Source organism: Lycium barbarum, chromosome 3, assembly GCF_019175385.1.
Source record: "Lycium barbarum isolate Lr01 chromosome 3, ASM1917538v2, whole genome shotgun sequence".
Lineage (NCBI taxonomy): Eukaryota > Viridiplantae > Streptophyta > Magnoliopsida > Solanales > Solanaceae > Lycium > Lycium barbarum.
This window is the reverse complement of record NC_083339.1, coordinates 107,052,900-107,124,988: the sequence shown is the minus strand read 5'-3', so window position 1 is coordinate 107,124,988 and position 72,089 is coordinate 107,052,900. Positions and strand designations below refer to the sequence as shown.

Below are 72,089 nucleotides of genomic sequence, written 5' to 3'. Positions count from 1 at the left end.
TTTAAGCTAAGCATGATTCAGAGCAGTCTAAATAGATTAATCAAGGTCAAGACATATCTCATATAATACAAGCCCTTCCTTTTAGAGATGAGATAGCAAAACATGCAGAGTACTTTTAGAAATTACCTATCACTCAAACAAATAATTCACTACATAGGATCATATCCCATCACAGTTTATCAGTCAACTGGCATATTCACACAAGTCTGCCAGACTCCCAAAGGGATTCAAACATGAATTCTTATAAGACTAATTAATTAGACTACGCATCTTTTCAAGAAAAAACATCACTTTACAAACTCCTCGTATAAATCTTATTACACGGATCATAACATCAATAAACCACTGACCCCTTTTACTCTATGTGAACATCCTTATTATCAAATGGACTTCAACTCATCCTATTTGAATCAACTAACTTGTTTCCTTTTTGTTTATCCCTAACAAGCAACAAACCTCATCACTAAAGCCATACTTAACAGAGTCTTTTTTTTTTAGTTTAGACAGTTTCACATAGCTTCCACCATTATCTAAAATCAGCTTACCAAAAATAAATGAAACTAAGCTATTTTTATATAGCTAACGATCACATAAACATTAGGCACATGACTAAAAAAAACAAGAGAACTAACTTGAACTAAACATGATAAACCTAAACAACAATAAAGGATAATTAAACTAACAATTTTATACTCATAAGAAAATAAAAGGAAAAGAGGTTACCTTTTGCGAGTGCAGCCACTAATCGAGATTTAAACTTGAAGATTTACTCCTCTAAACCACAAACTCAAGCCATAGAACTCAGCAAACACAAGAACAAAGAGAAGAGTTTCCCCTTCTTTTTTTTAAATAATTTTTTTTACTAGACTCAGAAAATTCCTTTAAAAGACTTCAATCAAATTTTGAAATAAATCTTTAAGCTTTTCGAGTCTAAATGAGTATATTTTTCAGAAATATATTCAAAGTCTGTTTTTAAACAAAGAAGATAGGGCCCTTTAAATAGAAAACCCCAAAATTTCAAAACCTCCTCGCATTCGATGTGGGATAACTCCCCTTGTAAGGGTTTCCTCCTCACATCTACTTTAGAGGGTTAGGATTAGATGTAAAAACGAATGAAGGGTCGGATCTTGCCCTCAAAAAGGCCAATCTTCTAGGTTCCAAATGAACCAATAGCAACCCAAGGTTCAAAATTCACAAACGACTAAAATCAATTAAAGATTTGTAGAGCATCAACGTTCAACGTTCACAAAATAGAGAAAAACATGCTAATAAGGACGAGATAACACCTCGTTTGGGTAGAGATAGGTGAAAATCAGAGGAGGCAATTAATGCCTTGCCCAAAATTGACCCAACCAAGACTGTAGAAGCCTTACCCACTTTGCAGCTTTGCCAAAAATGGCATAATGAAGACACGAGAGAGAAGGTGACCCTGCGGCGGCTAGGGTTTCACTCAAAGAAACCCTCCAACACCTCCTAAGGCTTTGTTTGCCTTATCTGATGAAGTAGAGAAGGGAGTTTTCCCCTTATGCATTAACGACTTGGGCTGGGTCTGGCCTAGTTGGGTTGGACTCGGTCCATTTAAACAAAAGAGGGGTAGCCCGATCTTCATACATATATATGTACATATATGATATATTTATGTATATATCTCACATATACGGATATTATATATATATATATATATATATATATATATATATATATATATATATATATATATATATATATATATATATATATATATATATATATATATATATATATATACACACACACGCATGATATGCGGATATATCAATGCATATATGTATGTATAAAGGACAAAAACTGCGAATTAATGAGTAGGTAAAAAAAAGATTGATTACTAAACAATTTAATTAAAGCTAAATAGTCAATTAATAAAACAAAACACGATTGATTTTCACAAATTATTGAATTCACAAGTATGGCCTTAATTGGATTAAACAATGAATTTGTTATTTCAATCATGGCCCTATTTGACTAACTAATTGACTATTTCAATCTTAGCCATAATTAAACACATAACAATCAAACTACAAATATTAACCATAATTAATTATAGTTAATTTGAAAATTTTCCATATAAATGATTGTGCAGAATTTAAAATTTGGGGGTGGAAATGATTATTTATTTTAATCAATCAATTTTCCTTGAATAAAAATGGGAGAAATATTTGCTGATTAATTTCTGATAATTTGGACAATTAAATAAATAACTATTTTCTGATTGAAATTATTAAAATGCATCATTAATTGCTGTAAAAAAAATTCCAAATGGTGTATTATAGAAATTATTTTACCAAACATTACGGGTAAAACATTATTTGCATAGTTTATAAAACCATTTTGATTTTTTCTAAAAAAAAAAAAAGAAAAAAACATATGTTACCCCATTTAAAATTCAAGTGCTTTGATAAAATTAAAATAAATTATGGGAGGTCAAAAATTAGGTGTCAACAATGCACCACAAGTTTATCCCTCCCTGGAGTGAGAGTGTGATTGTTGCCTTTTGTGCTAACCCTTATGCTTTGAGGACCATGTTTTTGTATGTCTTCCCTTGGGTTTTGTTAAGTTCGGATTTGAGGACGAATCCTTTTGAAGAAGGGGAGGATGATATGATCCTAAGAAGCTCATGGGCGATTATGGGGTCTAAAATCCATGTTGGAGTCTTGGACGTACATTCTCATGTCACATGCCCTTTGGTGATCAAGATTGGGCCTTTGGAGGCCATGAAACGACAACTCACAAGAGCATACATAGTGTGGATGATTTCTTGGAAGAGGCACAAAGATGATGGCCAAAATATGGAAGCCATCAAAAGTGGCTAAGAACGCAATTGGGTGTGTGAAGGCCCAATGATGGGTTATTTGTGCAAAGGTCACTTTTGGGCCCTTGTTGTAAGTGGGTTTAATGGTTAAATGCCAAATGTGGCTAGTAGTTAATTAATGTGGTCATGTATGTAAAAAAAAAAAACTATATAAGCTTGCCTTAGTCTATTTTTATTCCTTAGCTAGAGATTTATGATAAAACTCTTTTGAGTGTTTTATCTCCTTGAATGGAGCTAGTTTAGCTAGGATTAGCTAGTATTAGAATTAGTGGGTGGATTCCCTTAACTCTTACCTTGAATCTCTCTTGGATAATCTAGGATTAGATTTCCATGTATGAGTTTAAGTCTCTTCCTCTTTGGAATGAATTCATCTTAGATTATTGATTAATAGGATTAGGTTTCCTTTCCTATGTTGATTAGTCACAATTGTAGTTGATTAATTCCCTTCTTTCTTCTAAATCTCATCTCCTTTTCTTCTATTCTCATCTCTAAATTTCCATCTATCTTAATTTTCATGTTTTGATGGTTTGACTCGGTGCTTCACAATCCTAATCCTATCATTTGGTATCAGAGCTTAGGCTAAAGGATTGTTCCTACAATTCTTAATCCTAGGTTTATCTTATTTGAAAATCCAAAAAAAAAAATGGAAATTCAAAAAATTGTTGTTGTTGTTTGATGTGAGTGTAGATTTGACTTCCTAGATGTCAAATCTACCTAGATTTACAATTTCAAGGTGTTTGGAGAAGTTTGGGCAAATTACGATTGTTCACTTGAAGGTTTTTGAAGAACTTGCAGTTGGCTTTTTAAGGATTTGTTCTTCTTTGAGCTTAAAAAGTATTGGGGTTTGTCCTCTATCTTGAGAGAAAGCCACATCTACCATTTTGGGCAATGTCAAGTTGATTTGAAGATTCTACCATTGTTGGTGAAGAACTTAAAAGTGGATCTTCAAGAATTCGTGGTTGTTTGAGCTTAAAAAGTATTGGAGTTTCATCTCTAGGTGATAAGGAGTTGAGATTCAAAATTGGAAGGAATTTGGAGTTGTTTGGGGCCTATTGAAAATTTCAGATGTTCATAGTGTTGTTGAAGGTCTTCATATCTTCATAGGTGTTCTTGGCGAAGAAGAAGACAAAAAGTAGGGTTTGATCCAAATTTTCAACTCCAAGTTTGGAAAAGGTGTTTTTCAAGTCAAAGGGGTAAATAACGGGTCAAGGAAATTTTAGAATTTCAAAAATTGCAGAAATAGCTCAATTTTGCATAAATGACCACCAATTCAGAAATTGCAGAAATAGCCAAATTTTGCAGATATTACCAAAATGTAGAAATTTCTGAATTTCAGAAAATATCCAGTAATTAAATTTTGATCTTTTCTCAAATATAGCCTTCTCCATATTATTTCTGTTTTTTCTTGTTACTTCTAACTAGATTTTCATTAAGTATTTGTCTCATACTTATGTTGGTCTAGTTTTGTGTCCGTATTTTTGTTTCGTGCCTATTTTTTTGGTGTTTTTCTTGTTTTATTTCGTTGATACTTCTTTGGCTCTTGTCCATAGCTTTTACTTGTCCGTTTATTGGTGTCTCATAAACTGCATTCCGAACCGATACATGGTGCTATCTTAGACTTATTCGAGTGGGTGGTTCACGAGTTAAGGGATACTCCTAGAGTGGTAAAAGGCAAGAGGGTGAGCATATTTGAATGGTGCTAGCCAGGACAAATGAGCGCAAGCACGAGTGATTGATGAGGACCTTTTATTACTAACCTTGTTTGCTCGTTTTATAGATACAAATAGAGGAAATTCAATGTTTCATGAGAGGATTGACCTGAAGAGGCGAACTCTTGAAACAAAAGTGAGTGTTCCCAATATGGCGTGGCCCACTTTGTGTCCAAAATCTAGTGAAGAAGATTACTTCGAATGGGAGCACAAGTTGGATGAGATATTTGAACGTTACAACTACGTGGAAGAGGAGAAAGTGGAGCTAGCTTCTCACACCCCAAAGGGATCCTTATCAAACATTGGGAACATGAGAGAGTAAAAGGGAAACCAATTGAGACCTGGAGTGCCTTGAAAGAATTTTGGAGGTGTCGTTTTTCCAATCCCTATAGCAAGAAACGGAACACCAAGAACATTCCAAAAAGGCTTGAAGCAAATGCAAGAGAGCCACTTCCTAAAGTGAGTGATCCTAAGCCTTCAAATTGGGAACAATTTCAAAGAAGCTTCAAGATCATCATGGAATGCTTTACCAAGGAACAACAATTGGAAGAAAAGAAGTCCACTACTTGTGAAGTGAAATGGAAAATAGAAGTGAAGGGTTCACCCAACCCTTCCAAAGGGATCCTTGGCACTTTCCTTAACCCCCCCCCCCCCCCCCCCCCAAAAAAAAACATTGCGAGAGAAAAAATTAAGAGGATTAAGGGAGAGAAAAGCGACAACTCTAGAGTGGAAAAATGAGAGGTTGTGAGGAGTGATGTGAGAGGGTTGTCACGGCCTTTTGCTAACTCATGTAACTTTTTTTTTTGTCTTGATGATGTTGTAGGTATTCTTGGAAGAAAGCCAAGTGAAGAGCCTCAAGCTATGAAAATACATGAGATAATCGACGGCTTTCCAAATGAGCAAATGAGTTTGAAAGTTGAAAACCGAGGTAAAGATGATGCTATGTGTGAACTTCAAGGTAAATTTACTAATCTCAACTCTCTAAATCTTGTGGATGAGCACGTTGACTTGAGTGTGAGTAATAGCTTGTTCTTATGCGAGCTTAATGAATCTTTACCATGTGTTGAACTTAGATCTTTAATGATTGTTGACAATGTAGTTGATGTGGGTGTTCTAACACTAGTTGATCCTTTTGATGACCTAATTGATTCTTCTTGTGAGGTCGATTTGTGTCCACCTAGTGTTGACACTTATGATTTGAATGTTAGTACATTGTCTTGTGATATGATTGCTCACTGACTAGTTGATCCTATTGATGATCGGATTGACTCTTCTAGAAAGATCAATTTGAGTCCAACAAGTGTGGGTAGTTGTGTTGGTCAACTTTCTTATATTGATAGTCCACTATTGGAGAAATCTTGTGATATGTTTTATGAGCCTCAATTCAGTGATGAATTTGACCAAGTTGATCATGTTAAAGGATGTGAATATGACACACCACCTTTATTTGATACGTATGAAGATGAGTCCCGTGATTTTACCTTTTTAACATTTAATGAGACTCAAGGTCACGATAGTGTTGTGTGTCATGTCGCTAATCATTGGAAGGAAATTATTTTGAAAAATGACGCATATCTTTGCGAGAGTGAAATCACATGTTTTGAATTTTCATCATTTATTGATTTATCTCTCTTTAAAGATAATGTCTTATTTGATGTTGACATGACTATCGAAGATGATGTGCCTAGTGGGATGTATGGAATGTTGAAAAAATAGTCACCTTTGGAGACTACAAGGTATTTAGTAACCTACTATGGAATGATAACACTCTTTCCTATGACGGAGATCTTCCCTTGAGGAATTGTAATACACTTATGGGGAAGGGAAATTTTAAAAAGAAAGTGATGCTTGTCTACAAATTGCTAATCCTTCCTTGCATGTTCAAAATCATAGTAGCCTAATGCATGATCTTGTTCTTGAACCTAGTAGTGAGGCTACATTTGAGGATGACGAAGTTGTTTTGCGTGACACCTTTCTTTACTACTTATTTGCATATGATGACGCTCTTGTTTATGTTGGGGGTGCATCTTATGTTGTGAAGGATTCTTATGGAGTAGATAGTTGTGTTCTTGACTGTGGTATGTGGATAATCTTTCCTTTTAATCCCGATGATGTCGTGTGTTACTTAGTCTTGGCATTACCTTGGAGGAGTCCTTGTTTGAAAAGTAAGGATCTAATGTGCTTCATGTCAAATAGAACCAATGTAGCATTACATGCTTCGTGTTTTGAATCCATTGGTTTTACTACTTTATCCTTATGTCAGGAAACTTGGAGGAATCAGCTTCTTGATACCTCATATATGCAGATTTTATTCATGATAATTATTGATGTGTGGATGCACCACGAGTTTATCCCTCCTTGGAGTGAGAGTGTGATTGTTGCCTTTTGTGCTAACCCTAATGCTTTGAGGACCATGTTTTCGTATGTCTTCCCTTGAGTTTTGCTAGGTTCGGATTTGAGGACAAATCCTTTTGAAGAAGGGGAAGATGATATGATCCTAAGAAGCTCATGGGCAATTATGGGGGCTAAAATCCATGTTGGAGCCTTGGACGTACATTCTCGTGTCACACGCCCTTTGGTGATGAAGATTGGGCCTTTGGAGGCCATGGAAAGACAATTCAAAAGGGCATACATACTGTGGATTATTGTTTGGAAGAGGCACAAATATGATGGACAAAAGATAGATGACACAAAAAGTGGCTAAGAGCGCAATTGGGTGTGTGAAGGCCCAATGTTAGGTTATTTGTGCAAAGGCCACTTTTGGGCCTTTGTTGTGATAGGGTTTAATTGTTAAATGTCAAATGTGGCTAGTAGTTAAATTAATTGTGGCTATGCATGTTAAAAAAAAAATTATATAAGCTTGCCTTAGCCTATTTTCATTTCTTTACTGGAGATTTATGATGAAACTCTTAAAAGGGTGTTATCTCCTTGAATTGAGCTAGTTTAGCGAGGATTAGCTAGTATAGGATTAGTGGGTGGATTCCCTTAACTCTTACCTTGAGTCTCTCTTGGATAATCTAGGATTTAGATTTCCATGTATGAGTTTAAGTCTCTTATTCCTTGGAACGAATTCATCTTAGATTGTTGAATAATAGGAGTAGGTTTCCTTTCCACTATTGGTTAGTCATAATTGTAGTTGATTGATTCCTTTCTTACTTCTAAATCTCATCTCTAAATTACCATCTACCTTAATTTCCACGTGTTGATTGTTTGATTCGGTGTTTCACAATCCGAATCCTATCAATGGTCGTCTCAGATTTTCGGGTTTTTTCCTTCCTATTTGAAGTAGCCCAATTGATCCTAATGCAGTCTTCTTTTTCCGGGCTAATATCTGGCTATTCTTTATAGCAGTAAAGTAAGCGGTCTTTATTTGCATCAAGGAAATTTATTTTGTACAGAGTAAGAATGTAGATATGGGCTTTTTTGGAGTATTATGTGTTTTATAGGCAACAAAAGACTTTCATGAAACTCTTCATTTTAAGGGACAATATAGACAATTTTTGGCAGGTAAGAACTGTAGTGTTGATTAATAATCTTTTTCCCTAGTCTTATTATGTCTTTAATATTTGAATGTTGTTTAGCCCAGAATTTGTTCTTTTATATTTCTGTCTATGATAAAGTGAGTCCCACTATATCTTTGAAACTGAGTCCTTCTGGTAATTGCATATTTATATTCTAATGTTCATTCTTTGTCACCAGGCATTGATGTAAGTTCACCCTTAGCATATACTTTCCTTCTTTCTTCTTTAGCGAAAAATTTGCTTCCTACTACTTATATTAGCATCTACATTATCCATCAAACTAACTCATCATGTTGTTTTCCGATAAATGATATCTTGCATGACAATAATATAGTCGTGGAAGTGTACTCCATTGTGTCAAATATTTAGAGAAGAGGAGCTGAGCATATTATGGTTTGGCCGTAACTATAGTTTGACGCTGGAGAATCATTCCATACTTGCTGTAGCATTAGGAGTGCCCTATTTTTTACATGTTGTATCTGTTGAGTTCATTTTTCTCTCTCTTTCTATCCATAGTTGTTTATCATAATTTTAAATGCCATATCTAAATCTGTCATTGCCAAGATTAATGTCGACCGGAAATAATTTGAATAGAGTAGAAGTGAAGAAAGCTGATAGAAGTTATGTGCCAGTGCAAATTATGATATTAGGGGTCATTTTTGCCTAAACATCCAATTTAAAGGAAAACTACAATGTAACTTGATATGTCTGAATAACTCAAAATCAACAAAAGTTCATCTTTCTTCTTTTTCCTTTTCGATTTGGACAGGGTGTGGGAAGGAGAACTAGTATAACAAAATCGAGAAAAATACTAATCTATAGTGGACTATTTTCCAAACTACAATTTTGTTAAAAGACGAAAATGAGATCTGAAGCTGAAAGCTGTAGCAAATAAGTGGTCATGGATCAAATATTTTATATTCTTTTTGCAGGAAAATTGATTGGTTGTGAATCTCAACTTGAGATGCTGTTTGGACAGTTGCACCCCTGATTTTTGGAGTATATTTAGAAATTGATTCATGTCCTGACTGGATTGAAGTTGCACAAGTTAGCAAAAACATTTTTCTGCCGGTTAAATGTAATTAGTTTTGGTGTGTGCTGTGTATTGTTTGTGATTCGGGAAGAATCGTTGAATCTCTCAACAAAGATTGTTCAAGAGATTATACAGGAGTTTAACTTTTAAAATACAAACAAAAATAGCCATTTATATAATCTTTGAAAGAATTTTCTTAAGTTGAATTCTTTTAAGGGTTATGTCCCTAATATGTAATGTTGTCTCATGCATATTGAAGCAAACAATACTAGAAAATGATCCATGAAAATATTGATCGGCTCAAAAATTATACTTTTGGTACCTCTTTAGAAGTAGGGAAAACACATACACGAACAAATAAAATATTACCTCATTCAACATGAATATTCTTTTAAACACAAAGTTGCTCAATTATGAAATTAATTTATCTGTTGGTCTAACCGCAATTGACTTGCTGTCTTATGTGGGCTACCTGCCTTTTTTGTTGTATTATATAATCTCATTTATATGAATTAAACTGTATATGCCACTTTACCACTGGAATCTTACTCAAGCTCTGGAAGGATTTACAAGGGTTGGCTCAGTCCAGAGATCGTATAAACAGATTAATACATATTTGTTCTACATGTTAATTTGCTCAAAAATGTCGTAAAATAAAAAGTAAACTTGGATCGCTAACTCATTATAGACAAAATTTGCAACATATCCAGAGCCAGAGACATGCTTTCTGGTATTTCTTGACAAAGTTACGCATCCAATTACTCTCAACGAACCCCATATTTTGCGGTACAAGGCTATATCGGTAGCCTGCATCCACCGGAGCGACGCGCTATTCTTCATCATGCCTTTTGTAGAGGAGGAAAATCTGGTAGTATTGAGCCTTACATTGGTGCACACATTGTTATGCAGGCTCACGCAACTGCAGTGAATATTTATAGGCAAAAGTATGAACTAGTTAACGAGTACACTTTCACTAACTGGATTAACCAAATATTTTGTCATCAAAATTAGATTAGAAGTGGAAATGGTACCATCCTTTAAGTACTCGCATTTTTATTTACTTAAATATTTTGTCTTTAATGTGTAAACTACAAAGTAGGAAAATACATGTTACTTTTCACCTCATCCGACCTAAAAGACAAGTGCATGTAGAGAAATATAGCAGAAGAAAAGTAAATCGGGGAGACCTTCTGCTAGCCCAAGATCGTTAACTAAGATCGGAAGATTCAACTAAAGAAGAGGAAGTTATGAAAAGGAGAATTTGGTTGAAGAAGACTTTCTTAAATTGACTTGAATGACTTACAATTGGGTTTTTTATGGGTTAACTTGGCTTGATTACAAATGACTAAGGCCACCCCTATTTATACTTGTCTAGGGATGGTTCTAGATAAAATTATCTAGATATATCTACAAAATATCTAGTTAGCCTTATCTTCTAACACTACTCTAGAATATCTAGATTTTTCTTTAAGATAATTATCCAAGATCCTACACTACACTATTCTAGATCCCTTACTAAATATCTAGGATTTTTTGTACCGCCAAAAAATCAACTTTACTTCTTCACACTCCCCCTTAAAGTGATTTTTTGGAAACTACCCTGAGCTTGTTGCGGAAGAACTCAACCGAAGCTTTTGGGCGTGCCTTAGTGACGATCTCAGCAATATTTTCCCGACACTTCTTACTTCTTCAAATGATGATGGTTTTCCGCTAATAATTGGGCCTCCAAACAAACATGAATATGTCTTGATAAAATTTTCATCTCGGTAGCGAGTAGACTTGCCACTATTTCTTTTTGGCCTTTGCGAACCATGTGACTCATCTTCATGATGAATTTCACATTCTTGAGTTTCCAGACTCCCCCTTTGTCTTAGCTCCTTAACAATTGTGTTATCTGGAGAAGCACCAGAGTCGGTGACGATCTGACCATGAATTTCCTTCAAAGCCTCAATACCAGCATAGGATCCACCACTAGATTCCCTTTCCAGCTCCTCAATAAATTGTTTGGCAGCTTCAGAGCTTCCAAAAATCATACCGTTTGTGTCTCCATATTAAATTGAGACTTCAATGTCAACCTCTTCCTTTATTTGACCGTCGGCTTCCAGTATTTGATCTGAGGTAGTAATTGACTCTGATACGGCAGATGACTGACTAGAGACTTCAACTTCCACTACAATTCCCTCAATGCTTTCTTCAGAATGGTCACTATTGCCATATATAATTTCAGACACTGCCTGCTCAGGTTCTACCTCAACATCCTTCACGTCCAGACCTTGATTACCAGTTTCAGCATCTGGTTCGTTGATTACCTCAACACCAGCTACCACATCACTAGTTTGAATGTCTTTGAAATCTTCTTGCTTCTTGTTGATGTCACCAATGCCTTCCTTCTCCACGTGATGGAACGTATTATTTTCCGTCACAATTATATCACAATCATTATGTTCTCAGAAGTTGGAAAATTTAGATTCATCTCCAGTGAGACGGTGTCCATATCCGGAATCCACAATCCAGTCTCTTTCGAAATTAAGGGAAGCCAAGGCGTCTACTGCTCGAGTCTCAGCTACAAAGCACCTTCCCCAGTATTCTTCTTCTTCTTCTTCTTCTTCTTCTTCTTCTTCTTCTTCTTCAGAAGCTTTCTCGGTTTATGCCTTGTTGCATTCTTTGGCTCGACAAAATCTTTTTATGTGTCCTACTTCACCACATCGGTAACATTTAATATACTTCTTACCATAATTAGAAGACTCCTCCTTCTGTCTTGGCGAGCTTGAACCCTCTTGGAATTGATAATATGCCATCTCTCTTGAGTCATTTTGCTTTTGCCTTACTTTAAGATTCCTTCGGTTAGCTGCAAGAGCATTTCCTTCCCCTTCTTTGATCGATACACCATCCATCTGTTTAGCTAGTAGCTCCTGTGATGACAACAAATTCTCAAACTCCTCCAAGGATGGTTGTTGAGCCCATCCTTGAATTGATGTAACAAAAGGAATATATTCTGACTTCAAACCACGAATGATAATTCTTCTCATTCGTGCTTCAGAGATAGCCTCATCGGGGTTTAATAATGAGATCTCTGAACATAAGTTCTTAATCTTCAAGAAATATTCGGCAATAGAAAGATTACCTTGAGTGGTGTTCGCCAATTCATTCTCCAATATTTGAAGCCGGGCATCATCTTTCTTGTTGAACAAACGATCAAGGGTCCTCCAAATTTCATGAGCTGATTTGCACCTTATAATATGATCAAACAAGTTGTGTGAGATGGACCTCTTCAGGATGAACTCCGCCTTCGCATTAATTTGCTTTCACTTCTTGTATACGATGCTATTTTCAGGTCCGTCAATAGGAGGACTTGTGTAACTACCATTAACAACATCCCACAAATCCTCTCCCATAAGGTATGACTCCATACATGTCTTTCATACCTTGTAGTTGAACTGATTAAACAACTCCATCCCCAGTCCATTAACACGACCGCTTAAATCCATTTAGAGAAATCAGTTGAATCTACCACTAACCCGATCTTATAAAATGCAGAAGCTAACTACGGCTATGGCTTTGATACCATGTAGAGAAATATAGCAGAAGAAAAGTAAATCGGGGAGACCTTCTGCTAGCCCAAGATCGTTAACTAAGATCGGAAGATTCAACTAAAGAAGAGGAAGTTATGAAAAGGAGAATTTGGTTGAAAAAGACTTTCTTAAATTGGCTTGAATGACTTACAATTGGGTTTTTTATGGGTTAACTTGGCTTGATTACAAATGACTATGGCCACCCCTATTTATACTTGTCTAGGGATGGTTCTTGATAGAATTATCTAGATACATCTACAAAATATCTAGTTAGTCTTATCTTCTAACACTACTCCAGAATATCTAGATTTTTCTTTAAGATAATTATCCAAGATCCTACACTAGACTATTCTAGATCCCTTACTAAATATCTAGGATTTTTTGTACCTCCAAAAAATCAACTTTACTTCTTCACAGTGCAGACCATTACATTTCTTTTCATTATGTATAAAGATTCATAAACTGATTTTTTAACTACATTGTCTATAACCTATGCGCCTAGGCGATTGGTAAGTGTTTCATCTTAATATTAGTTGCATCGGAATGTTGTCTTTCATGTCTGCAGTGATAAATCAAACGACACTTATTTAATGCATCTTTGTTTGGTTGGCAATGTCTATAAGTAAGTGGCATAATAAGCCATTTGTGTTAGGATTTGAATCCCAAATCCGACCTTTGTAAGCAGGTTCCCAGGAAAGATTGGAGGGTCACAGCTGGACCACTTAAATACCAATCTCCTTAGACAGAACCTACTTACGTCGTGATGTAAGCGAAGAATAAATAGCACACACAGATTTATAGTGGTTCACCCTCAATGTGAGAGCTACGTCCACGTTGCTGCTGCAGATCTTATTAAAGAAGAAATATTACAAGTGTTTACAACACTCAACCTCACAACCCCAATCCCAATTACACTCAAGAATTTATTTACTAAAAAATTCTCTTAAATACTTCTCTTACTTAAGCCTTTCACTAAGAGTATTTCTCTTAGATTTTTCTCTCTTTGGGATGTGTTGTCTTCTTCAATTTTTGGTGTGTGTAGCAAATGAGAAAGCTTCCCTATTTATAGGTATGAGATAAACCTATTGATGTCATTAGTGACTCAAGTAAGCACTTGACAATTTTCCAAAGACAAGGAAGTGTTTTCTTCCTCAAAACAAGGGAAGTGTTTTCTTCCCTAAAATAAGGGAGGTGTTTTTTTCCTCAAAATAAGGGGATGGACCCAACAAATCTCCCACTTGAAGACTAATTTTAATTTGTCTTCACACTTTGATCGATGCAGCAGCTCTTTCCTAGTTTCATACTTCGTGCAGGCTAACTGAAGCTGAGCATAGCTTCAGTTTGTCTATCGTCACTGCCTTTGTCAGCATGTCTGCTGGATTCTGACTCCCTGCGATCTTCTCAAGCACTAGCGCTCCATCTTCCAAAGCTGATCTAATGAAATGGTACCGGAGTTGTATGTGCTTCGTTCGAGCATGGTAGACCGGGTTCTTTGCCAAATGAATGGCACTTTGGCTATCACAATATAGCACACTTCCCTCGTGGTCCTGATCCAATTCCCGCAGAAAAGATTGTAGCCACATCATTTCCTTTGTGGCCTCCGTCACAGCAACGTACTCAGCCTCACAACTAGAGAGAGCTACTATCTTTTGCAACTTGGAAACCCAAGAGATTGCAGTACCTCCGAAGGTGTAAACATACCCGGATGTGCTCTTTCTGCTATCAACATCACCACCGTTTTCAGCATCAACATACCCTTGCAATCCTATTTTTGATTTTCGGAAATACAGAGCTGAACTCGAACTGCCTTTCAGATATCTGAATATCCACTTCACAGCCTCCCAGTGTTGCTTTCCCGGATTGCTCATAAATCGGCTGAAAACTCCCACTGCATGTGCAATGTCTGGCCTTGTACATATCATTGCATACATAAGACTACCGATTGCAGATGCATAAGGTATCTTGTCCATCTGCTTCTTCTCATCCTCGGTTGTCGGCGACTGATCCTTTGACAACCGAAAGTGTCCAGCCAAGGGAGTGCTGACTGGCTTGGCATCATGCATGTTGAACCTTTTGATAAATTTCCTCACATATTCTTCTTGTGAGAGTTTGATGCCCTCCTTGCTTAGATCGATTCTCATCCCAAGGATTTGCTTTGCAGCTCCCAAATCCTTCATTGCAAACTCTTCCGATAACCCTTTTTTCAACCGATTAATCTCCTGTAGGTTTGCTCTTACGATTAGCATGTCGTCGACATAGAGTAGCAGTATCATGTACGAGTCTTCAAATTTCTTGAAGTAACAACAGTGATCTGCCTCGCACCTTGAAAAATTAGCTTTCTTTATAAAGTTGTCAAACTTTAAATACCACTGTCTTGGAGCCTGTTTTAGTCCGTACAGACTCTTTTGAAGTTTGCACACCAGATTCTCCTTTCCTTTGACTTTGAATCCCTCCGACTGTCGCATGTAGATTTCCTCGTCTAGATCACCGTGAAGAAATGCAGTTTTCACGTCCATCTGTTGCAGATGTAGATTTTCCTTTGCTACCAGTCCAAGAGCAGTTCTGATAGTCACCATCTTGACTACGGGAGAGAAGATCTCCGTATAGTCGATGCCTTCTTTCTGTTGAAATCCCTTTACAACTAGCCTTGCTTTATAACGCTTGCTTCCATTGGGTTCTTCCTTTATCCGATAAACCCATTTGTTTTGCAATGCCCTCTTATTCTTTGGCAACTCGGCTAATTCCCATGTATGATTTGCCGATAGTGAATCCATCTCATCTTTCATTGCCAGCTCCCACTTGGTCGATTCATCAACTTGCATTGCTTCTTCATAACCTTCCGGCTCCCCTCTATCAGTGAGTAGAATGTAGTTGAGGGATGGAGAGTACCTGTGAATCAGCTTCCTGATCCTGGATGATCTACGTAGTTCTATGATTGGCATCTGCTTATTTATTTCAGAATCGGCACTTTCATCAGCACCTTCTTGGATTGTTTGTTCCTCTGCCTCGGTTGTACCTGGCTGCGGATCAGGTGTCGGGAAGTCCCTCAAATCGACTATTTCTGATTCCTTGTCCTGATATTCTGAATTTTTTTGCAACTTGTCTTTGTACAGTACCTTTTCGTTGAAGACAACATTCCTGCTTCGGATGATCTTCCGATTTTATTCATCCCAAAATCGGTAACCAAGCTCGGTGTCACCATAGCAAATAAAGTAACACTTCTTTGATTTTGGATCAAGCTTGCTTCTAGCCGTATCATCATTATGAACATATGATAAGCAGCCGAACACTTTCAGAAATGAAAGATTTACCTTCTTGCCACTCCAGACTTCTTCTGGAATTCTGAAATCCAAGGGAACTGACGGTCCTCGGTTAATTAAGAAGGTCGCGGTATTGACTGCATCTGCCCAGAATGTCTTGGGCAGTCCAGAGTGTATTCTCATACTCCGAGCACGCTCATTCAATGTTCGGTCATTCTTTCGGCTATTCCATTTTGTTGCGGCGTTCCAGGAATAGTCTTCATCATCTTGATCCCATTATCGGCACAGTACCGTTTGAAATCACCATCAGTGTATTCTCCGCCGTTGTCGGACCTCAAACACTTCAACTTGAGGTTTGTTTCATTCTCGACCATGGCTTTCCATCTTTTGAATACACTAAACACATCGGATTTATTTTTCATAAAATAAACCCATACCTTCCTAGTTGAATCATCAATGAAGGTCACGTAGTAGTGTGATCCTCCAAGAGAGGGGACAGTGGTAGGTCCCCACACGTCTGTGTGCACTAATTCCAGCTGCTCGACCTTCAACTCCCTGCCTACATTTGAGAAGCTTACACGCTTTTGTTTTCCGAGAATGCAGCTCTCACACGTATGAAGGTCCACCGTCTTCATCTCCGGAATTAAGCCATTAGTCACCAACAGCTTCATCCCCTTCTGGCTGATATGCCCCAGCCGACAATGCCACAAATATGTCTTCTTTGTGTTGTCAACCACAGCAACAGTATCACGACAGCTAGTCGTCATGTAGAGAGTGCCAATCTTCTTTCCTCGGCCAACTACCATAGCACCTTTCGCCACCTTCCAAGACCCATTACCAAAGTTGAGATCATATCCCTCATCATCAAGCTGACCTACTGAGATCAGGTTTTGCATCAGCTTTGGAACATGTCTAACTTTTGTAATCTTCCACGAGGATCCATTTGACATCTTCAAATTAATGTCTCTCGTGCCAACAACGTCTAGCGGCTCTCCATCGGCTAAATAAACTTTGCTGAGATTCCCAGCCACGTATTTTGTCATTATATCATGATGTGGGGTGGAATGAAAGGACGCTCCTGAGTCAAGCACCCAAGAGTCTATCGGGCTGTCAACCGATGGCAACAACGCATCGCCAATGTCTTCCGTAGCAGTGTTGATTCCAGCCCCCTTGTTGTCCTCCTTCTTTGGCGCCCTGCAGTTCTTCTTGAAGTGACCTGGTTTTCCACAGTTCCAACACTCAAGTGTTCGTCCTGGTCTGGATTGACCCCTGCCATTCCTTGACTTCGATCTGCCCCTATTTCGGTTGTAGTTTCTGTCATAATTTCTGCTTCTGTTTTCAACATTAAAAGCAGAACTCATCGATGCCTCTCAAGAATCTGTCTTGCGCACCTCCTCAGCAAGGATACGATCCCTAACATCGTTGAACTTTAGTTTGTTACTGCCGACAGAATTACTAACCGCTGCTCTCATTGTCTCCCAGCTATTTGGTAGGGATGCCAAAAAAATTAAAGCTTGCACTTCATCATCGAAATCAATTTTTACCGATGACAATTGATTTACAATGGTATTGAATTCATTTACGTGTGCAGCAACATGAGCATTTTCCATCATCTTTAGATGAAATAGTTTCTTCATGAGAAATACCTTATTATTTGCCGAAGGTTTATCATACATGTCAGACAATACCTTCATCATATCTGCGGCGGTCTTCTCCTTTGCCACGTTGTGAGCAACGTTCTTTGACAGCGTCAGCCGAAAGACTCCCAGAACTTGTCTGTCGAGGAGATCCCAATCTGCTTGCTTCATCTCCTCTGGTTTTGGACTGAGAGGTTCATGAAGCTTTCTGCCATATAAATAATCTTCAATTTGCATTCTCCAGAACGCAAAATCTGTACCATCGAATTTACCGATGCCGTGCGTCGTACCATCTTCGCCTCCCATCGTTTCTAAATCACAACACAACTTGTTGCTCTGATACCAGTTGTTAGGATTTGAATCCCAAATCCGACCTTTGTAAGCAGGTTCCCAGGAAAGATTGGAGGGTCACAGCTGGACCACTTAAATACCAACATCCTTAGACAGAACCTACTTACGTCGTGATGTAAGCGAAGAATAAATAGCACACACAGATTTATAGTGGTTCACCCTCAATGTGAGAGCTACGTCCACGTTGCTGCTGCAGATCTTATTAAAGAAGAAATATTACAAGTGTTTACAACACTCAACCTCACAACCCCAATCCCAATTACACTCAAGAATTTTTTTACTAAAAAATTCTCTTAAATACTTCTCTTACTTAAGCCTTTCACTAAGAGTATTTCTCTTAGATTTTTCTCTCTTTGGGATGTGTTGTCTTCTTCAATTTTTGGTGTGTGTAGCAAATGAGAAAGCTTCCCTATTTATAGGTATGAGATGAACCTATTGATGTCATTAGTGACTCAAGTAAGCACTTGACAATTTTCCAAAGACAAGGAAGTGTTTTCTTCCTCAAAACAAGGGAAGTGTTTTCTTCCCTAAAATAAGGGAGGTGTTTTCTTCCTCAAAATAAGGGGATGGACCCAACAATTTGATCTTGCATTAATGTATAACAGTGGCTTCTATGGAGATCTTAATAATTTAGTTATGTTACAAGATGTTATTTTGAATTTGTTGGCTTTAGTCGGCTTTTGATTACATTACTGCATTGCATTGATGCAGCCGTACACAACTGTAAGAGAGATATGCATTACGTTCAATATTGTTGGGTGTCAGTAGTTTTTTAAGCACTGTCGTCCCTAAGATTCTTGAATTCTTTGAGACTTATAGTAGATATAGATAAACATTTAGGTATTTTATTTCATTATTTCATTATGGTGGGTGATGATTTATGTCTCGATATGCTTCTCCTACACTCACTTGAAATTGAAAGAGTTTCTATTTTGGTCTCTGTATTTTTATAGGTGTGGTGGAAAGAGTTGTTGATTTCTCAAAGGAGACTGCTCCAATTTTTCTGAGTTTGCGAGAGCAGCTTTTGGGATTGGAGAAAATTTTATATCCTAAATTTCATAAATGAAAAGACACTGATTTCTCAGAAGAAAGAAAAATTGTATTATGTGTACTAAGTTGTAAACATCTTAACAAGTATTGAGATATTACCATATTTTTTTATTGTATTCTCTTACCATGATGTGTCCATAAGATTGTTAAATATCAAACTTTTGTTAAGAAAGTAAGAATACGTCTTTAAATTATTTTTTCTTTGGCGCAAGGAAGAAAAAGTATTATGTAGTTACCTACATTGTTGGGCCCGTAATTTTCAATCCGGGTCTTATTTCTTTTCGTGACCATCTGTTCATCATAAATAGGTATATTAAATACTAAAACCGACTTAATTGTCAAAAATCAACCAAACAAATTCTAAAATTAGATCTATCAATTTCTATAGGTCACAACTAATATTAAAAATCTAACGGAATCTTCAGATCGCCAATCAGAGCACGTTGTTGCCAAACGATCAATTAATCCAAATAATTAAATACTAGAATTTCCAAAATGAAACATTCTCCCAAAGTGAACCAAATAATATTTGTTTGACTTCAAATTTTGCAAGCAAGTCAAAATAATTATATGGAGCTTCTGGAATGGACGACACGCAAAATAGAGCATCGATTCTTAAAACGACCGACCGGCTCGTTACAATAGTTTACTATAATATGGAGAGAACCTCGACCGTGTCTACTAAAAACAATATTTGGAAGGGGTGGGGATTTAATGGCCGGTGGGTGGGTAACAATGAACAGGGTAAAAGGCAACAAACAAACAAGAAAGAGTTGTTGGGATCGAAATAATCAAGGCATCATGCGGAAGCTAACAATTGCAAACCTTGAACAACAATAAATAAGAAAACAAATACAATATACTAAAAATGTGTAATACTTTAATATGATTTGGCCAATTGACCTACATATAAAACTAATAAAAGAAAGCATAAGAACTATTGAGAGAAAATCTCCCCCAAAACAAAACTTTCTAAATGACTACATTGTGGATGCTATTTTGTTTATGAGAAGAGAAGATCTCCTATTTATAGAAGTTCAAAACTTCTCCTCCAAGAAAATGATAGACATGGTAGAATCCTTTTCCATAAAGAAAACCTTTTCCAACTAAGAAATCTTTTTTTAAAGTAAAACACAATTATGGAAAAATTCAAATAAGGTAGGAAATTTAGGACAAACCCTAACAAAAGTTTCTAATCTGGGTAATTAATTTGAAGGGGAACAAAAGGTTTTAATCTAGCAACGTATTGAAAAGTACTTGAAAGTTTTATCACTGGAGGTAATCTGGGGATGGAGTTGAGATCCCCTCCAGTACTTCTTTTGATTATTGCCACGTGTCATATGTTGAATCTAATGAATGATATTCACTCCACACATCTGTCACGGGTCGAATCCTCCTAAGCGGCAGCGGAACACAAATAGCTCGTGCGGCGCTCGTATTCCTACCTGACCACGACCTGGTGCCTATGATGAAGCTTGCCTTAGAGGCCTTGTGCCGCCTGTTTGTTGTCAAGGCTTTAGCCTTGTTTTGTTATCATACTCTTGCGGCGCATTTCGTATGCTGGGTCTCATTTATACGCGCACCTTGGGTTGGCTACGGACATCCATGTCCCTTGCCTGACACTGAGCGTTGCTTCTGCGCGCACAGTCCAATCCTCAACTTTGACACTTACCTTGTGTCTTGCCCGAGTAGGGCAATTTCCAATCCTTGGCCTTTCTCATATGCGGTCCTCTTTTATATGCCCATGGTTATCTCATGGCATTGGAAAACATAGCCCTCGCAACATACTTCCATCCCTCGTAGTGCAGCGTCACCCTATGACCGCATGTCTAGGCCAACGGACCCTTGCTTGTAAGGCTGAACCTAAGTCAATACACAAGGCTCTTAAATGTGGTGCCTCGAGTACTCAATCAATACAGAGGTCATCAATATCCATAAGGATAGCCCGTGGGGCATAATCAGTTCATACGTAAAGCCTCCAGCACTCGCTGTGCGCCTAATGCTAGCCCGTAGCGTGGCGTCGTCCATAGAGTTGCCTAACTCGTATGGATACCTAGGACACTGCTCTAAGATGCCTAGGAAGGCCCTTGAGGTCCTCCCTCAAGGTTTTTCACTTGGTGTGACTGGCTGGCAGCACGCACGGGGGAGGCTGGCTGAGCTTCAACACATCTGCGCCCTTATATATGCTCTTAAAAAATAAACTCAAATTCCTCCACTAGACATGCTTTTGCTAGAGAATCATAATGAACTTTTCACTTTCATACGAACTCCAAATGAGGCGAAGCTTGTTTCTAATTCTTCCTCTTGACTTCCTTCACACCTCCATGAAGTTTCATAACATTCCCACACTCGTGGAATGAGTTATAGCCTTCGGAAGCTTCAGCTAATTACGACAATGCCACTACTCCTTAGGTAAGTCAAGCCCATAGGTAAATGACCTTGAAATGAGGCCAAACTTGATAAGCACATTTCTTAACATCCTAGGAAGGCTTCTCTCACCCTAAATCCCATGATTCCAACCATAGCTCAGAAATACACGGGACTGACACTCAGGCTCGCACGTGGCCGGTCGTCCACCGCAAGGCTCTTGGACTCCTCCCAGGTCCTTGATAAACTCCCTTGGCATTCTTAGGATATGAAATGCAACATATCATGATCGTTGTACCCTCCCGCATAGTCCCTTTTCCAGATGCTCCTTCTGAAGCACAACGTCAGCGCACTTCACCTGCGCAGCTAACACTCGCTTAACCTGCTCGAGACACGCAGGATTACAGGTGCCAAGAAACAATAAAGGCATCCCATAACATTCTCCCCCACTCAAGCTTGTCATATTCCTCAATGCAATAAACATACCCGCGAAAATCCGGAGTCTGCCCCTTTAGGGTTTCACATCACGGCCCCCAGATCCTGTGTGTTTGGAACCCATTTGAGCTCCTCTTAAAATGGATTTGTGCCCTATGAACTTCTCCTCCAAAGTTTCTCCCAAGCGTGCCTCTCTACTTCATGTCTCGGTGTTCACTTGGAAAGTGCCTCCGTACTTACACCTTCTAGTGGCTAACTTTGTGGTGACATACCTGTCAACCACACCATGATCCTCACAGCTTCATCTCCATCCGAAACATTTGTCTCCCATCTCGTTAATTTCAATAGAGCACCCACTGGTGTGACTTCTACAGTCCAATTGCGGCCTTTGCAACCCCTTTTTTCCCGTTTACTTCAAAAGACATTTGTCCTTAAGGTTTCGCATAGTCCAACGCCTCTTTGTAGGTAGACACTCCCCCACTCAAGGTGGAAGACACTTTTCAGCTCTTGTCACAACTGCATAGCACCATTGCAACGCCAGCCTTGATGGCTAAGGTAAGCATCATTCGATATGGCAACCTTTGCCAACCATCTCCTCATGGTCCTTATCCATTTCCCTTTTGAAGATCCCACTATATCAGTTGCACAAATAAATCAAGTCTCGACCCCATAAATTGAAGTAACTTGCCCACATACTGACACTAACAGCTGTTCAAACAACTTTGTCGCAATTGACGTGTAACACAAGCTTTGATTATCCCACGCTTCACTGTGGTGTCTTTGGCAAATCATATACTTTGCACCCTCTGGCACTAGCCAAGTTCTTGGGACGTACCCCTGGTGTGTACCTCATTTACTAAAAGTGATAGCTCCGCTCAATCTGAATAACATCCTTCTTACCGTCACTTCCTTGGTAGATCCCTTACGCTCCGGTGGACCTCAGCACTTGGCCATATTTCTACGGTTCCCTGATCATTCGATGTACCCCTATACTCTCTAGCTCTGGAAAGATCACATTCTCAAACTTGGAAGTCCATCCAATTCCGAAGCTTAGCTAATCCCACTTTGACTTCACATTCTCACGTCCGTGATTCAGCACACTGCCTCCACGACTAACTGATGTATCTCCCCACTCCAGTGGTTTGACACATTTCTCACATCTACCTCTCACGCTAACTGGTTTGGCTCACCCTCAGCATCGTCACCGTGCCCTTACAGTTTGTCTCAATTCCATTTTTGCCTCTTTACAAGGTAGTTCAGCGCTCTTCAAGGATCTCCCCGCTCCATGCAGTTCGACTCTATAATATCCCTGCTCCACGCAGTTCAGCTTAAACCCATAATGCCTATCCGTCTAGCGGTTCATCTTTGTTTTGATCATGCCTCCCTACCTCTGTAGTTTGGCTCCCTCTGACCTTGTCTCCCCATAAAATGGTTTGGCTCACCTCTTTCACAAACATGGTGGTTGTCCCCACCTCATTGTGACACTCGAACACCCCATAAGGAATCCTGCTCTCAGGCCTTTTGTTACACCCCGCACTTTCAGAGCATGAGCATGCCACGTACATCACCATAGTAATGGAGTATCGGAGACGTCCCATGATGTTTTGGAAGGTACAAGCCATGGGAAGTATGTAACAATGAAGTAAATGATGAATTACGATCTCGTAAGTCGTAATCGGGAAAGACTATTTTGAAACACAAGAACATGGCAATTATCAAGTATAATAGATGATAAATATCATGTACGGAGAGTTTCGGAAGATTTCGAGATCAAGCGAATTGAAGAAAATAAGTTCGACGAAAATTTGAGAAATGTTGACAGGATTTTGGGTAGATTTTTAGTCAACTTTGGAAGGGAATATATCCTAGTATATTAGGAGTTTTAAGGTGTTTCAAAATCCTAAAATGAATTTCGTCGAATCTAGTTTCTAATGCAACAAACCGCTCGTCGATAGGACATCGGAGTAGAGAATTATGGGCGTTACAAACTGAGCTGACAAAGCAGAAACAGGGCTGCTACAGTACCGCTACAGTACTGCCGACTTAGCCACTATAAAAAGGGGTAAAAAACCCATTTTTCTTCATCACAATTCTCTAAAGCTTTCCAGAAAAATCAGCAAACAAAGAGGGCTTTTGTGCCACATAAAAGTGAGGATTTTGAGCAAATTTCAAGCTACGGAATACTAATCGAGGTCCGGACAACGTATAGTCGCAATTATAATTCCATTTGGTGTTGGAGTGAGCTTGGAAACAAGTAGATATTGAAGATCTTGCTACTTTAGTAAATATAAGGTATGAATCATTGAATCTCTTTCTCTATCAACATTGATTAAGGAATATTTGCAAGAATAAAGGTTATAGTTTGTTGTGTTGATGTTGTTGATTTATGGATTGAGGTTTGAAGAGAATTTTAGATAAAAATACATATATTTATCTCGTAGAATATTGAGGATGTTGTTGTTGATGTTGTTGGTATTGTTTGGGAATTGTTTTGGTATTTGGAGGAAGTAGATGATATAGGGGAGATGCTACCCGAATTTCGGCAGATTCTAAATGGATTTTAATTAAGGGCTTAAGACGAGCATATGACGATGATCCTAAAAATAGTATGAATGGCCGTATATGTAGATTACGAGGCTACGAATAATCTTAAGTGAATTGCAACTCAGGAAGTAAGTTGGAAGTCCAGAAATTATATTCCAGGTATGTTAAGGCTAGTCCCTTTCTTTCTAAAGGCATGATCCTCTCGTTATAAACCTTTGTGTCATACCCATAATATCATTGGTTTCACAAATGCTAGAAGTCCACGAATCTCGTGATCTTTATGATGTTATTGAGCTTCTAAAGGCATGATTCTTTTCCTACCAAACCATGCATGAATTCCATGAAAATCTTCATTTCCAAGAATGTTAGAGATTCATAACTCTTAAAGTTTTTATGATGGTAAAGATGAATAATTTTTTTTATGATAACCATGATGATTATTATGAGGGATTTATTTATCCAAGCTCCAAGGCATACGGATTTCATGTTATTATGAGATGATTTTTATTCATAGAGATTTCCATGTACATGAGCTTTATATTATTATGAGGTGATTGAGTTTACTTTGCAATTTCTTAATTTCCTTCATTGTTGGTAATCTCACCTTATGACCCTTGTTCGTTCAAGGTGGGATAAACGATGATGATTGATCCATAATACAATCGGAGGCTATCGACCTTACGTCACTCTGATATAGTTGTGGCTTTTGATTGGGCTCTTATGCATGCTTTATATATATGTATGTATTTTTCTCACACCGCGCCGTGCTATAGTCGGCCGGGCATGGCACGTAGATGTGCACACCACTGCAGTGGGCATGTTATGATATTACCCCGGACGCGGGCTAATGATGATAACACCGAGCCTTAATGGCCGGGCATGATACTATATATATATGACACCAGGCCTTAATGGCCGGGCATGGTACTATGTATATGTATAAAGATATTTTTTTCAAAGGCTAAGCATGCATGGCATCCGCCTTATGAGGCATCCAGATGTACAGGTTATCCCTTTTATTCCATGTTACCTTTCATGCCTATATTATGTTGTTATTCATGCCTTACATACTCAGTACATTATTCATACTGACGTCCCTTCTTATGGACGCTGCGCTCATGCCCGCATGTAGGCAGGGAGACAGATCAGACTCGTAGGTCTTCTATCAGCGGATTCTCAGGAGCACTCCACTTTCTTCGGAGCTGCAATCTACTTGGTATTATCCTTATGATCATTTGTATTCCATGTAGAGGCTCGTAGACATGTATGTACAGTTTGATGTTTTGTATCTCCACCGGTTCATGTTGTGGTATAACATATTGGTGGCCTTGTCGGCCTTATTGTGAGCTCTTGGTACTTTACTGTTAACCTTGCCGGCTTTATGATATACGTTATGTTGTGACGACCTTGTCCGTCCGCATATGTACATATGTGCTGAATGAGCAGATATTCCTATTTTGGGCCTTTTCTGGTGCAGGTGATTTTGAGTTATGGGTTATAATATTCAAAGTAATGGATAAGCCATGTGGTTTCCGGCCTACGGGTCGGAGCCCGTCATACTCCTGGTAGGGGTGTGACACCTTTCCTTATATTGTCGCAACCCCCTAGCACGCCTTGCTCTAGCTTTGGCATCAACCAGATGTGTAGAGTTTAAGGTTGGATATTGCTCTCCCCGACAATGGTAGGTTCCTGATTTACGTTGATCATAGTGGTTATTGGTGCCAGCTCGTCTCCAGGCGAACGTAACACTGAAATTTGCAAGCCAAGCTTACCCCATACTGTAGGCACCAAGCCCGCTTGTTTGGCACGGTTGTTGAAGGGATCACCTTCTATTCATTGCAACCCTTAAGATGGCTAGGCGCCTGTCATCTTCATCATAATATCCAACCCTCGAGAAGGACGCCTTCCAATGCCCTCGGGCAAGGCTCAAGTTCATCCGTCTTGGAAGGACACTCAACTGATGCGTCGCTCGCACCCATGGCAAGATCTTCACGATCAAGCCCCAAAATTTATAGTCCATGGGTCGCGGATCTTCATAATATGGTTGCTCAACTGGGCAAACATGGCCTTTTCCTGACCACCCGACTCTTCGGCATGTCCCTTTCCTTAATGGAAGCCTAGATTGTTTGAAAGAAAAAAAACTTATTTCTATTTTCCCCTCTAAAAAATGGCTAACAACTCTGACCTATTTCATCACACGAATATACCCCTGGAGCCGATGCAAGTGAACCATCTGGACCGCTCACGATCTTTACTTGACATTCTAGCCAAGTTCATGCCTTACTCGGCAAAGCTGCTAACCCACTGCTAACAGAGTTTCTGGCTAACTGATGGATCATCATAATTAAAAATATTTGAGCTTCAGCTATTTGTTTGTCCCATCTTGCAATAACATCCCAACAGTATAGCATGCTGGTGCAATAAGCTGACCATATCTCGATGGCTTAAAAGTCAACCAAACATGCCTCAATGGAATCCCTCTGAAAACAACACCCACTGCACGAAAAACATCCCCTGAAGATACCTCAATCAAACTAGGATACCCTAAAGCCAACTCCCAAAACACAGACGATGGCGAAAATAACGGTTGTGAAATGGCCTGATCCTGAAAGTCGTAGTTCATGGCTGACAAAACAAATTCTAACCATAATGCACGCAACCAATCCTTTGTAACTAGCAGTATCGAGTTCACCCATTCGACTGGCAAGAAGAATATCATTCTTATTTTGATGTGATCTCTGCACTGACATTCAACCGATGCTAAAAAAAAATAGCTTATGGGAGATGTGGAAATAACCATGGCCTCAATCGTCTTTCTGACACTAGCCAGATCAACCTTCCCCAATGGATTCATCTCATTATCACTGCAATCCACTATTACTAATATCAATCACACATGATATCAACTCAGCATCACAATACTCATCCTTGGCTCGGATACCAACTGTCACGGGCCGACTCCTCCTAAGATCAATGACACACAAATAGCTCGTGCGGTAATCCCACCTGACTACAAGCCAGCCTTCCTTTATTCCAGGTTTCCTGGCAGGACCCGGTGCCTATGATGAAGCTTGCCTCAGAGGCTTAGCTTCCATTGTGCCACCCGTTTGTTATCAAGGCTTCAGCCATGTTTTGCTACCATACTCATGTGGCATATATCATATACTAAGTCTCGTCTATGTGCATACCTTAGATTGGCTACAGACATGCATGTCTTTGCCTGACACTGAGCGTTGCTCCTGCGCGCACAGTCCAATCCTCAAGCTTGACACTTGCCTTGTGCCTTGCCCAAGTAGGGCAACTTCCAATCTGTGGCCTTTGTCATGTGCAGTCCTCTTTTATATGCCATGGTTGTCTCACGGAATTGGAAAACATAGCCCTCGCAATATACTTCCATCCCTCGTAGTACAGCGTCACCCTATCACTATACGTCTAGGACAACGAACCCTTGCTTGCAAGGCTGAACCCAAGCCAAGCTCACAAGTCAATACACGAGGCTCTTAAGTGTGGTGCCTCGAGTACTAAATTGGCACGGAGGTCTTTAACATCCATAAAGATAGCCCGTGGAGAATAATCAGTTCATACATCAAGCCTCCGGTACTCGTTGTGCGCCCAACGCTGGCCCGTAGGCATGGCGTCTTCCATAGAGTTGCCTAACTCGTATGGATACCTAGGACACTCCTCTGAGATGCCTAGGCAAGCCCTTGAGGTCCTCCCTCAAGGTTTCTCACTTAGTGCAATTGGCTGGAAGCACACACGAGAGAGGCTGGCTAAGCTTCAACACCTCTGTCTCCCTTATATATGCTCTTAAGAAATAAACCCAGATTCCTCCACTGGACATGTTTTTGTCAGAGAATCATAATGGGATTTTCTCATTGATCCGAGTTCCAAATGAGGCATCGCTTGTTCCTAAGTTTTCCTCTTGACTTCATGCACATCTCCATGAAGTTTTATCCCATTCCCACACTCGCGAAACGAATTATAGCCTTCGGAATCTTCAGCTAATTACGACAATGCCATTGCTCCTTGGCTAAGTCAAGCCTATAGATAAACGATCTTCAAATAACACCAAACTTAGTAAGCACATTCCTTAACATCCTAGGACGGTTCGTCTCACCCTAAATCCTAAGATTCCAACCATAGCTCAGAAACGCACGGGACTGACACTTAGGCTTGCACGTGGCCAGTCATCCGCCGACATGGCCCTTGGGCTCCTCCTAGATCCTTGCTAAACTCCCTTGGAACTCTTAGGATATGCAATGCAACATTGGGCTCCTCCCAGATCCTTGCTAAACTCCCTTGGCACTCTTAGGATATGCAATGCAATATATCTAGATGGTTGTTGCCACCCGTACAGTCCCTTTGCCAGATGCTCCTTCTGAAGCCCATCGTCAGCGCACGTTGCCTGCGCGGCTGACACTCGCTTGGCCCACTCGGGACGCGCAGGATTACGGGCGACAAGGCATAATGAAGCCAGCCCGTAACACATCATGTGCTCTTCTTTTGTTAGAATCAAAGCAACTCCTCTCGTTTCCTCCTTCAATTTGCCCTTTCTATTGGTGCTACTATTTTCCTTTTTCTATATTAAGGCCCCGTTTGGACATGGTTTGAAACCATGGTTTGAAACCCGATTTCAAACCATGGTTTCAAACCATGTTTGGATATACAATTTGGATATTTTAAGTTGTATTTTTCTCTTATAGACATAAAAAACCCCACAAATTGTGAAAACTATCAAAACATTCTCAATTCTTATACAATCTTACCAAATGAGAAAATAATAGTTTATAACAAAATTAGTACACTACTAGAAGGCTTTTCTAAAAAATGCAACATCAATTAATCAAACTTTACTTCAATAAAATTGAAAATTTAACATGAATAGTAATGTAACTACTATTTAATATAATCTTCCCACATAAATTAAAGGCTGGTAGACATAAATAAAGGTTGGTGCAAGTTAATGATATTGGTAAATGATTGATGGGGGTAATTGTTAAAAATATTTACCAACTTATGGGTCTTTTTTTACAAAATATTAACTTATGGGTTAAATTTTATATAAAAAAATTGAAACCATGGTTTCAAACCCCAAACCATGTTTTTTGGATGATTTGGGTTCAAACCATGGTTTCAAACCAGGTTTCAAACCATCATTGAAAATTGATGACCAAACGCTGGTTTGAAACCATGATTTGAAAATTGATGGTCAAACGCCTACTAATAACTACAATGCAAGAAACACTCATTTTTATCATATGTTTGCTTTGCCGGGTGAAAAATATTTTCTGCTTCTCTATTAATCTTCTCTCCCTCTCCGATATATAGCTTTCATCAGCAACATAATTTCTCTAAGAAGTAGTACCCAAATATGATGAAACTCATAGTTCTCTCCTATTCATAATTTATTCTCTTTTTCCGTTCTTTCCTTCCACTTTTAGTTGGTGGAGATAAAGATTCAAATTGAAGAATTGGAAAGTCCCGGAGATGGTAGTGACCCAAGTATGAAATAAAAACATGATAGTTTAGGCGGATTTAGGACCTGAAATTTATAATTCAGGGGTATCATAAACTAGATATAATTTAAATATGAAATTAATAAAAACGTAATAGTTTAGGGGATTTAGGATCTGAAAATTATAATTCATGGGGGTAACATAAACTAGACATAACGTAACAAATGTAATATACAAGAAATTTGAGCTTCGAAACTTAACTCTAAGAATCCAACAAAAGCACCACAATCTTCGAAACCCAACTCAAAGAAATTATTTTAATCAACCCATAGCAGCGTGCCCGTGATGAAGTTTCATCAAATTAACTACGTATGCATTGTGGTGGTGGTATTATTAAGCAGAGATTAAAAAGTATTTCATATCGAGAATATTATAAGAAGAACAAAGTCACGTTCATTAATTCCACCAAATCAAAGCGTGATATTAAATCCAGACTCTGAAGCACAAATAAAAGGCACTATACATTAAGATCGTTAATCAATGCCAACGCATTGCTGCCGAGTTTCATAATAACTTTCATGCTTCTATCTATCACCTTCTTCAAATTCGGATTTACCTTACGCACGGTAAACCCATCAATGCATGTGTCTGCGTATGTTGTTGCAGCAGTTGCATACGTTTGAGCATTAGACAACTGAAACTCCTTATCTTTATCACCAAGATGTCCTATTGCCTTAACAGTCCGTTTGAAGCGCTCCACAGCCATCTTCACCAATATTATACAAGTCCGTTTGAGGCGCTCCACAGCCATCTTCACCAATATTATACAAGCTTTAATAGCCATGGCTTCATACCGGGAGATTCCCTTCTGTTTTTTCAGCGTCCAGATTATGACAGAGGCGTCACGTGAGCCTTTTGTGGTTACTTTAAGGGCTTCTTTGCACAGCCTTGTGGAGTTGGTTTTCACTGAAGAGGCATAGGGCAATAGTGTCATTAGGCAAAGTGAGGTGTATGTGGTGATGTTGCATTTGGTTTTGATGAAGTTTGTGTAGGCTGGCCGAGAGTCTTTGGCAGCTGAGGCTGTGTTTGTGAGATGAATAATAAAACAATTGCCAAAAGGAGAGAAATCAAGGTTTTGCTAGTAGACACCTCCATTTCTCGTGCTATATTGTTGGGAATAGAGATAAGTTGTGAATGTATTTATAGAGATCAAATTGGCAGGAGGAAGAATCGTTCTTAATTGTTCAAGTCTAATAAGATAATGATGGGTGGGCAACTCCCAATTTTTCACTATCTCAATTTTCTCACGTTCTTATTTGAAAGGGAGACATGTGTCATATTAACAATTAATGGTGGAGATTTAATTATTAACTAAAGAAAAACTTGGAGATTTAATTAATAACTAAAGAAAAACTCTATCAATAAAAATTTTGAAGTTCTGTTTATTAATATTTATATTTTGAGTTAATTTTTACTTGGATAGTTGTGTTTCTCTTTTTCTTTAATTCGTTCGGTGCTTCTTTTCTGTTTTTTTTTAACAATTGACAAGGGTGCACTGGGATTTAAACATTAGACTTTATTTTACAATATCTTTTTTGTTTAAAATATCATAAATTAATTTAATAGTCTTACTGAATTACACTAAGCATCAGATATATATCTAAAATATTCTTAATTCCTATCTACTCAAACAGAAAAAATCTGCTTAAGTAAAAAAAAGAAGATAAGAGCTCGTGACAAAATTGGAAAAAAAGAGAAGTAGGTTAGAAATATAGAATTACTAAAATTTTAGAAGCAAATATATGGTATATTTGTTATTCCAACTACCTTTAGGACATTGCTTTAATTAATTAATCTCAATCATTCTTTTTTGATCTTGGCACGTGTCTAACCTGGGAAAATTGAGACAATGGAAAATGGGAAGGAGCCCGTCCGATAAGGATTATGAACTAACGATTAAACTGAACCAAAAAATGAGTTGCGAACGTGCGATGTCAACTTATGTCGCCGTCCCAAACAATATATATAGCAGTCACATGGAATTTGAAGCATTGAAAGTGTTACGTGCGCAGATTGTTGCCACAGTTTTAGCAGCCACTTTCTCCAGCTTGATTTTAGCACTTGTTTTACTTTATTTAGGAGTCTGTTTCTTTTGAAAGTAGATTGTTGCTATTTTTCCGTTTGGATTGTTACACATTTTGCGTGCACGTGATGAAGTCTCATCAAATTAACTACATTTGTGGTGGTATCTTAAAGCATACATTTAACAAGATCACATATTCAGAATATTATACAGTAAGAAGAAAGTCATGTGCAATAATTCCAACAAATCAGATCTAGCCGAACCACAAACGGAGACTATTCAATATTCATAGATGATTAATGAGTGACAAGGCATTGCTGCTAAGTCTGATAACAACTGACATGCATCTATCTACCATGTCCTTCACTTTCAGATTTACCTTACGGTCGGAGAACCCATCAGTGCATGAGTCTGCATCTGTTATTGCAGCACTTGCATACGTTTTAGCATTAGACAACTGAAACTCCTTATCTTTATCACCTAGATGTCCCATTGCTTCAACAGCCAGCTTGAGTTCGTACACTGAATCCTTCACATCTTCTATGCAGTCTTTAATAGCGTCCGCTTCATATCGGGAAATTCCCTTCTGTTTTGTCAGATTCGAGACAATGACAGAGGCGTCGCGTGCGCCTTTTGTGGCTACATTAAGGCCTGCTATGCAAAGCTTTGTGGAGTTGGATTGCACGTAAGACGCATAGGGCATTAGTGTTTTCTGGCAAAGTGAGGGGTATGTGGTGATGTTGCATTTTGTTTTGACGAAGTTTGTGTAGGCTGGCCCAGAGGATTTGGCAGCTGTGGCTAACGGCTGTGTTTGTGAGATAAATAAAACAATCACCAAAAGGGGAAAAATCAAGTTTTTGCTAGTAGACGCCTCCATTTCTCGTGCTATATATAGTGTTTGGAAATGTTGTGTAGTCGAATGTGTTGTGAATATGTTGAGAGAAGTTGTGAATGTATTTATAGTGATCAAATTGGAAGGAGGGACAATCTTCCTTAATTTTTCAAATCTGATAATGATTATGAATGTATGGTTTCAGCTTATCTGGCGCCTTCACAAACTGCGGCAATATCACATGGAAATTCAAGCATCTGAAGTTTGTAAGCAAAGTCAGCTTATCAAGGTGTGAGAAAGTCGGCAGATCTATGATTTCTAATTTACGTATATAAAAGAAATCAATTAATACACACGACACGCCTATATTCAACTATTGCACATAAGTTAGCACATTATATAGGTCTAGGAGATCATATTTATCTAAGGTACGTACGAGACGTGAAGAGAGCATGGCCAATACTTAAAGTTTATTCAACTAGAGGAATTAATGGGTGAACGTGGCCAGAAATTGAACAACAAATGACAGCACAAAACACTGCGTTAGAGAAGGCAATGCCTCTAGAAGATAGTGGAAACTTAAATTTGCCAAACACGTTTGCAAGGCTGTGTTTCTTTCTTTTATGATGAACTTCAATAAACGCCTTGTAATGAGAAAGCTTACGTTTAACGAATCTTCATCATGTGGATTATATTCTTGAGCTAGTATCATGATATAGTGATGTAAATATTATTTTTAACGTTCGTTTTTCCGGAGGGGGTTAACGATAGTTGTTGTCACTTCTATCGATCATAGAAAAAGAAATGCCCCCCTTCCAAATTGAGCGGCGCGCTTGTTGAAGTAGGAATTTTTTAATCCAAATTAGACGTTTATTAATCTAATGAACATATGACGTGCAGTTTATGTGATGCAGTTTACTATTTGGAGAGTTAAATAAATTTTTTTTCGATCATATCATTTTTACATGCCTTTTAAATATATTTTTGAATTGTAAATTATTATGACTCATAATAATTTTTATGTAGTTTCTAATAAATGTTTTTCTTCAAAACACTTGAAAATTCTCTTCCGAATTCACGTAAAAATTAATTAGTTTAACCCTCGTACTCTATAAATTGGGACAAAAGATGGTTAATACTTAATATTATTTAGTGTATAAGTATCGGACATTGACACATTTTCTCCGGTTGAAGCATAGGGATAGAGAGGATAGTAATTTGCAAAGGCGGAACAAGAATTTTAATTTTATGAGTTTTGGATTTTAGAATAACAATTTTAAGTGGTGATAATTGGATTCTAAATTTAATATTTATACATAATAAAAGTCATTGAACTAATTTTCGCAATCATAAAACCTCTCAAGTTATGAATAGTTTGTCAACAAAATAAATATTACGGAAAAACTCACCAAAAAGCCACATCAATCAAAATGTCAGACAAAGCATAACACTACTAAAAAAAACTGCCATTTTTCAACCTCAAATTTTCGACCTCATGAGGTCGAAATTTCAATTTTTTTTAAAAAATTAATATCGACCTCACGAGGTCAAAATAATAACAGAAAAATACAATAATTTTTTTAATAAATTTAATTACACAAATATATAATAATTTAAAAATAATTAATTAATATTTGTGACCTTCGACCTCGTGAGTTCGAAAAAACTAAAGGATATGAACCAGGTCGGGTCTCCTTTTCTTTTCCCGATCTCTTTCTTTCTGTCTCTCTCTTTCTCTCTCTATTTCTCTCACCTCTCACCACCCCACCGCCGACCCCGTACCCACTCCAATGTCCCCGTCGCGGCGCCCAGAGCTCCCTACCTCCCCAATCCGCCCCTCCGACACCGCTCCAGCCAACAGCTCCGGTGAAAGGTAATTTTTTTGCCCTTTTTATCAATTTCTCATGTTAGCTAGTGTAAAATTGAACTAGTTTTCAAGAATGTTTTTCAATCTCATGTTATTAGTTGCATTACCTCATATATTTAGTAGATTTGTTAACTTTATTTAATTGTTTTAGGGTTTAGGATGTTAACTTTATTTTAGGGTTTTGAATTGAAATTGAATGTTGTTGTTGTTGTATTGAAAATGAAATTCCAATTAATTTGGTTTAAAGATTGTTCTTGTTGCTATATTGAAATTGAAATTCTAACTAAAATAAAATAAGATTAAAATAAGTTTATTACTAATTAAGTTAGAGTTAACTTTGGTTGGAAGTGTAGATTTATTATTCAACATAGGGTTTAACAATTTCAAATTTTGTGCTATTTCTGTAGATGGAATCTTGTAATTGGATGTACAATAGAACTAATATTGGTCGATTTTTGTTGAGGGATGAATTTGTAGCTAGTGTCTATGGTTTTGTTGACTATGCGATGACACTTAAGGATTTTACAGTTCATGGTGTGGTTAGGTGTCCTTGTGCTAGATGTGAATGTATGAATTATGAGAAATCAGATATTGTTAGGCTTCATCTATTTGAAAAAAGGTTTTAAAAGTGAATATACATTGTGGACTAGTCATGGAGAAACGAATAGCATTTTTGGTAGATTTCAGAACTTTGTTGTTGGTGAAAGTAGTAAGGGGTAGAACCTAATGTCCATATTCTAGAATGCACGACATGGTTCAGGATGCTTATGGCATGCATTCCGATTTTGAATCTAGTGGCCATGTTGAAGAACCTCCCAATGAAGAAATCATACGTTCTTCTGAAAAGTTAAATCAAGCTAGTCGGCCTTTACATGATGGGAGTCTCCACTCTCAATTGTCTATTGCTGCTAGATTATTGAGTAACAAAGCAGATTACAATGTTCCCCAAGGGGCAATGGATTTGTGATTGACCTCATACATGAATTAGTTGACCCGACTGTAGAGATACCCGATAATTACTATAAGGCAAAGATATTGGTGTCTAAGTTGGGACTCTCGTCGGTGAGAATTGATTGAAAATGGATTCATGTTATACTATAAGGATGACGTCGGTCTAGAATCTTGTAAGTTTTGTGGTAGTGATCGGTTTAAGAAGACTCGCAGTGAGAAGAGAGTTGATGTTAAGGCGGTGCATTATTTACCTATTATATCAAGGTTAAAGAGCTTGTATGCATCTAATAGCTCTGTTTCTCATATGAGATGACACAGTGAAAATAGAAGGCCACCGGGTGTTATGTGTCATCCATCAGATGGTGAAGCTTGGAAGCATTTTTATAGAACCTATCCAGACTTCACAGCTGAACCATATAACGTTAGGTTGATTTTATGTTCAGACGGATTCACTCCGCATTTTGTTTCTGCTGCTCCATATTCATCTTGGCTTTTGTTCATAACCCCGTATAATCTTCCCTCTGAGTTGTGTATGACTAGTTCATATATATTGCTTAATTTTATTATTCCTGGCCCACGTAATTCAAAAGTTTGATTGATGTGTACTTGCAACCTTTGGTTGATGACCTGAAACAATTGTGGGTTGAAAGGGTTGAGACATATAATGTTTCTTGTAAGCAGAATTTTAATTTGAGGGCCGCTTTAATGTGGACTATCTTGCGTACAGGATGTTGTTTGGGTGGATGATAGCTGGAAAGTTAGCATGTCCTCACTGCATGGGAAATACTAAGTCCTTCACTTTAAAAAAACGGCAAAAAAATCCATGATTTGATCGTCACCGCCAGTTCTTACCTATGGATCATCCATTTAGGAGAATGAAAAATGCATTCAAGAAGAATACAAATGAACTAGATTGTCCACCTCCAGTATTGTCTGGTGAGGATATTTGGGAGAGGGTTCAGAACTTCCCAAAGGTTACTGAAGAAGCACCGTATAGATTCGATGGGTATGAGGTTTACCATAACTAGACAAAGCAGAGCATTTTTTGGGAGTTACCATATAGGAAGGATAATCTTCAGCGACAAAATCTTGATGTCATGCACATTAAAATAAATACTTCGATAATTTGGTTAACACAGTGATGGATGTCAAGGGCAAGACTAAAGATAATGTTAAGGCTAGAATGGACTTTGCCTGAGTATTGTGGACGAAATGAGTTATGGTTGCAGCCGAAACAGAACAGGCTCTTCAAGCCTAAGGCTAGTTATTCTTTCAAAATGGAGCAGAAGCGAAAGATTTGTAAGTGGGTTCAGATCTTGAAGATGTCATATGGGCATGCATCAAATTTCGGAGCACGTGTTGATATGGAGCAAGGCAGGTTACATGGGATGAAAAGTCATGAATGTCACTTTTTCATGGAAACCTTACTCCCCATTTCACTTAGTGGCTTGCCTAAACGAATCTAGAAATGTTACACCTCGAAAAATTTTACGTCATTTGCGTTGTGAGTAAACTAACGTAAGCTCGGAGAGGTCATGAAACCCTTATAAGGTTAGGGAATACTCTTAACAAGTGTTAAGCAAGTGTCTAAAGGTTCCGGGAACAAGCGAATCTAAGAAAATAAGTTTGTCGAAAATTTGGCAGAATTTTAGACAAAAATTTTGGGTCAACTTTAGAGAGAGATATCTCCTAGAATACGAGGAGTTATGGAATCCATAACCTATGTATGTTAAAGTTCAGAGAGTTTTCTTTCCAATGCAACTGACAGATCGCAAACCTGTGAAATACAGAGAAAGTTATGGCCTATATAAAAAATTACGATAGAAAATTACGAACCGTAATTTGAATTACGGCCAGTAATTGGACCGTAATTTGAATTACGGTCAGTAATCTGCGACCGTAAAATTTGAGGCGGTGAGTTTCCAGAATGTTATAATTATGATCCCCTCTTCATTTTATTTCATTTTAACATAACTCCAAGTCCTAGAAAGCCCTAGAAACCTCTCCAAACATATTCCCACATATTCCCAAGCCTAAACCAAAGATCAAAGTGAAGATTAAAGTGGTTAGGATTTCCAAGTGAGGTCTACACTTGTCTCCCCTTCTTGAAGATGCTTGGGTGAGTATTTCTTAAGGTGGAGTAACCTTGGAATTGATGTGTTCTTGAATTTTGAGGTAAGATTTCATCTTAGTTCCATGCTTATGAGTTTATTTGGAAACTATGTTGAGATTTGAGGAAACTATGTTGTTGTTGTTGTTGTTGTTGTTGGTGTATGTTGAGATTTGAGGAGAGGAAATTGGAGAAAAAGTTCAAATATAAATTTGATGATATTTTGAGTTGTAAATTAACTTGAGCTATAATTATTAGTATGTTATGAGTATAATCTTGCTATGGGGGATAAAAATGATGATGAGGAAGTGTTGTATACAAGTGTACAAGGGATGGTGTTGAAGTTGTTGTTATGGATTGATTATGAAAAGAAGTTTTGGGATTGAATTGAGTATAATTTGAATGTAATCTTTTGATTATGAAATTGTTGATGTTTTATTGTGGTTTTGGGAGTTGTTTTGAAGATTGGAGCAAGTAGAAGATATAGGGGAAATGCTGCCCAAATTTCGTTAGTTCGTTAATTGTACTAGTTTGAACTTAAGAATGTTTTCAAGACTTAACCTTAGTATGAATCCTTTTGAATATAGATTTTGCAAACTTGGGAGGAGAACGTTAAATAGTTAAGAAGGCATAAAGGTATGTTAAGGTTGTCCCTTTCTTTCTAAGGGCATGATTCCTTTGTTGTGAACCTACTCATGATATCCAAGATGTTCCTATTCTTAAAAATGCTAAAAGCTTATGATTCTAAGATTCCTATGATAAAGTTGACAAATGTCTTCCGTAATGATGATTTCATTTCTATAGATTCCAGAGCTTAGGGCTCTTGATGTTCTCATGATATTATTGAGCTTGTTTCGTGATTATTGATTATATTCGTTGATGTTGATTTCATTTTAGGATTTTGTTCTTTCAAGATGAGATATGTTTCATAATGATAATTGGAGGTCTACCAACCTTACGTCACTCCAATAGATTTATAGCTTTTATTTGGGCTCTCATGCATGCTTTATATATATATATATATGTATGTATTTTCTCACACCGCGTCGCACTATAGTCGGTCGGGCAAGTGTCACACCCCAATCTCATCAGGGCATGATGGGCACCCAACCCTTACTTAGAGCTGAGCGAACCCTCTGGTATTAACACAAAGAAACTGGACATATAAATTTTTTTGAAAATATAATAAATTACTTTCAGTCAAACCATAGAAATTTGCGAACGATACTCAATTAATCAAAAACCGATTAAGTCAAGCTGACATATCGACCTACATGGTCGCTTTACTCAACACATGACATCTTAACATACTAACCACATGACACTGTCTGCAAAGTCTCTAAGAGTAAACACTTGAATCATATGAATCGGGACAAGGCCCCGACATACCCGTACACACACATGATAACCATAATGACTCGTCACTGCTCCAGGAAAAAAATGGAGTTTGCCAATCCCAGCTGATAGCCAACCATCCTAGCTGAATACCTTTACCTACAAAACAATCTGGGACTGTGTGGCATGAACACAGCGCCCCCAGGCAAAGGGACGTCAATACGAACAATGTACCGAGTATGTAAGGCATAAGAACATCAAGTACAAATGAATCATGAAAACCAGTATCAATAATTGAATACATATGTGGCTAACATCTGAGAATATTTGCGTAACTCTATATGACTGAAACTGACTTTATGGTGTATGATAGGCATAGATTATAATATACTGATAGTGCTGTGGAACGTACAGCCCGATCCATATATAATGTAATAATGCCGAGGAACATACGGCCCGATCCATATATAATATAATAATGTCGAGGAACGTACGGCCCGATCCATATATAATATAATAATCATATATATATCGTACTCGGCCCTCTAGTGAAGGACTCGGTGAATAATGCAATGAAACTGTGCACGAATATATACCCGGCCCGGGACTCGGTGAATGATATATTAACAGTATGCACGAGTAGAATATCATGAGCAACCATATGCAAACTATATCATCATCTGGGACTTAATAGAATGATTAGAATGAACCGACACTTGAGAATCAAAGACAACTATTATGTCAAGTACCGCTGAGAACTAGAATTCATTGGAGTCATGTATGTTCATCGTTCGCTTGTTTATGTAATTCATGCCAAAAAGAAAGAAGGGATAGCCTTAACATACCTTATACCAACTCCTTTTGATAGGTTCACGAGCTTAGTCTCCCTTGGAATCTACAACAACCACGAACATGATACTAATGTCACGATAGCTCTTATCGACAGCTTACGGACGTTAAACACATTCTAACCAAACTTGAACAGCATCTCCTCTATTTTCCTTTACTTTCCCAAGCCTACTTTTAGACATATTAACATCTACGAGGCAGCCAACAATCTCAATGAACAATAACAAGCTACAAGCTCATTAACTTAGGAAAAAAAAAACAAGTCCCCATCTTCTTTCCTAATTACAATAACAAGTCCAATATATCAATAACTCATTTACATGATTTCTACACTTGTACCTCATCACAAGAACAACAACCATATCAAATTTACCAATTCCATCCATACAACACCATACACCATACACCTTACTTCAAAATAGTCCAACAAACAATAACAATACATATCCGGCTTCTGACCATCGATTCGTAAGTTCTCATCAAATACATACCTTGGATACTGATATGAGCTCGTAGAAGATTTGAGATGACGGATTGTACCTCTGTTGGCCTCTATCAAACTTCCCGTGACTTTACTTCATCACGAAGTAACCGTTGATTCTCTTAAAATAGAAAAACGTTGCTACTATGCTGGAAAGAAACATTGTTGCTACCTTGTCTTAAGACAATTTTCGCTAAAGTGGGGAAGATCAAAATGGGAGTTGCTGCATACATTTTTATTTTATTTTTGGTTAAAATCTAAAATAAGGATGTCTAAAAATACAAAGCAACATTTTCACTTCCAATTTTATATGCCAAAAACGTCCAGAATTTTAAAGCAAAGACTTTAGATATACTCCCACTGTACACGTGTAACTAGGTATTAATGCCTTTTAATACACATCTCCTAAATCTGCCACAACAACATTATCACTTTATGTCATGCAAATAGATTAACTTGCTGCCACTTGTCCATAAATTACATGGACCATGTCCACATATTAATTATCCAACAATCCCCAATTAATTTCTTGATCTCAATTCACTTAAATAATGATCATTTTAAGCACACTTCATATACTCGTTATCATAATCATGTGGTAAACTCTAGTCCATAGCCTCTTTATATACCCAATATTATTTCCAATCATCGTTGTCATACTTGTTAAGTCCTAAATTATTTCGGGACCTCATTCTTTTATACACCAATCTCTTTATTTGCATACTTGAATATGATCAAAATTCCATACAGTCCGTATAACTTGTTCAACATCTCTAAACTTTGACAAAACTTATTTTCTCTGATTCTTTTAACTTCTAATCCTTATGATACATCTGTACTCACTCTAACCACCTATAAGCTTGGGGGATAACCTCATTTCCCACTAGTGTCATTTAACTCGCACGTTTTCCAACGCATGAAAACACGAGATGTAACAGCAAGCACGTAGATGTGAACACCACTGCAGTGGGCCATTTATGATGTTACGCCGAACGTGGGATGGCCCGGACGCGGGATGATGATGATATGATGATAACACCGAGCTTTAATGGCCTGACAAGATACTACATATATAACACCGAGCCTTAATGGCCAGACAGGATATAACATATATAACACCGAGCCTTAATGGCCGGGTAGGATACTACATATATAACACCGAGCCTTAATGGTCGGGCAGGATACTATATATATAATACCGAGCCTAAATGGCCGGGCAGGATACTATATATGTATGTATGAAAAAGTTTTTTTTTTAAAAGCTAAGCATACATGACATCCGCCTTAAAAAGGCATTCAGAGGCACAAGTTGGTCTCTTTTATATTATGCTATCTTCATACTTTCATTATGTTGTTACTCATGTCTTACATACTCAGTACTTTATTCGTACTGACGTCCCTTTTGTTGCGAACGTTGCGTTCATGCCCGCAGGTAGACAGAGAAATGGACCAGACCCCTAGGCTGCTCCATCAGCGATATTACAGGAGCGCTCCATTTGTTCTGGAGCTACAGTTCAGCTGGTATTATTCTTTTGTGTGTATATATATAGACATGGCGGGATCCTGTCCCGTCCTTATTATGTTATGCACTCCAGTAGAGGCTCGTAGACAGATGTTTACAGTTAGAGGTTCTATAATCATCTTAGTCTATACTTTGTTGTATCGCCATATTTTGATAGCCTTGTCGGCTTGTGTTCTTGAGATCAGTTTGATGACATTTATACATATACAGTTTTGGGCTTGTGTCCCTTATAGATTATGACATTTATAAGTTAACGTTATGGCCCACTCAGATATGATTATGAGATGTACGTTTTGAGGTGCTCGGTAGATTAGCTCCTGGTGCCCGTCATGGCCCTCCGATTGGGGTCATGACAAGAAACCTATGACAGAAATTAGTTTGTTCTTCAAATACTTGTGTTCCAGTACGTTGAGGGAAGACAATCTTTCTTAGATGGATCAAAATATTCTTGTTATCACAAACAAGTTGGAGAAGATTCTTCCACTGGGTTTCTTTGATGTGATGGAACATCTTGCAATTCACCTTGTGTACAAAGCCCGTCTCGGAGGCCCAGTTCAATATAGGTGGATGTATCCCTTCGAGAGATAATGGGTCAAAGTTTTTATTTATTCCTATCTAATCACTTATTTTGAAAAAAATCATGCTTAACATAATTTAAATGCAGGTCTATTGGTAAGTTAAAACGGGCTATCAAGCAGAAAGAGAAAGTGGAAGACTCAAAGTGTGAAGTTTACCTTGCTAAGGAAACAACCCATTTATGTTCTTACTACTTTGGGAACGATGTGGTCTGTTTCAATTGACACTACGATGGAGGTGTGAATAATTCTTTGGCGAAGCCGATATCGATTTTCAATCGACCAGGTGATGAATCAAAAAAACGAGTCATAGAATTGAATCAAATGGAGTTTAAATCGGCATCGACACATATGTTGTTAAATTGCCCAGAAGTTCAATCTTATTATGAGTAAGTTCAAATAAAATTGCAGTAATTATTCGTTTAAAATGTAAAGCGACTAACCCAAACTACATTGTGTTGCACAATCTCTTTGTGTAGATACATGGCCAAGAAAAAGTGTACGACCAATTTGCAACGTGGTTTAAGGATTACATAAGTATTATATTTTCTAACACAAAGCTAACATAATTACAAAGTTGCATATTTTATTATTTGCTAACTTTTTATTCTTAACTATTAATAGGTTCATAGTACACATTGTGGTTTTCATGATCAATTTTTGAAGGACTTATCTTGGGGACCCACTAATGTCCATTCTATGGACAAATATGTGGTAAATGACTTGAAATATAATAGCCAAGAATGTTCTAACCATACGAAAACTAACAACAGGCGGGTATGGGTTAAAGGTGATGATGGAAACTAGGCAGGCGTTGATTATTTTAGTGTAATCAAAGAGATCTTATAATTGGAGTATTCTGGTTGGCCCGCAAAAAAATTATAATTTTTGGTGCACATGGTTTGGTCCAACCCCCAAAAGAGGTGCGAGGTATTGAAGAGTATAATATCATTGCAGTAAAGCACACATGGAGGTATGCAGCTTATGATCCTTTCATTATTGCACAAAATGATAAGCAGGTGTATTATGTCCCTTATCCATTGCGACTAGATAAGTTTGATTGGTGGGTAGTAATTAAAACCAAGCCTGTGGGTCGTATGGAAGTTGAGAATGACTTGTCTGCTGTTTTCCAGAATGACAACATATCAAATGTTAACCAAATAGTCGACTCTGAGTTAAAAAATGCACTAGAGCGATGAGGAAGAAGGGCTACACGAGGAAGACGGGGAAGAGGATAAAAAGCAATTAGATATGTGTTTATTTTCATTTTATTTCTATTAAATATGTGTACTTTTATTTATTTGATTGTAAGACTTATAAATATTTGAATACTTAACCTTCCTTTTGTATTAATTTATACTGTAATAGTTAGAAATATGTGTACTGTTATTTATTTGATTGTAAGACTCATAAATGTTTGAATACTTTATCTTGCTTTTGTATTACTCTCTCCGTCTCAATCTATGTGATACTTTTTGCTTTTCAAGAGTCAATTTGACTAAACTTTGAAGCTAAATTGGATTAGATTAACTCAATATTTTAACATTAAAATTTTATTTATTTGAAAACTACATGAAAAGTACTATAAGTTGCAACTTTTCTCATACCAATTTGGTGAAAAAATACATCTTAAGATGTTGGTCAAAGTTCATGTAGTTTGAATCTTGGGAAGCGAAAAGTGTCACATAAATTGGGACAGAAGGAGTAATTTATATTGCAATACTTAGATATGTTTATTGTGTAGATGGCGGGAGATAAGAGGGGTAAGGCTATTGGCAGGTGGACTGCCATAGAAGCAGCCAAATTTTGGAAAAATAAATTCTAGAATTTCAACCTTATGAGGTCGAAAATCAGTCCAGTAGTTGCTATTTTTCGACCTCATGAGGTTGAAAATAGAATTTCGACCTCATGAGGTCGTAATTAGGCCCAGAAAATTGAATTTCGACCTCATGAAGTCGAAAATTAGCAATGTGGTTGCCAGTTTTATCTACCTCATCAGGTCGAAATAAAAAAATTTACTGTTTTTCGACCTCCTGAGGTCGAAATAAATATATTATTTTATAATATTGTTCCAAATTTTCGACCTCATGAGGTCGAAAATAATAAATTTTATTTATATCAAAAATTAAATTTTTGACCTCATGAGGTTGAAAACTTAATTCTTAATTTGGGTTGTAAAATAAATTTTGACCTCGTGCGGTTGAATTTTTTTTCGACCAACCCATTATCGACCTGGGCTTGAGGCCGAAATTTTTAGTTTTTCAACCTCATGAGGTCGAAAAATGGAGTAAAAAAAAAAACTGTTGTTTTTAGTAGTGTAACCCATAATCATCTCAAAGAAGCATGTTCACAGATTATGCAATTATCAAAAGTATAGCAGGTCAATGCGAAAAATGGAGTAAAAAAAAAAAACTGTTGTTTTTAGTAGTGTAACCCATAATCATCTCAAAGAAGCATGTTCACAGATTATGCAATTATCAAAAGTATAGCAGGTCAATGTTACCGGATTGCATCCGAAAGAAACATACTAACAGTTTATGCGATCATCAAAAATGTATATCTCAAACTTGTTAAGTGTTCTCCTAAAGTAGAAGACACTGCTTCCAAGGCGAATCCAGAATACTAAAGAATCTCTTGATTGATGAACTTTTTAAGGAAAAAGATGAAAGCTTCTTAAGTGCGAGGAGTTGTTTATGGAATCTCAATCCAAAGGATCCCACAATCTTTTGCTGTAGGGATAAGGGACCACAATCCACAATCCACAATACGGATTGGTGTTTGTTTGGTGCTCGTGAAAAGTTTGGCATGCATGTGAGTAAAGCAGGTTTATCTTTCCCTTTGTTAGCCATGTTCTATTAAATTTGTACTTGAATAAGATAATTCATTCTCTTGTCAATTCTTTATATTACAAACATCCGCAGATAGTGAAGCAATCAGGACGAACTTGACAACTTGTGAACCTTCTGTGACGTTTGACAATATTTTGAATATTTTTCGAAACGAATTTCTTAGTTGCAAAAATATTTTTGCTTTGTGAATTCTGAAAATAAACCTAAACAGCAAAATTGTTTAATTCATCTATTCAAACCTATAGAGCGTAGATCAAGATGGGCTAAGAACAAATACTATTATCTTAATTCATAATCTGAGGTACTTTTGTCTTTATCTTTTACATATTTCTGTTACAAGTCTGAAAACGTAAATAGCATAACAAATATGTTACTGATGGGCTTTAAAGACCCTTAAACTGTTGGGCTTTAAAGATGAGGTGGTGTGAATGAGAAATAGAGAGAAAATTGAAAATTTGAGCAACGTTTTTTTTAGATAAGAACTTTGTCCTCATTGGTGGTGGAACTGGAGATTTGTGTGCTTATATATAGAACCACATCTTCTAGCTCATGAAGAGTAAAAAAGAGAGTTCTGCTGGCACTATCGTCGCCGCTCGGGTCGGATTGGGATTCATTTGCAGACATAGTTATGGTTGCTATGAAGACTGAATCCCAATGTCAGTTTCAACTTGAATTTTATTTTAAAGCTGTTATAAAAGCCTTGAATGCAGTTTCAAAGATGCCAAGTTCAGATAGCTTTGTTTTCTTGAAATTGTGCTTCATTGTGCCTCAAATTGAATTCATACAGAGAAATAAGCTATTAGTTGCCTTCTTATTCTGATGTGACTTGCTTTATGTGACCTTCCATCGAGCTTTCCAGCAATATTTATTATGTAATTTTATTTATATAGTTATAAGGGAAAGTTTAGTGACTTTTATAGAAAAAACTGTAAGTTCGATTACCATTTGAAAAATTAAAGCGATTCATAAATTTTTATACGTTTATTAGGTCACCCTTGTTGATATGGACTTTGAATCAAGATCTTTGCATCAGCAATTTTTTTCCTATTGAAAGCAAAAAAAAAACAGAAGAGAGAACTCTGTTTTGTTTTCCAAAAAGGGAAATGAATGAATTACACAGGTGAATTAATCTGTTAAGAGGAGGAAAGATTTTTGGTAAGAGCTAAAGCATTGCTAGTTAACTGGGCCACATTAACAATGTAATTCCTAATAGTGGCCTTAACTTTCCCATTATTGCCTTCAAAACCATCCATACAAGTATCTTCATCTGTCAAAGCAGCACTTACCCATGTCATTACGTTTCCCATTTTCTCTTCAAAATCAGGTCCATTTAAATTCTTCATCTCCAACAAAGATTTCTGTAGCTCATCCACTGAGTCTTCCATGTTCTCGACACAGTCCGTTAAGGCATGTGCTTCTGCTGGACCTAAGTTTTGTTCTTTGGACATTATTGAGATTTTGTTTGTGGTTGACTTAGCCCCTTTTAAGCTCACTGTAAGTGCTGAATTGGCCAATTCCATAGGGCTTGTTTGGATGGAATTTGAGTAAGGTGAGAGTGTTTCAATGCACAATTTGGGGTACAATGTTGTCCCACAAGATGTCTTAATGAACTCAGATGTATTGATTTCTGATTTTTTGGCTAGGTCTCTTGTTGCTGTTGATGAGCATATGAATGTAGATATTACAATGAAGTAGAAAAATGAAATAGTGGAATCCATATTCAATGATGGGGCAAAAGGGATTTGGGATGAGTGGGGGGCAAAAGGGATTTGGGATGAATGGTGAGCAAAAGGTTCTTGCACTTTCTTATAAAGATGTAATATTCCAACATTATTTTAATACTTCTTGTGCATATCCACTTTATGGGGCTCATTTTACAGTCACGGGTTTTGGTTCAAACTTCAAAATATTGATTGTTCCACAAAAAAAGCAAAAAGCAAAAAGTAGATAGCACGGGGTGCTCGATTGGACGGCATTCAATGAATTAGTAATATTCTCAAATACTAAGGCCAATTAATATATCTAGGAAACACATACTACCAATATTAATGGATTGCCAGTCCACAGATTTCTGGCCGAGACTGTAACCGATTGTTTCTTTATCACTAAAAATCACAGCATTACATTTTTCTTCTTTAATTCTGACATTTTAAAAATTCTAGCTGTTAGATTCACATTGTACACTGATAGAATTTTTGTCTATTTAAACTTCAAAGTAGATCAAAGACCGGTTTCAATTTGAACAGCATTAAAAGATCCATTGGATAAAGAAATTATGCTTTGGCTTACCTTAGCTTTATCTGGTTGTCTCCATCTGTGTGTAGACAAGAACTTGTTTCTATTTGTGAACACGACAGATGTGGACAGATTTGCAAGAGTGCAGTTAGGCCTGCAGCTTGGAGATCCAATCTTAACATGATGTGAATTTTTAACTTGTGGGAGAATAGTATCTGAACGCTTAAGAGTAGCAGTACTAGACTTGGATATATAGTAGCAAATCCGTGATGTACGAAATTCGACTCCCATATGAAAGTTCCAATGTCTAATCTGGTCTCAAACAATTGATTGAAGCTAAAGTCATACTTCCCAGTAAAGGATACTAAAGATTGCAGATTCACATTGCGGGTGTTTTTGGTATAAAGAGAAATATTTTTTTGGGAAAATGTTTTCACAGAAAGTATGAGTTTCTTACTTATTTTTTAGTATTTGGTAAGTAAGCAACAATAAAAAAATATATTATCCCAAAATATTTATACGGTAAAGGGCCAAATATATTCTTCGTTATACTTTGGGGCCAAATATATCTCTGCCGTTATACTTTGAGGCCAAATATACCCTTCATCCGTTAAAGTTGTCCAAGGTGGACATCTGATCCTACTTGGCTGCCACACATTTAATGAGGTGGATGGCACGTGCCATGCCACGTCAACACCTTCTTTCCACAAGTAAATTTCATAACAAAAAAGATGATATGTAACATAAAAAACGTTTCATTTATTCCACCAAGGTTGCTTTCCTTTTTTCTGGCACTGGTTACATGAGACGATCATTAATTCATACAAGCCGAAAAGGAGTACACGACCACGATTCTGGCCTCAGCTTTCTCATCCATCCTCCCTGAGGCTCTGGTTGAGGTGGCTGCTTGGAATTTGAAGAGGCGGTCTTGGTGACGATAATGGTGGCAATGGTGGTGGAGGAGAAGAAAAAGTGGTGGAAAGAGGGTAGGGATAAAATGGGTTAGGGGTGTTGAGGTGGCATGTCATGTAGCATCCACTTCATGAAATGTGTGGCAGTCACGTAGGATCGGATGTACACCTTAGACAACATTAATGGATGAGGAGTATATTTGACTCCAAAGTACAACGGCAGGGATATATTTGACCTGAAAATATAACTAGGGGTATTTTTGGCCCTTTTCCGATAGTACAGAGGTATATTTGACCCTTTTTCAATATTTATATGTAATCTAGCAAACCAGAATTGACGGGGGATGTGGTGGGGAGTGAGGTTTCGGTGATGGCGGGGATGGTATGGTCAAGGAATATTGGTTGGGGGAATTGGGTGAGTGAGAAGGAGCCAATGAACTTAGAAAGTTACTTTATGGAGCTTTTATAACTGTAGTGTCCGGATCAGCTTGCGCACAACTCGACTAATTCCAAGAGATATTTGTCATCTCCCACCAACAACATGTATCAGGTAACTCTGTCTACCAAAGCTAGGGCATATTGGAAAAAAATTATTTTTCTTATTATTCAATATTCAGTAATCATTGGCCTGATTAATTCGGAATTACATTCTAACACTCATTAAAGAATAAACACTTTCTATCAAAATTTTTGAAGTAGTACTCCTATTAAAGACGATATATGGAGCATTTCAAATTTCATGAGAATTATCAAACGTAGAAAATATTTCAATCTTATTTAATTTATACTTTTGGGGGCAAATATGAAAGAATGTTCTCCCCAAGAAGATGGAATACCAATTTCATAAAGATTCTCGAAGGAACCTGGACATGCACTTAATTGAATGTAGGGTATGTTCGGTATGAAAAATGTTTTTCAATTTCTCATGTTCGTTTGGTCAAAAAATTTAAAAAACATTTTCTTTAGGAAAACCAATTCTTCAAAAATGAGGAAAATAACTTCCCTAATAAAAACAGGAAAAATAAGTCCACAAGTGCATTCCACCAACCACCCTACCACTACCAACCCCCCCCCCCCCCCCCACAACCACCAAACCCTACCACTCCAACCACCCACCCCACAGAAGAATTAATTTTATTTTGAAATGGTTTTTTGCACCACCCAACCCCTACCCTCCAACTACGAAACCCCAATCACTTCCGCAACTCATGCACCACCCATCCCCACCCAAACCACCCCTCAATCACCAAACCCAGCCACTCCTGCAACCCATGCACCACCCTCCCACCCCACACCCTCCCCCTCCCCCTCCGCCCCCAAAAAATTTAAATTTTCTACTGGATTTTTTACACCACCACACCACCCCCGGGACACCCCACCACCCCCTCCATTTTTGTTTTAAGTTTTGAAAAGTTTTTTTTTATTCTCTACACCCACCCCCGCACGCACCCCCTACCCCTCCCTAATTTTCTACTTCCTATTTAATTTTACCTTTATTAAAAAATTATAAAAATTAAAATTTTGCTTGGTTAAAAATTAAAAGTTTGGAGGCTTGTTGGGGAGGGGGGGAGGGTGTGGTTGTGTAGAAAATTCAGAAAAAAAATTAAAAACAAAAAAAAATTAGATGGGGGTGGGGTTGATGTGGTATGGGGTTTGGGGTTGGGGTGGAGTTGATGGGGCTTGGATGAGTATTTTTCGAAAAATGTTTTCTACCAACCAAATCAATATGAGAAAATAAGTAAGAAATTCATTTATTTTTCACTATCAAAATGAACATGAGAAAATAAATAAAAATTCACTTATTTTTCAAAAACACATTTTTCTTTAAAAACATTTTCTTTCCCTACCGAACACACCCGTAGTTGATAAATGTGATAGGACTATCAAAGTGGCACAATTTTCAAGTCCAACTGAAAAAAATATCCATTTGATTTAGATTTGTAAATTATAGATCCATTCAGCTCTCCTAGCTGATTAAATAAATTAAAGGGCTCTCTTTGTTGTTTGTTCCATCTGCCACTAGGGGTATTATATTATCGACTTAAGCGACAGCCAACGTGTATTTCTTCTTATTAGGAACCACCCAGATCTAGTCAACTTAGCAGCCAATTTAGTTTACCGACGTCATATTAAGTCACTTGAATAACCAATTAACTAACAACAAGTTGAGACTAACAGGTTTGAACTGTTGGTCAAAGGCGGCACAGGGACCTTCACTGTCACTGCCATTTAGCCACCTTCACACCACACCACACCGCATTCGTTAAGAATATAATTTGATGTTAGAACTTCAATTTAATCTGGTTTGTCAAAAAGATATATAGCAAAAATATGGTGATTATTGTATATAATTTATTGGATCCTGTTGATATAAGGGAAGATTTTAATTTATTGACAAGATGTGCTTAAAAATTACTTCAGATTACAGGTTTAAATTCTAGATGTAATATTCTAGTATTTTTTAAATCCCCTTATATACTTTTTTTTTCTATGCTACTAAAAATCATGATTTTCAAATGTTACATTAAGTGTTAATTCCCCTGTTCTACTTTTATATCATTTTCTCCACGATTTAATAGAATTTCGTTAAATAAAAATACAAGATCACTATATGTAGTTTTTTCATGGCGAATTGAGACGTAATTTGAGCACCAAGTCACTAAACCAGAGGAAAGAGCCCTAAAAATATGAGGCCTAATACAAATTCATTGGTTTTGGGACTAGAATGCAACATTTCACACCAGTACTACCTGCTAGATGAAAATTGGAAAATAAGAGAGACCATCCGCTTCCCAACTAAAAAACCCCACCTGTGGTCTCCTTATCTTTCTTCTTTTAATTTGTTTAATATAGTTATCCACAAGGCATCTTGGTCGACAGAGTAAGCCCTTCTATCGTATGGTGCCTAGTTTAACTTTCCAACTTATATACTTGGAAGTATCCGACACGGTTTTAGAAGTTGAAGTTTATGAGTTTCTAACAGTCTCAAATTAATACTCCCTCAATGTTAATTTAAGTGTCTTAGTTTGATTTGACACGAAATTTAAAAAAGAAAGAAAGACTTTTGAATCTTGTGGTCTTAAATTAAAAATGTGTAAAGTATCAAAAAGTTATTTAAATCTTGTGATTATAAACTTATCATGTACGATATTTGAATTGTCAACTTACTAAATTAATATAGAAAGAAGCGCTCTTTCTAGGACAAAAAAAAAAAAAGTAAGACACTTAATTTGGGACGGAGAGAATATATGTTAATAACCAAACAAAGGAACGAGCACCACATGAAAGAACCAACACCAATATTTTAGAACCCTTTTTCACGTTTTTGTTTAAAGTTGATTTGAAAAATTAGAATTTGGAAAAAGTGCTACGATTGTGGATTTTGGGGGCTTAAGCTTCTTTTGGAACGACGACATTCAATACAGGATTTCCCTCATAGAATTCTTGAGCATTATTTTGGGAAAGTGATTTACTACAAGGAGGAATGAAAATCACTACAAGAAAGAAATGAGATGGAGATGGGAGAAATGATAAGGATATCAATTCTATTCTATCTGTCCCAAATTCCCAATATCTATTGTTGAAACTTCTAATAAAATTATTTGGCATTATACAAACTAAGTTAAGTACGAGGTAAGATCTGGTTACCATTTAGCGAAATAGCTTGCTAATTGTATCCAAGAAATGACGCAGAGTTCCCAAAAGTGTCCAGTCTTAAATTTTTGTAAAAATGACCTTTAGAAAAATTTCACTGCAAAGAACTTTTTTTTTAACCCACTACAAGGTGAAAACCTAGCAGCTCCCCTTTTATTCATTTAATAATAACTTAAAGTCTTCACATAATAAAGCAAATGCAATAAAGGTAAAATATATATATATATATAAAAATAAAATAGCTCCTCATCTTTGTGTCCACGCCAATTAGGGCCAAAACCCCTAATTTGGAAACCACACAAAAATCATATAGAAATGTTGAGAGAGAAGCTGCAAGTTTTGATTTCTCTCTTCTTGGTCTCTTGGGCTTCCATCTCGTTGATTTGCTTGCTAGGTTGGGTTTGTTGATCACTTCTTCTCGTCCACACATCATTGTAGGGTATATCCAAAGGTTGGATCTTGCACTTCTTATTAGGTACCCTTTCTTTTACAATTGAATGCAACTTCTTTTTGATCTCTTGTTTCTTCCATTACTCTTGTGTTCCTGTTGATTAGCTTTCTTTACATTGATGTGGATCTGCTTGCATATAAAAAAAATTGTGTGATGTGTTGTTGTTGCTCCTTTGCTTGTATTCTTCAATTTGTGCTATTTCTATCTGTTGCATTTGTCCTTTTTGGCCTGATGCTTGTAAATTATCTAGTATAAATTTAAGAACCTATTGTCATCAGGATCTTATCTCAAAGTATCTTTGCATCGGATAGCTCAATATCAGTGATTCAACAGATTGAGCATTATACAATGTAACACACACTGGATCACTTTTAATGAACTAATCCAGACGAAAGTTTCTCTGATGAGGCCATCTTTTGTGATCCCAACCCCATGTCTCTGTGTGCTCTCCAATTTGTCAATGCATATTGTCACCTATCTACTTGTTAATGTAAACCATATGCTTGTTTTCCTAATTATTCCTGCAAAATAAGAAACAAGGTTAGTTAAATTGTTGTTTTCCATGTTCTCCTGCCCAAAGGGCATTTGAACATGAAAAACACAGTTGTTCCTCCCTCTTCTCCTCCATTCCTGTATCTCCTGCATGCTTTGATTCTCAAATAGGGCAGATTTAGTTTATCACTGTTGATTAGCCTTCTTCCTTTGGCTTCCAAATCCCGAAAAGACTCTGCATTTACTTCTCTCTCATTCAAAGCTACATTAGCCAGGTGGTCAGCCAATTGATTACCTTCCCTCAGGATATGGATGAATCTAATTGTTCTGTTATTCATTTTCTTCCAGATCTCTTCCACTTTATTAACTATCATCTGCCAAGGTACTTCCCAGAACTTTAGAATGCAATTCGTCAATAATAAGGAATCAGTTTCAATAGTCATTACTGAAATTGTTTCTCCACCACATAGTTTACTGCCTGTATGATAGCCATAGATTCTGCCTGAGTATTAGTGCACCTTGGATTGGTCAACTCCTTAGCCTTAGTAGCAATTAGATCTCCATTCTCATTCCTTACATAGAAACCCCATGATCCTCTTCCAAGATTTCCTTTAGCTGCACCATTTGTGTTACATTTGATCCAAACCCTATCTGGTGGATTCCACTTCAACTAGATTAATTTACTTCTTGGATTGTAATTCTGTAGCGTCTGTACCATTGTGCTTCACCTGTAGGAAACATATTGAAAATTTCCTCTCCTCAGTTTCATAAACATGACAACGGTGTGCATGATTTGATACATTACTTTCACATTGGACATCTTTCCCCCATGCTTGATAACATTCCTCCTTTTCCATAGCTCCCACAAAATGATTGATGGTATTGCTTGAAATATGTATTTTCCATTATTGTTCACTGAGGTATCCCACCATTGGTTAATCACTTGGCACAGCTGCAAATTCTGTATATTTATACCCATAGGCCTACAAAAACTCTTCCAAATATATTGAGTTGTAGGGGACTGTATGAATACATGTGAAATAGTTTCCACCTTTGGATCTTCACAACAAAAACATTTGGAAGGAAAATGGATACCCTATTTCTTCACCACATCATCTAATGGCACATTAGATTGCCATAATCTCCAGCTAAAGAAACAAATCTTCACTGACAAGCCTTTAATCCAGAACTTCCTAAACAAAATATTAAGATCCTTCCTTTGCCTAGTTACTTGGAAAGTTGTCTTCACTGAAAACGTGCCTCTAGCCTCCAACTTCCAAAAGGGCTTATCAAGTACTTCATTATTTGATGGGGGCTTTACATTTTGAACAATATGATCAAAGAACTTTTGTTGCCCATCAGGTATAAATTCTAGGTTTTGCCTATAAGGTAGAAGTTCGGGATATTTCAAGAAAGTGAACCTGCTCAATTGACCATAAGTTCTGCCTTATAGGCAAAAGCTAGAACTTACGCCCTATGAGCAACTATAGTTTTGCCTAGCAAATTTTCTGACGCAGATGTAATTTTTTTTTTTTAAAAAAAAACAAATATGTTAAGCGGAGCCTAAAAATCAAGATCACCTCTTATGGAGACCATTTTTGAACTTAACCCTGCTAGTACTAATAGGCCTCAAGCAATTGTAACTCTTTTTTAGAATCTTTCTGGAGCTTTTTGTGGTTACTGAATATCAAAAACAAATTTAAATATTTTCTTATAATGTCTTACATATAAATGCATGTGTTTCTAAGGCAGCTAAGTGGATGAAGAAGTTAGTGAACCGCAAGTTGCGTCCCATGAACTATAGAATTGGGGACATGGTCATGGCAAAGCTTAATCCTCGCATGATCAGAAGATTGAGGTTATAATTGACTACAAAGCTAGGCGAAAATAAGGACAAAAGTCGCTCGCATTTTCCTCATCCACTAGAACGGGCAGCGTCCGAGGAGGCCATATGGGAATGGTATGAAGAATTGTGGCAATTCAAAGACAAGATTCGAGAGTTTATATAACAACATTGCACCGTGATCGTCACAACATCAGGGTGAGAAAGTGTGATGACCCGCCACATCATCATTCTACCTAGGTGCCACTTGACATACATCTTTGTGACGTGGGATGATTAAATTGTTATGAACAATGAGAATTATAGCAATGGTAACGAAAAATAAGAACAAACAATCTTAACGTGAAAACCCTTGAAGGAAGAGAACCACGATCGTCACCAACTCTTATCAATCTCAATAAAAAATGTATTTATATGATACATAATTATGATGGAAAGCCATGTATATATATAGGTTGCAAAAGAACCTAAACCCAGTTGATCATGCCTATAAACATAATAATTCTCCCACTTGGAACTGATCTATCTTCCGCATCGATCATCGTAGAGTTGGTGACTTCAGCTAACTCCTGGTTATCTAGGCCAAGAGAAGCCGAGCATGTCTCCAACTTCTCAATAGTGACTGATTTAGTTAACATAACTGCCAGGATTCTCATCAGTGTGAATCTTATCCATTTTGAATGTCTTCCTCCAAAAGTGAGTAAATGAAGTGATGAATGACACGCAAAGTTCTTTGCCAAATGAATGACACTTTGATTGTTGTTGTGTAGCCTGTATTCCACTCTTTCTTGCCTAAGTTCATTCAATAAGCTTTTTAACCAATTCATCTCCTTACATGCTTCCGTTGCAACAATATATTCTGGTAGACAAGGAAGTGACCTCTTGTTGTCTTGAGATCCAACTAATTACTTCACTTCCAAGAGTAAACACATAGCATGTAGAAATCTTCCTGCCATCAACATTTCTAACCATATCTGAGTACAAAACCTTATAGCCTGATTCTAGCACCTATGTATAGCAAATACCTCTTCTTCGTTTCTAATGTTACATCTCGTCTCCCACAAAAAGCTAGCATGTCCCGTACCTTGTCATATATGCTCGTAAAATAATGGTGTTTTTACGTTAATAGAAGGTGCAAGCTATGATGAGGATTTGTCCAGGGGTTAAAACTCTTGTTAGAAGTGTGGTTTCATATAAACAAGGTTTTAAGTTCATGTATAATAAGAATTGGAAGGACTAAAGGTTAATCGAATCGATGACGGAGCAAATGCACTGGACAGTGCAACTCGACGAGATGGTCGATGAACCGTTGACTGATCGACGGTCCGTCGTTCCACAGCGTCGAGTAGCCCTCTGAGAATCAGAGGCTGCCGCCAATCGACAGTTGCAAGTCGACGGTATCGTCGAGCTTGCCGTCGACTGTGAGGCGGTGGAAATTTGTCCACTTACTATAAATAGAGGGACCACGACTTGGGATCAAATTTTCTCCAAAACCCATATTTCTCTAGACTTTTCAAGTCCTCTCACTATCCTAATTCCATCCATTAACATCCTAAGCAATTTTAAGAGAAGATCAAGCCTAAAACCTTTAACTAGGTCATGGAGGGAGCTTGTTCTTACTTCTAATTGAAGTTGTGGTGGATAGCCTTAGAGTAAATTGTGTGAGGTGAAGTTCTTCAAGTTATAAGGTATTATTTTCACTTTATTTCTTATTTTGGGTTGATGTAAAGGCTTAACAAGTTCCAAATATGAAAATAGTTGTGAAGGAAGGATCATAAAGTATGGTGTCAAGTTGTTGGCTATGGATGGAATTTCCTTAACCCCAAAGAGTCTCAAAGATACGTTATATGCATTGGTATACACGAATAATTCGGCTTAACTAAGGTTATATATCGCCATGTAGGGGCAAGGGACGAGCGGGCTTCAGAATAAGAAATTCCTTCTAATAGCAGATCGACGAATAAAGGTATGTAAGGTTTTCGTTTTCATTATTTGTTTGGCACGAATCCAATTGTACCTTCTAACGAACATTCCATAAAGAGATTACTCCATTTCTATGACTTGTTCTTCAAATTTTAACGCCTTAATTACCGCATTGATTCTTGAGATATTATCATATTTATTGTGATTAAGTTATTCCTTCAGTTCGATACGAGTTTTTATAATTCATTCGGAGGTTACTGACCTTACGTCACGTAGATGTGCATACCACTGCAGTGGGCATGTTATGATGATAAACCGGACGCGGGATGCCCCGGACGTGGGATGCCCCGGACGCTGGATGATGATATGACGATGATACGATGAAGATGCTATTGTATGTATATAATTGCATATGTTTTCGAACTCATGCATTGCATATTGTACGTTCTTAGATGGATCGGCTTACTTCTATCATGTTCATACTTATGTATTACTTATGATATTGTTTCCTGCCTTACATACTTAGTGCTTTTATCCGTACTGAAGTCCTATCCTACGGAACGCTGCATTTCGTGCTACATGTCCTGATAGATTCACTGAGGGGCAGCCACAGTAGGACGTCCAGCTTCAGCGGGTGTCCGCAAGTGCCATTACTCCGGACTTGCTATATTCGATTTACTTATGTGGTCATGATATATGTGCATATGCTATGGGTACGTCGGGGCCCTGTCTCGACCTTTACGCTTTTGTATGTACACTCTTAGAGGCTCATAGAGGCTCATAGACATAGTGAAATATGTACATATTACGTTTTTCCTTGTTGGCTATGGTATGATTTGATACTCTTTTGATAGCCTTGCCGGTTTTATGACGCTCATGATGTTATAAAGTTGGACCCTCGTACTCTAAAAAAGTTCGCATAAATCGAAACGGGTGGAGTAATTTTTTATCATGCATCAGACCTGGGTGAACGTTCTAGCCTTTGATTTTCTAGATTTTGGATTCGTTAAAATTGCAGTTCAAATTTAATTTTATTAGTTTGATTTCAGATTGATCAATTTGGTTATTTTGGATTTTCGAGTTTAGGCCAATAAATTGAGCTGTTTTTTTCTTCTTCTTACGGAAATGAACATCAAAATAAAGTATGCATGTCAAATTGTCTTAACAATTTCTTATTCTCACCATAATCATCCAGATTAAATAAAATATTCATGCAAGGAATGAAGCCATTATCAAGGAAGTTAATTCCTAGCAAAAGAAGCATTAAAACCTGGGAATAAATAAGTTCAAATATAGTAAAATTATGTCCAAACAGAAAGTTTTATGACAACCTAGAAGAAAAATCACAAAGTTACTCCTCAAATTAACCAGTTCAAACATAGTTGAACTATAACCATATACATCATATTTTTAATAAAAATTAAAATTAGCTATGAACTTCGTCGCTAATTTATTGTTAAATTGCTCATAGCTGAAATTTTCATGATATTCTATCAAATCCGTTGTTAATCCTACTTAGTGGCGAATTTTAATTATATAATCTGTCCGTGCTAATTTCTGTCTTTTTTTTTTTTTTTTATAGTAATATTCAAGTCAACCACCACTCAATCTTATAATTAATATGCTTCCTTAAATAGCTAGTGCCACAACTCCTCAAAGACAATGGAAAATATTTTATGATCGACCACAGTGAATGCATATTATTTTGCACAATTCAGTAGCCTAATATGTATAGTACTAGCAGTACATGCCCGTGCGATGCACGGGCTGAACATGTCTATTCATTTTAATTAGCTAATCTTTAAGGTTTGTATTTTGAAAATAACTTTTGAAAATATTGTAATTGTTATTATATATAGCAACATATACAAAATGTATTTTATGTACCATCACTTTAGTTATAATTAAAAAAGGGAGTTGATGGAATTAAGTCTTTGAGATGGAAAGAGTCGGACTTTTTTCTCATTATCATGACAATGAAAGTTGTTCATCGATGTAAAAGAAAATTAGTAAGAATATGAGGGGAAATTAATATTTTGATTCTAAATTTTTTCTTTTAAATTCTTTAATATTTTATATGTATACCGATAGGTTGATATCCATTTCAATTAAGTAACTGTTCAGATCCAAATATAAGAACCATTGTTGTATATATTGAATTTTTTAAAAGAAAAACTAATAAAATATTTTTATTAAATTAATTTAAAAATATATTATAATTTTTTATGTTAACAATTATAGACAAAACAAATTGTTACAAAGAAATCAAAATTAGAAAGATATATGCTATATCATTAATCACCAAATTTTAATTCTGAAATGAAAATATAAAGAAAACAATAACCAGAGACTGCAAAGGAGAGTAACTAAGTAAAGTATTGACAATAAAGGAAAACGGGGATAAAAGTCACTCCCTCCCTTCACTTTTACTTGTCGACGTTAACATATCAAGGAAAAAAAAATCTTCTTTTTATTTTACCCTTCACATTAATTATTCATTTTCAAATCATTTTCTGAGGCTATTGAGACTATACATCAATAAATATGGATATTATGATAAAATATAGTACACTTTATTTATTAATTCTCAAAGAATGTGAAAAGTTAAAAGTGAACAAGTTATGTGTAGGAGAATTAAAATAACTTTTGATACAAATTTGCATTGCTATTGTTCGTCATCTCTTCAAATTTAAAGTATTGACAAAGAAGAAAAACGGATATAAAAGTCACTCCCTCTATTTATTTGTACTTGTCCACGTTAACATATCAAGAGAAAGAAACTAATATGGTAATTATTAATTAGTATGAACTTCAATTATGTTGATTGTGTATAAAGATAACGACTCTGCATATATTATAGGCATATATATTTGTATACATATCATCCTTTTTCTTATATTCCTTTATTTATCATGACGACTATCAAGCTAGGCAACACAAGAAGAGTGAGGAGAATCATGCAGAAGGGGCTGTCAATTAATTTCCATAGAATTAATGAGTGAATATTTGTGTGTTCTTATTATTAATTTTACCCTTTAATTACTCATTTTCAAATTATTTTCGAAGGCTATTGAGACTTATACCAATAAATATGAATAATATGGTAAAATATATATTTTCTCTGTCCCATATTACTTGTCACTTTCCCTTTTGCACGCTCGTTAAGAAATCAGAAGTAAAAGATGTATTTTACTATCTTACCCCTATCTCTCTTCAATAAATACATTCTAATCAAAATTGACTATTTTCAAGAATATTTATTACTGAGGGTAAGATGGGAAAGATTTAATTAATTTTATCTTGGTTTTGTAAATGAACAAGTAATTTGGACATATATTTTTAGTAATGTGGCCAAGTAATATGGGACGGAGAGGATAAGATGTAAAACATTTAATTAATTTTATTTTGGTTCTGTAAATGAACAAGTAATTTGGACATATATTTTTAGTAATATTGAGTACTTCATTTATGAACAAGTAAAAGTGCACGGACGAAATAAATATATGTTGGACAATTAAAATTGAAATGCATACTTGTATACATGAGCAGAGAATAAATATTCAGTAAATAAATAGTTTAGTAATGTGGCCAAGTAATATGAAATGGAGGGAATACTTCATTTATTAATTTTTAAAGAATTTGAAAAGTCAAAAGTCAACAAGTATAAGTGCACGGAGGAAATAAATGTGTCGGCGAATTAAATTTGAAGTGCATACGTGTATACATGAGAAGAGATAAATATTCAGTACTATGACATATGACCACGTGGGATAAAAAAGTAGTTGGTTAAAATGTACAATTTATATACCTTGTGGTACAAATTTTATTGCTGTGTTAGTCCTCTCTTCACACTTAGATATATTAGAAATAGAAAAGAAGAAAAATATAGAATAGAAAATAGACATATATTTTAGTAATGTGGCCAATAAGTATTAGTGCACGAAGGAAATAAAGGTGTCGGAGAATCAAATTTGAAGTGCATACGTGTATACATGAGAGGAGATAAATATTCAGTACTATGACATATGACTACGTGGGATAAAAAAGTAGTTGGTTAAAATGTACAATTTATATATCTTGTGGTACAAATTTCTATTGCTGTGTTAGTCCTCTCTTTACACTAAATAGAAAAGAAGAAAAATATAGAATAGAAAAATAGACATATATTTTTAGTAATGTAGCCAAATAATATGGACGAAGGGAATACTTCATTTTTATTAATTCTTAAAGAACGTGAAAAGTCAAGTATAGTAATGTGGCCAAGTGATATGAGACGAAGAGAGTACTTTATTTATTAACTCTTAAAGAACGTGAAAAATCAAGTAATGTGGCCAAGAAATATGGGACGGAAGGAGTACTTCATTTATTAATTATTAAATAACGTGAAAAGTCAAAAGTGAACAAATAAAAGTGCACGGAGAAAATAAATATGTGTCGGATAATTAAAATTGAAGTGCATATATGTATACATGGGAAGAAAATAAATATTCAGCAAAAACGTGAAATTCAAAAGTAAACAAGTAAAAGTGCACGGATGAAATAAATATGTGTCGGAGAATTAAATTTAAAGTATATACGTCTATACATGAGAAGGAAATAAATATTAAGTACTATGACATATGTTTATATGGGATATAAAAATAGTTAGTTGAACTGTACAATTTATATAACTTATGATATAAACATTCATTGCGTGTATAATTTTTAAAGCCTATGGTACAACCATGGGAAGCTGTGTTAGTCCCTTTACCACATTTCTATATAATAGAAATATTGATTGGTTTAGTAGGTTATTGAACTTAATATTGGGTATATGAAACTAGACAGGGAACTTAATATTGGGCATATATGAAACTAGACAGGGATAAATATTAGGTATTCTCTCTGTCCCAATTTATGTGACAGTCTTTACTTTTTAGACTAATGTGACAGTCTTTACTTTTAGTTAGTCCAAAAAGAATGATATCTTTTTATATTTAGTACTTCCTCCGTCCCATAATAAGTGTCACTTTAGCCAAAAACACGTATATTAAGAAATCAATAATGCAATGCGAAATTTTACTAAACTACTGATATATAATAAAAATAAATTATTTTTTCCTCTTGATTAGAGCATGCACAAGTAATAATCCTTTTGATATTGGAAATCCAACAATACCAAGTTACTATCTGACTTTTTCAATAATAATTTAGATGTTACTTTAACCAGCCAATTTATGTTTTGGTTTCCTAAGGTGACACTTATTAAGGGACAAATTTTTTTGGCTAAGGCAACACTTATTATGGGACGGAGGGAGTAATGATTTAGCTTTAAGCTTCTCATTGTACTCTTAATGAGATGATTTATAGTCACACAACTATATAAGACTTATTTTAGAGCACAAGTTTCAAAAGTCTTCATTTAATTCTTACATTTCGTGCCCAGTCAAACACTTTCACATAAATTGGGACGGAGGGAGTATAATTTGGGATATCTGGAAATCGAAAACCCATCCGGAATTTGAAAATTTTTAAAATTCAAAGGAGAGAATTCCAAAAATTTGAATATTTGTTTGTGTTTCGGATTTGTACAAATTATGCCTACCCCTACGTGCGACCCCACCATGCAAACAAGAGCCTAGGTCCTACAAGGAATGTCCTTCTCAGCACGCCAGAGGCACATACATGAACTAAGGCGAAGGACCGGAAGAAAATTAACCTTTTTTTTGTCATTTAATTTGAACTGTATAAGTTCATTTCCCTATCCCTCTTTACACACAAAGTTTTATTATGTGTGAGGCATGTCAAGTCATATTTGTACGAGACATTTGCTTGATTGACAAGTGGATTGATGTAGACCCCACTTTCCAACCAGTCTTTTCTTTTCTATTTGCAGTTCACTATTGGTTATCCATTTTTTTGCAACATCTCTTTTTTAATTTATCTCAGCTCTCTCTCTTTCACTTATATTTTCACAGCTATTTTTGATAGTCCTATCAAAAAGATGGATCAATACCATTATTATTTATTTCTCTACCCTTGTTATTCATATACTCATCTGTGTTGTTACGATTCATTTGGTTGGCTCTTTCTTTTGCAATTAATCATTGTATCCCTCGACCAAATCAATAATAAAAAATAATCGTTTTGCCTGGAAAAATAAAATTAAAATCTGTGAAAGTTCTCATTTAACATCTCAAAAATTGAACTCAAAAGATAAATCTTGAATAAGAAACTCACGAAATTTATATTTGCAGTAATCATCGGATAGACACCAAAGCAACGAGAAAATTAACAAATATGAAAAGGAAAAAATTGCTCAGTAAATTCTTCTTCTAATCTCTAATAGTTTTACCAAAATATCTCCTCCTTATTCATGAGCAAGTGAAAGCACACCTATAAATACTCTAAAACCTCTATTGTCATTGTCTAGCTTCAATCTTCTTCTTTTTAAAAAAAAAAAAAAATTTTGAAATTCTATAACAGTGTTGAGCTTATTGTTAAAATTCTTTTAGTTATGAAGTCTAAGAATTAACCAAAAAAACATAAATAAGGAAAATAGACTGCAACCTTTATAGGGTCAATCTTTTAAGGAATAAACTTCATGAATGATCATATAACTTTGCATTTTTTCCACCAAAGTCACATAATTATACTTTTTAGCAAACAAATTCACCTTTCTATACAAAATTCACAATTGCCCGAAAACTTAACTTTCTGATGCGTGATAATTTTTTACTTCTATATTTTAACAATTTTTAATCTAACAAATACAGATCCAATTAAAAGAGGACTGATCTGGTCCAATTTTTTGGTCTTCAATGAGTGATGATCCATAAAAAAAAATTGTAATTATATAACCATTTATAAAACTTACCCATTTTTTAGAAATAGTACAAGAAAACACTTAAAAAAACTGGATTAACATTACTCCATTTATCTCTATTTGATTTTTGATAAATGAAAAACAAAACTACAAATATAAAAGGGAAGACAAAATATACAAGATGAAAAGGGGTGTGGAGAAGAAGAAAAGAGCGGAACAGAAAAAACTCACAACGGGAATTTGAGGAAATAAAGCTGAAGGAGAGAGACTACTGACAAGGGCCACAAAACACTTTGTCAAAAAAAAAGTTCCCTCACACAAGTATGACTTGGCATGCCTCACCCAAAATAAAATTTTTCAAAGTTTTTCTATAAATTCAGAATCCTGCATCCCTAAATTCATCATCACTCAAATAACTTTATAGTTATTGATAGACAAACAAAAACAAAAAGGCTTAGAGAAATTAAATTAAGAGAGATGGAAGCTACTCACTATATCCATAGCCATTTTCTTACTGTTTTTCTTATTTTAGTTGCCTTGATCACGTCTTCTAATTACTTGGACCCAGTTTCAGCGGCAAGGCCAGCTTCGGGAGAAACAAATACGGAGTTTATAAAAACATCTTGTAAGTCAACAACTTATCCAAACCTTTCATTCAGTTCATTATCAAGACGTTCAACTGCTATTGGAGTTTCCCCTCAACTTCTAGCCAATGAATCCCTCACTATCTGTCTGGAAACAGCCCAATCAACATCCGCTATGATGTTGAAGTTGGCGCATGGCCAAGGCATGACCTCGAGAGAGGTCGGTGCCATGCGCGACTGCGTCGAGGAATTAAGTGAGGCAGTCGATGAATTGAGGAAATCTTTGGGGGAAATGAAAGAGCTAATGGGAAAAGATTTTGACCTTAAAATGAATGATATACAAACTTGGGTTAGTGCTGCCTTGACGGATGAGGATACATGCACTGAGGGGTTTGGGGGAAAAGTCATGAATGGGAAAGTTAAGACTGTTGTGAGGGGAAAGATTCTTGAAGTTGCACATTTGACGAGTAATTCCTTGGCTTTGATCAATAGCCTTGCTGCTCTTCACGGCTAAAGTTAAACGACAATTTTATATATATATATACTATACGGCGTTAATCTTTTTTATAGAAAAAATGTACTTATCAGTCCATGCTTAGTTGATTGCTGTAATAGATAAGATATCTGTTTCAGATGAATTTCTTAAATGAAAATGTTCCATGCATATGCATATTTGTAAAAAGTTACTCCAATTTCCTGAATGATACACGGTGCATCAAGAGTATATCTTTGAAGATCTATTACTCCACATCTTCCACTTTACGTGACGCAATTATTCCTACAATTTAAATATCTTAATTTGATTAAGTACGAAATTTAAGAAAATAGGAGAGACTTTTAAATCTTGTGGTTTTAAATTAAAGATGTACATAATGTATCAAAATATTTTGGAAATTTTGTAATCTTAAACAAGCCATGTAGAATGTTAGAATTAAAGAGTTATCAAATATAGTAAATAACATTTTTTTTTAACGGAGTAAAAGAAAAGAGTAAAACACTTGAATTGAATTGAAGGAAGTATCATAATTTGGAGAGTCAAATGAGTGTTTTTTCACTAAAGGTTTTGCAAATACACCCTTCGGTTCACAATAAGTGGTCTTTTAGGGTTTTCATTTTGATCTAAAATAAGTGTTCATTTACATAATCAAGAAAGAATTAATTTTATTTTTTAAATTTGCCCTTATTTAAAAGTCTTTTAAAATTACTTCAATTTTCTATGAAGGGTATTTAGATAAAATACCTATTTTTTTAGGAGTAACACTTATTATGAACCGGAGAGAATACTTTTTTATTACTATTTTGAATTATAAACTATTGTAACTTATATAATTTTTACATAATATCTAAGTAGGTAAATTTTATTTTAAAAACTTAAAAGAACCTATGTCTAAGTTCATACTAAAACTTAATTAATTTAACCTTCATCTATGAGTGAGTTGTTGGGCTGGACAACAAGGAGGGAGCGAGCTAAACTTGTGTCAACACCAATGATTGGAGTCCGCGATTTTTGTAGGACAAAAAAAAAAAGGTTGAATCAAACTAACAAAAAAAAAAAAAAACATAAGTAGGTTTCACGCACTATTTTAGTGCGTGAAAGAATCACACTTCAAAAATAAGAGTTTGGCCTTTCACGCACGAAATTTGTGCGTGAATGAGCCCAACATTTTTCTCCTCCAAAAGTCTCATTATCCACTTTGTTCATTGGACTGAACAAACTTGTGAGGGGCCCAGACAAAGGTTTTTGTTAGTTTTCTTCACTTCCTTTTCAGAATTGTTCTTTCCCAATTCTACTGAACGTGGAGGTGTAGCACTGCATTGCCATTCAGATGCATGATTTCTTGCTTCTGACAAGAACTGTAAAAATGTGCAACTCGTAAATCTTCAAATGTAATATGGCTGGAATTGAGAGGCAGATTCAGAATTTGAATTCGATGGTTTCAAGTTTTAATAAGTTTCTTCGAAAATTTAAGTAAAGGTGACCTTTGAGTTTGGAAATTACTAGAGGTGACTTGTAGGGATCACATCAAGTCAAAACCCAATTAGATTTGGGATTAAGAAAATTGGGGTTGAAAATGTATTTTGCCAAACTTGTTAATCTTTTATAAAATACAAAAAAGACCCCAAATCATTTAATCCAACCCCCCATTTATTTCAAAATCAACATCGGTCCAATATCAAACCAAACCACACGAACTTCATTCAAAATAGGAACTGATCTCAACTGCTCCTTCAAACTTTCAACTTCAAACCCACGAACTGATCTCAACTGCTAAATGTGCTTCTTGAAACCGTCTTCAACCTCTTCAAAAGCCGAGTCTCATACGAACTGCTGCTCTCCATTTCTCTCAGGTAAAATCGCTCAACTTTTTCTTCTTTTAAAGTTAGGGTTTTGAAATCAAAGTGAGAAAATGATGATTTTGGTCAGAGAAGATGAAGAATAACATGGGTTTGTCTGCAATGTTGTTTATTTTGTTGTTCAATGCTTGAGAAACCCTTATTTGCTATATTTGTTCGAGTTGTTGGGGTTTGTGTGTTTGTAAATAGTGTATGTGGTTGTGAAATTCTGGTTTTTGGTGTTGTTTGTGTTCTCGTTCTCCTTAGGAGTTCGAAAAAAGGGCTTGTTAGGCTTGACAAAACCCGCATTTGCTCTATTTGTTCCACTTGTTGGGGTTTCTGTGTTGTTAAATAGTGTATGTGGTTGTGAAATTATGATTTTTGGTAGTTTTTGTGTTCTTGTTCTCCTTGGGGTTTCGAAAAAAGGGTTTGAATTTTTTTTGGATTTTTTCCAACAGCTGAGTAAGTTGTTGCAGCAACTTCAGCACTTGTTTGACAGTTGAGGTTGGTTTATTTTGTTTAACTTGTGATGATTGTGTGTTTGTATTGAAACAAATGTTTTTTCTGGTTCAAAAGTTAGAGTTTTGAAATAAAAGTACGAAAATGACTAATTTTGGTTAAAGAAGAAGAGGAAGAACATGGGCAGGGTGTCTATGCAATGCTGTGTATTTTGTTCAATTTTTGACTGTTGTGTGTTTGTAATACACTGATATTGCAGCCTGACAGTGAAATAGATGTTGTTGTCCTATTGTTGTTCTTGTAAGGCTTAGGAAAAATGGCAAGGCCATTGTTTTGTTTTTTGTTTTTACCCAACAGCTGAGTAATCTGTTGCAACAGATTTCTAATCTGTTAGTAAAAATCCAACAGTTGCTAAGGTTGTTGCAGCAAGTGAATATGTTGTTGCAACAGATTTAAAATCTGTTGAAAATTGTTAAAACAGTTGCTGAGGAAGCTGCAGCAATTGTTATGAAGGTTTCCAACAGATTAGTCTGTTGGAACAACTCAATCATATGTTCCAACAACTTTACCAGTTGTTGCACCAGATTATCCATCTGCTGGAATTAATCAATACAGTTGCTGAGGAAGCTGCAGCAACTGTATTAATATTTTCCAACAGATGTATAATCTGTTGCAACAACTTATGAAGTTGTTGGAACATATGATGGAGTTGTTCCAATATATTACACACTTGTTGCAACATATGCTTCAGCTCTTGTAAAAATTCATTATTTATTTACTTTAAATGGTGCACAAATCAATTGAAAGTGTTTTTGCTTATCTCCTGTGTGCAGATAAAATGTCTTCACGAAAAAGAAAAGGGGAGGAATCATCGAAATCATCTACAGTTAGTAAAAGAGCTAAGGGGCCATCATTAGATGATCTTGCTGAACAGGCAAATATTCTTTCTGATCAAACTACTGAACAGGAAACCTCTCAAGTAGGAGTTTCTGGCCAAGAAAGTAAAGAAGATCAAGTAGATGAACAAGATAAAGAAGAAGAACAAGAATAAAATAGAGAAGAAGAACAATAAGAAAATAAAGAAGAAGAAGAAGAAGCTGAAAAAAAAGAAGCTGATGAAAAAGAAGAAGAAGAAAAAGAAGAAGATCAAGAAGAAGAAGAAGAAGAAGAAGAAGAAGAAGAAAACAATGCTGAAAATGAAGAAGAAAAAGAAAAAGAAGAAGATGATGTAAATAATGATGACAATGAAGAGGATAAAATTGCATCTTTTGAAAGGTCGGCGACCGGGGCTGTTGATTCTTCTATTGGGACTGATATTGACAGACCTTCCACTGATGAAGTTGTCAAAACTTTCAGTATTGAGAAGTTCCGTGTGCAGATGCCGATGGATAAACTAGGTGATTTGAATGGTGATCTTGTTGTAAAATCAGTCATAGGCAAGCCCTTTGATCACTTTAGGAAGATACTTCAGGAGGAGGACTTGGAGGATTTCTTCAGGGCCACATGTTTTGGCATGTATCTAGATTTGCCTGAGGACAACAATGCAAGGTTTCAAATGACCATTGTGTATGGTCTTCTCAAACGAAGAATTATTTGCAGCAAAACTGATGAGATATGGATAAACTACTGCGGCATGCCAGTTTGTTTTGGCATCAAGGAGTTTTCCATAATCACCGGACTGAGGTGTCATGATCCTTCTCAGCCTCTTCCTACAGTTACATTAAAGAAGGGAGCCATGACACCCAAGTCATCCAAGGGAGCCAAGACACCCAAGTCATCCAAGGCAGCCAAGAAAGGCAAGAAAGGGAAAGCCAAGGTTGATGATGATTTGGATTTAGTGGATGTTTGTGGAAAGAGCTACAAGGCAGCGGATTTGCTAGCAGACTTGAAGTCTGAAACTATGTCAAGAAAGCACAAGGAGTCATTGTGCTTAGTTTGGTTTGTGAATTCTATTCTTTGGGCAAGGGATGTAAAGAATAATATAGAACTTGGTTTGATTAAACTGTCGGAGGATCATGAGGCATTCAATAACTATTCATGGGGTCATAAAAGTTTTAAGTTGACTGTTGAATATTTGTGCAAAGCTTTGAACCCTAATGTGAATACTTCCAACATCTATGGCTTCCCTTGGGCCTTCATGGTAAACTTTCTTTCTTCAATGTTAAATCTTTTTAATTCTTTTCCTTCATTGATTATTCTGATTTTTGGTGGCATAATTTTTTCTAGGCTTGGGCATTTGAAGACATTCCTCACTTACGGAGTCAAGTCAGGGACTACTCAGAAGAAGTTTGTTTTCCAAGGATCCTCACATGGTTGACTACCAAAAACAGCAACAAAAAAATGAATCTTGATCCTTTTAACCCCCCCAGATACATTTATCTGCTGCAACAACCTCAGAATATGTTGGAAAAATCAAAACAGTTGCTGAGGAAGTTGCAGCAACTGTTATGATATTTTCCAACAGATAGTGAATATGTTGCAACAACTCCTAAGATGTTGGAACAACTTGATCAGTTGTTGCAACAGGTTCACAATCTGTTGGAAAATATCAGAACAGTTGCAGAGGAAGCTGCAGCAACTTTTTTGGTTTTTCCAACAGCTAAAGAATATGCTGCAACAACCTAGGAGGTTGTTGAAACATATGTGGGGGTTGTTCCAACAGATTACACACTTATTGGTTGAATATATCTGTTTGTTTGTTGTAGGTTGTACATCCAAGGCTTATCCCGACAAAACGAGAGGTGCAGATGCCATGCCTTGTTAGTTTAGGGCATAGGGAATCTGTGCATGATGAATTGATTGATCAGATAAAAGAAGAATTGGTTGGAGCTACAACCATCATAAGGGCTGGTGTTGTTGATGGTGGTGGTGATGGAGTTGGTGGTGGTGATGGTGATGGTGATGGTGTTGGTGATGCTGTTGATATGAATACTGTTGTTGATGTTGCAAGACAAGCAGTGGAAGGTCTTGCTGATAAAAGAAGAGATGATGATGGTGGTGGTGATGGAGTTGGTGGTGGAGTTGGTGGATATACTCCCCAAAGTGGTGGTGGTGGGTAGACCACAGATATCCCTTATAGGTTGGGTAGATATTCTTCAGTTGGTGCCGGTTCCTCCAAGGTGTATTCTTGTGCTTGTGAATGCAGTACTTGCAGGCTGAAAATGGAAGGTTTGATAAACAAGGTTGAAGAGTTGCTTCAGGCACAAAAAGATACGAATTCAGCTATAAAGAGTTTGATGTCCAAGAGGGGTGTCCAGCCATCCAAAAAGCTCAGCTCACCCTATACTCCTATTGGGATTCGCAAGAGGGCAAAAATAATTTCCAAGGCACTTGCTGATTGTAGAGCAAGGAAAACAAGTGCCCCACAGAAGTCTATTGCTACTCCTCCTGCTGAAGTTATGCCACAAGTGCTGAAAAAAGTTGATATTTTCAAGCGTGTAAACCCCCAAAAAAAGAAAAATCTTGAAACCTTGATCAAATCCAAAAAGCGTGGGAGAGCACTGTACTCAATGCATGAATTTGGGGCCGAAGACTTCAAGGTTATGACAAACATGCACAAATGGTGGGAGGATTGGGTAAGTTTCAACACTCATATATATGTATATAATTCAGTATGCTGTTTGAACAAGTCATGTAATTCGATGAACTTGTTGCAACAAGTTAACTAGTTGTTACAACAAGTTACTAACTTATTGCAACAAGTTAACTAGTTGTTCCAACAAGTTAACAACCTGTTGCAGCAAGTTCACTAGTTGTTCCAACAACTCTAACTACCTGTTGCAGCAAGTGGCTGACTGTTTTGATACTTTTACTGCAGTATGTAGATGAATCTTGTTGCTGATGCGTATGAGGCAGCTCAAGTTCCCTGAGTACTATGATTCCTCTGATAGAATCATGGACCTCAACTTCTACTATCACTGTCGCAACAGGTACTTAGGATTGTCCGATGAGTCTACAAATGTGGGTGCCGTGCCCTATGATCAAAGAATTGCTCTCTTTAGGTGGGACGATGGTGGTCTCGCTTTTCCCAGAGGTAGTGTGCCCTACCCAGGTGGCTGCGAGTGGATTGGTGCCAAAAGGATCATAGCTGTCATGAATATTAATGACAACCATTTTGTCACTGTTGAGATCATCATTGAGGAGGGTATCATAAATGTTTATGATTGCAACATCCCATGAAATGACGACGGTGCTTTCTTCTGCCACATGCTGCCGTTAATGGATTTGTTCCCCAAGTTGCTAAAGCAGAGTGGCATGTTATCACACTTACCTGAAAAGTTGCTGAATGAATCATGGAAGTTTGTTCGGAAGAAGGATATCCCTCGCAATGAGACCTATAAGGCATGTGCTTCCTGGTCACTTGCTTTTGTTGAAGCTTTGCTTACCCGCACGAATATGACCAAGCCCGATACCTTATTGAGTGACAATACTGTGGAGAGGATGCAATGGAGGTGGGCTTGTGGAATTATTGATAAGATGTTGGAGCCCTAATGTGGGGACAAACAATTTATGTTAAACTATGTTTGCATTAAACAATTTCTCTCATATTTTGCTTGCATTTGAATTATGGTGGATGAACACATTATGTAAATTTGGTAAATATATATTATATGCTCAGTACCCTTATATATTGTTTAAGTTGTTTCATTAGTTTTACGCAAGTTACAGATACGTTGGAACAAATACCTAAGTAGTTGCAACAAGTAAGGAATCAGTTGGAACATATGGATCTTCTGTTGCAACAATTTACTTAGTTGTTGCAACAAGTGATTTAGTTGTTCCAACAGATGTGTTACTTGTTGGAGAGAGCATCAGTTATTGTCTCTATGTCATAACAAAATGCAACAACTAAGTGAGTTGTTGGAACAACTTAATCACCTGTTGCAACAAGTGAGTTAGTTGTTCCAACAGATGCGTTACTTGTTGGAGAGAGCATCAGTTATTGTCTCTATGTCATAACAAAATGCAACAACTAAGTGAGTTGTTGGAACAACTTAATCACCTGTTGCAATAAGTGAGTTAGTTGTTCCAACAGATGTGTTACTTGTTGGAGAGAGCATCAGTTATTGTCTCTGTGTCATAACAAAATGCAACAACTAAGTGAGTTGTTGGAACAACTTAATCACATGTTGCAACAAGTTAGTTAGTTGTTCCAACAGAT

The 72,089-nt window shown here is 36.7% G+C and overlaps 3 protein-coding genes, 1 long non-coding RNA gene and 1 pseudogene across 4 annotated transcripts; 2 read left to right on the top strand and 3 right to left on the bottom strand.

The window, feature by feature from the left end:
• Positions 1-30,114: 30,114 nt before the first annotated feature.
• Positions 30,115-31,011, bottom strand: LOC132633991 (21 kDa protein-like; annotated as a pseudogene).
• A 961-nt stretch (positions 31,012-31,972) lies between these two features.
• LOC132633990 (pectinesterase inhibitor 4-like) lies at positions 31,973-33,038 on the bottom strand. The gene has a single exon (XM_060350328.1). The coding sequence runs from the start codon at positions 32,741-32,743 to the stop codon at positions 32,153-32,155; it is 591 nt and encodes a 196-aa protein (XP_060206311.1). The 5' UTR covers positions 32,744-33,038; the 3' UTR covers positions 31,973-32,152.
• Positions 33,039-46,260: 13,222 nt separating this feature from the next.
• On the bottom strand, positions 46,261-47,065 carry LOC132631742 (21 kDa protein-like). Its single transcript, XM_060347437.1, has one exon. It carries the CDS (start codon positions 46,953-46,955, stop codon positions 46,371-46,373), a length of 585 nt encoding a protein of 194 aa, XP_060203420.1. The 5' UTR covers positions 46,956-47,065; the 3' UTR covers positions 46,261-46,370.
• Positions 47,066-52,276: 5,211 nt separating this feature from the next.
• On the top strand, positions 52,277-57,599 carry LOC132631741 (uncharacterized). The gene is made up of 3 exons (XR_009579049.1): positions 52,277-52,512; positions 56,727-56,789; positions 57,023-57,599. It is a non-coding gene; the product is annotated as an uncharacterized LOC132631741 (long non-coding RNA).
• Positions 57,600-63,730: 6,131 nt separating this feature from the next.
• On the top strand, positions 63,731-64,847 carry LOC132633989 (21 kDa protein-like). The gene has a single exon (XM_060350326.1). It carries the CDS (start codon positions 64,029-64,031, stop codon positions 64,647-64,649), a length of 621 nt encoding a protein of 206 aa, XP_060206309.1. The 5' UTR covers positions 63,731-64,028; the 3' UTR covers positions 64,650-64,847.
• The last annotated feature ends 7,242 nt before the right edge of the window (positions 64,848-72,089 follow it).

What these genes read in the sequence shown, in the direction of transcription:
- LOC132633990 (XM_060350328.1), bottom strand. Translation starts at nt 32,743, where the DNA reads ATGGAGGCGTCTACTAGCAAAAACTTGATTTTTCCCCTTTTGGTGATT.
- LOC132631742 (XM_060347437.1), bottom strand. Translation starts at nt 46,955, where the DNA reads ATGGATTCCACTATTTCATTTTTCTACTTCATTGTAATATCTACATTC.
- LOC132633989 (XM_060350326.1), top strand. Translation starts at nt 64,029, where the DNA reads ATGGAAGCTACTCACTATATCCATAGCCATTTTCTTACTGTTTTTCTT.